This window comes from Kryptolebias marmoratus, linkage group LG11, assembly GCF_001649575.2.
Source record: "Kryptolebias marmoratus isolate JLee-2015 linkage group LG11, ASM164957v2, whole genome shotgun sequence".
In the NCBI taxonomy this organism is placed as follows: domain Eukaryota; kingdom Metazoa; phylum Chordata; class Actinopteri; order Cyprinodontiformes; family Rivulidae; genus Kryptolebias; species Kryptolebias marmoratus.
In genome coordinates, this window is record NC_051440.1 from 16,607,773 (window position 1) to 16,673,067 (window position 65,295).

The window sequence follows — 65,295 nt, forward strand, 5'->3', positions numbered from 1 at the left end:
TGTCCGTGATGAGAGGAATAAACACAGTTAAAGACTTGTTGGGAAATTAACTGGTTGTTGTTGGAAAATTATTTATCTAAATAACATTCAACCCGAAAAAACCTGAGAAAACTCCCTTAAAAATATTACAACAGTTCACTGCAAACCCATATGATGCACTCGATCCACTACAGATTACATGCAGTCTAACACCAATATAGGTGTTGTGATGAGAAGCTATTTTATTTTCTGTTTTTCAAGAGTAGTCAGCTTGTTGGGCACCACAACTGCTTCCACCCGCTTCGATCATCATCATCATATCAAATAATTTTTTGTCACAACAGAAAATAGTGGCTGGTAAAATATTTGAGTGGCAGGTAAAAAAAATTTTTAATTTCCACCCCTGCCTCCAACTAGTGTTAGGAATCTCGATTTGGGACTGCCTGCCTGCCTGAGCTTTATCTGATCTCATGCTGAACTGCCATTATGAAGTTACAGCACTGACATAATAATGGTGTCCCCATCCCTGTTTTCAATTTCACAGTCAATGGCCTCCATGTGGTTAGGCTTAATTGGGGCATTATCAGGGGAGTTTTGAATCTGTATGAGTCTGTGTTCTCAGGTGTGTGTGTGTGTGTGTGTGTGTGTGTGTTAGAAAGAATGCTTAAACACATCTATAAATAGCAGCAAAGTAGCTCTTTAAAAGTGCTTTGTCTACAGTGCATATGTAATATGTAGTAGACTTTGAAACAAAGATCTGTTTTTTTAGCAACAAAAGCAGAAAACTTGAAATATCCAACAAAACAACACAAGCGACTGAGGCGTCTTAGGAGTTTTGAGTCTAACTTGACAGTAACCGATGAACTTAAGGTGCTTTTCAGATGACTAATGAGGAACAGAAGGATAGTTGGAAAGGTTATAAATAAGTAATATGTTAAATCTGTTGTAGATGGATCCTATAATGACTTCAGTTTAGAAACAAAAGTTTAATTCTTACAATTGACAAGCTAACAGCTAGTCCAAATGGTACCAAGACCAAAGTAGACATGTAAATACCATTTAAAAAACCTTAACATCCTTGAAACATCAGTTTCAAATTACACACTTGCTCTAGCAGAAATATTATTACGACAGCTTAATTTCTGTTGCTGCTACTGCTTGCAAATAACCATAAAGATCTATGTAAAAAAAAGTGTAATGCAAAATGATGGTGGTGTAAAAGTTCCCTAATTTGTGATAGCATGAACTGCTATCAGATCTTTGGACTGGAGTTATTTAAAGATGGCATCAATCCACATTGATCTTAGTCCCATTCAAACTAGCTGTTAGATTATTATTCTGATCAGAATTAAACTCTATTTTTCCAAACTCAGTCTGTTCAAATAGCTATCTACAATAAGTACGGCATTATTTGTTCATAATCTTACCCATAAACCTCTCTTCAAAAATTTTAAGTATCACTTTAAATGCCCCAGGACTTTCAGAGAGCTAAAAGATTATATTTCATCCTTAGATCTTTTGCTTTCCACTGAGGTTTGAACTTTTATAGAGGTTAGACCCAGAAAAGAGGAAATAAAAGACTGGAAATATGTGGTCAGTCAGGAATGTTCTGCACTGTAACTTCATCCCAAAAGTTCTAAGTAATTTGAAACTACTACCTCCCAACAAGGCCGTTTTACTGAGTGAAATTCTCCCCCAAAACTTGATATGTTGGTTAGTTCAGCCTAAAAGTTGTGGTTGAAGAAAGGACCACAAAAACCCATAATCAGTGTATATGTTTCTGCTTCAAAATGCACCTTTAGAAAAGTTATCATGAACAACATAAACCAAACAATGTTTTCATAAACTCAGGTTTATTCCTTGGTGTCTTCTAATAAAATAATTCTTATAACTAAAAGATATGAGGACTAAGATTTTATCTATTTAAAGTGTTTAGTTCTTCATTCAGAGCTAGGTACAAAGTTTGTCTTTTATGTTCAGATGAAAGATGCCATAAAATAGATTGTATAAAGAATGTTAATGTAAAATAAATATTTTATTTTGTGTGAAGCATTCAGAACTCACAGACATCAAACACATCATCAGGTCTTTTACTAAGCAGACATCAAAGGTCGCCATTCTTTCTGGCTCCATCTGTCCTTTCATTCCTTTAGTCACTCCTCAAACGCTGGGAGTTTTCTGCTTCTTTAGGATGGGCAGTCAACAAACCGTTTCCTTTTAAAAGTAATAATAAAATTCACTGGCCCAAAGAGGAAACAGAGTTCATGAAACAGCGTTTACTACAATCTGGGTTGGGAGGGGGTCAGACTTCTATTTTTTTTCTTTTAGTGATCCCTGAAAGTAGCTGTCAGACTTGACTTTTTCTGACTCAGTGGCGCCTAAGCTTGGCTTAATAAAACTTCACCTGGTGTGTTTGTCTTATTTTTTCTCTTCTTCTGTTCAGGAGAACAGTTCTTTTGGTAAACTGGACAAGATATACATATGTAGGTTTGACATTTATTCCTAGAATGAAACATGCTGTGTTTTAGGGCTGAATAGTTTTACAAGAGATAGTAGAAGATTTTGCTGGAAAGCCCTGCAAAATATACATTCCTGTGAGATCTGTTGCATGCGAGTCAGCTTAGAAAGCAGGTACAAACCCTTCATGCCTGTCAGAGTTTAACATATGATTCAGTTACTTTGTTTCAGACAGTTAAATTGACAGCATACTTCCTCAGAGCTCTATCAGATCTGACGGTAATGGCAGCATTGTGAAAACAATCTCCTCCAAAAGCAAATAATGTAGGCATATTTGCTGTAAGGCGGGGAGGAATGATGAAAGAGAGGCATGTCACATGTAGTGATATGGTACATTTACTGTATCAGCCAGCTATATCCTTTTAAAAAAATTGAAGAAGGAAAGAAAGGCAGACAGGGCGGTCGGTAAACTTCAGATAAAAAGTGATAAACAGCAGGAGATTGTGCGTTTACAGACCTGTCTTCTTCCTTCATTCAGCCTATATGTCAGCGGAATAGGTGTGACGTATGAACTGCCTGTGACTTCACACGAACACCATATTAATTCCCATTCCATGAGAAAAACAAGAATGTGTTCCTGCATTAGTGATGTCTGTGGAAACTTGCATCTGTGTGGTGTGCATGTGTGCACATGGAAACAGGAAGCTAATCAACTGAACTACATTCCATATTAATGTGATATATTACTGCTGTGGAGGCTAAATCTGATCTTCTGCACTATCGGTAAAGGGAATTAATCTATTTCACTTTTAACTAATGACACATGTCACAGGCATGCAGATGAGATGTGTTCCTGTTGCTAACAATTTCTGGTTTTCTGTTCTGTTCTAAGCAATCATAGGATTTAAGGGGTCTATTCTACTTTTACTGTGAATTAGTATCAAGAGTGCTGTTTCCTAAAAAAAACACTGTGTAAAAGTAAAAATGTTAAAGATATTAAATTATAAAATATGCATTTTCATTTGGCCAATTCGAAACCAGATTTCTGCTGTTTTAAAACAACTTCGACAGTTTATGCAAATGCTGTTTTATATAGCTGTACACTGCCATCATTTTTGCATTAAATGATCATTTTCATACATGTCTGTGGTTATTTACACTGAAGACCATGCTGGCTGGCTTGTGTTCCATTATAATACTGTTTCATGTGCAACATATCAAGCCTAACTAAACAGAATAGCTATCTTCTGGAAGTGTATTGCAGTGTCTAAGTTGATAAAATGACATTTGCATAAACAGCTTCGAAAATGGAGTTGTTTTTTATGGCAGAAAGCCACTAAAATCCATCCAGTCTTACTAGAAGTTAGCTTGACTTCTTTAAGAGAGCTTCTCATTATTTCTCTAAACTGAGATTGCTCTGACTGCTGTCTACTACAGGTAAGATACTGACTGATGACTCCGCAGATCCCGGTCAACAAAATTACCCAAACCATCCCTTAAAGCTACCAGTCAAAGCGCAGCCATAGATTGGAGTTAGCAATTTTGTACCAATGAGCATAAGAAGCTGTAATACATTCACAAACCTTCATAATGAAATGTCACTTCAAAATACTAATGCGAGTTAAAAGGGTCACTGTTAATGTTTATTCCTATCTATTATAATATAGTTTTCTATTTGAACCATCGCAAGTTTTAGTAAGCCTGTTATAATGATTTTTAAATGGACAAGATCACATTCTTTTAATGATAGCAGTTAAGAGTTCTCAGTTTAAAAAACCTATCCCACATAAAATAAAGACATGAAAACAATGAATGCTCTAAGAAAACACACAAACACACACACATGGATGGAGGTGACCTTGTGGTAGACACCTCATGATTGATTACTAGCCTCAGGCTATCCCTCTCCTTAAATTTCCTGGTTTTTAACACTTGCTTCCTGCAAGAATCTTTGCTCTTTTGTGGCGTAATTAACTCACCAGAGTGAGGTCATGATTCATGCTAAGGTCTTCCGACCACTGGAGAGGAGACCTGAGACTAAAGACAGTTTTCCAGCTGGAAGAAGCTTTGGGAAGGAGGGGGCAAAGATGGCGTGAAGGGGGCTGAAGGAATACCATGAGGAGGTTGAGGTTTGGCTCTGGAAATGCTGTTTGGCTTGCTGTCGTTCCTCGTTTCTAGTCTTTATGCTAAGTGTGGCTGTAGCTTATATAGAGTAGCAATCTGTGCAGACCAGCTCTGTCTCTGGACAGTTTGTTATTATCACAGTGGTTGTTTAGACATTTCTAAAATTACATAGAATTGGATGACTCAATATCTCGTTATTTTTAGAAAAATCTTTATTTCTGGTGACCTGTACCCAAATTGAACTGTTACCAAACTGTTCCTGTTTTTTTAAATGTGCTAAAGAAAAAATCAACAACAATTGAACATTCATTACTTTCTTTTATGCAGCTGGATCATTTAAAACATATCTCAAGTTGATAAAAGGCTAGAAAAGGCTTGAAAATATGCCTCATATGACTCTGTATCTTAGACCAGTGATTCCCAACCCTAGTGCTGGAGCATTTTGTTTTTATTTGTATTTTACACAACATCCAATCTGGGTGGAAAAGACACACAGTGGTTACAGCTGTTGCCTCCCAGCAAGAAGATTACAGGATCACATCCTGACCTGGGGCCTTTCTGGGTGGAGTTTGCATGTTCTCCCTTTTCACACGTGGGTTTACTTCAGGTACTCTGGTTTCCTACCACAGACCAAAAACATGCAGGCTAGATTAATTGATAACTCTAAAACTTTCCCTAGATGTATGTGGGAGCGTGAATGGTTGTTTGTCTCTATGTGGCCCTGTGATGAACTTGAGACCTGTCCAGGTCACAAGTCCACTCGCCTCTCACACAGTGACTACTGGAAATAGGCACCAGCTCCCTGCAACTCAGAAAGGAGAAGCGGGTAAAGAAAATAGATAGAAAACATCCCAACTTTTTCAGGATTGGGGTTAAACGCAGTGTTGAAAAATGTACAGCAGTTAGTTGTCTTCCACCTTGGAGCCATGGAAATACTTTCATTAAGTTTTTGAAAAATCTTCAGGTACTCTTGTGTCCTCATGTAGTTTCAAAACATGTATGTTGGTTTAACTGGTGATTTAAATTTGACTGTGTCAAAGTCATTGTAGGCATGCATGATTGATTTTTTTTGTTTGTCTTTGCATGGTTGTGATATGGACTGGCAACCTGTTCAGTCTGCATTATGCCTTCTGCCCAGTGACAGCTGGGATAGGCTCCATCCCAAAATGTCATGCTTTAAGAAGATACTGCATAATGGGACTTTGCTTCCATGTAACAATCTGGGCCCATTCCCCTAACAAGCCACATGTTAAATGTCCTCTGAAGTAGCACAGCTTTCCCTTAAAAAAATTAAGAGATTCTCTCACTTCTTCATTACCTGCCATAGCTGGCTTTAAATTGTATTGGTCTTTACACATAAGACATAGTTATAATATTATGTTCTAGTCCAGCACAATGTGTTGCTTCTTTTTCGTGTTTTGTACATCTCAAAGTTGGAACTAAATGGCCTCAAATAACCCTGTTAGCTTGCTAATTAAGCTTCTCCTTTTAACAACCATGTGGTATTGGTTTCACTCGCTCTGCTCCAATCTAATGAGCTATCCCATGGGAGGAGAAGAAATAAAAGCCTTTAGATTTATAACCATCTCCTAACTGAATCTAAGAATTGACCCTGTGATTTTGAAAGGTTAAAAATTTACTACACGCTAGCACAAACTCAGCTAATGATCATTATCGCAGACGAAAAGCAGATAAAGGGTTTCCTTTTTCCAAACTTTATCACCACTTTACCCTTTCTTCACCCTCCTCCTATTTCTCTCCTTCCCAAATATTGCCTATTTCCCTTAATGTGGGTTATGGTGTCACAGACTAAGGGTGTGACAAAATACACAAACAGTTTTCAGTCGGAACAAAGGAAATATTGATCATAAATATAGATTACAATACAATATATATGGCAGCTTTTGGGATGTTTTATGACAAATAAAAACCTGCGAAAGGCAACTTTATTCTACACGCTGCTATAGTAGCAGGAGTTTATTTTCCCCACATAATTTCAATGGTTTTCAAACACATTGCTGCATCTGTATTCATGCAACGAGCCATTTAAGATTATTGTTGCATGACACAATTTGGTGTTAAAAGCCTGTGACAGTCTGGAGAAGGGAGGTGTGCTAACATGAAGCAATGGGAAGATTACTACCACAGAATGAAATTCCACATTTAGAGCACTAATGTGCAGCTGTCCCATATGTGATCACACTCACACATATGTATGGGCTACAAGTTGCTTTCTGTTTCGGCAGCCAACACTCTGCGGGTTAATGAGTGCCACGGTTGACGGAAACCCTCGCCACCATTCCTACCACATTATTCCGACTTTCCCAAATGCTGCTTTCACTTCACAGTGAGTCATTGTGCCGATCACTCTTCATTTCCTCTCTGGTGAAGGCTTGAGCTGTGTGGTAGCAGTCAAACTGCAGTATACAGCAGCCTGACAAACCACTCATTATGGCCTAATGGAGGTAAAGGTGTTTTAATGACTGAGTCTGGCCTGTTCAGATGGTCAGGTGTCATGCAAGCCACTCTCTGAGGGCCTTTTTACAAATGTGTCTTATTTTTACACACACTCTAAAACCAGCATGTCTTCATCTAGTACCCCAACTGAACAACTTAAAAAGTGGCTTCACTTTTATTAATATTCCTAACTGCTGCAAATTGTTTCCAATTACTTCAAATTGGTCAATTAAATTTTCAGTTTATAGTGGGAGTGAGTTAGTTATTTAGTCACCCCAGAATGTACTGTGACCATATTAACTTTGGACTTCTCTGTACAGATGCAGGGGCGCCACAGAAATCTGAATTTGTCTGTAATTGGGTGCCTAACTGCTCTTAATTTTCTCGATTGTTTAAAAATACTGTAACGGGGTGATTTATGGCTTCCAGCAAACCAGACGTCTACACCGAGTGTCCCCAAAGTGAAGCAGTAGATTAAAAACACCTAAGGTAGACTTGTGGGATATGGAAGTCACGCTTCACTAGCATGCACATTATCATCCACGCTCCCCTCGGGGACCAAAAGAAGGTCATGTAAATACATTCCTTTGTTTTAATGAATAGGTGAAGAAATACAAGCTCAGTATCATCAGCCCGAGAAGGGAAATCAGTGGCACGTTAAAGAGGATTAAAAATAACCGCAGAGTTGCTAGCTTGTATCAGTAACTTGATCATACAGTCTAGCCTTATTGGCATGTCTCCTCTAACTTTATACTGTATAAAGGTTTGGCAGCCTGGAACAGATGGCAGCTGGTGCATGATAATGTTAAACAGATTGTAGTGTTTCTGGTATTTCTTTGAAAGTATTAGGTATAACTCTGGCAGAATTAAAGGGTTCACAAGACATTAAAAGGAAAGGGTTCACAAGACATTAAAAGGTCAATGACATTAGATAGTCTGTGAACATAAAACTTTGCATTATAAGAATATAGGAAGTGAAGTTATTGTCATATCTTTATCATCTGCCACAAAAAACAGAACAAAACAAAACAAAAAAACTGGTGCAATATTTTTTTGCCTCTGTGTGTGTTTGTGAATCTGTGAATCCATCAATTACTAAAACATCTTATGAATCAGTGGACAAGTTTTTATGAAACTTGCAGACCGTAATCACTGAATATGCATCTACAACTAATTAAGTTTTGAAGTCAACCATATTAAAGATGGCTGACACAGCCAATTGACCTCAAAAGACACCAAAATGGTCTATAACTCAGCCAGTTTTACAGATGGTGATCTAAAATTTTGTGTGGTGGTAGCTGAGTCATCTGATGATATTACATCAAATGGACCATATCATTATTTTTCATTATAAGGTTTAACCAAAATGCATACAACTCATTTCTCAACATTAGATGATTTTAGTATAACACTCTGGCTTGAAATATGACTTCAAGGAATGCTAGGCTTTAAATTCTTTTTGTTTTCCTCCATCAGCCCTCCTCTTTTACTGTATTGTTTGAATGACCACATAACACAAGAATGGCCTAAATTAATTTGATGAATGCAGGGAGTTGAAACACTGAAGCACATACTCCTATTACCACCTCAGACAGAGCTCACCAGAATGAACTAAAACAAGCTAAATGTATCAAGAAGTTCCCAAGTCTGTACACAGATGTCATAATGAATAAGCTAATTTTCTTTTGTAGTCCAGAATTTTTCATTAAGATTGCTACACAGTGTTTACTCTCTGGAATCTGGTCAACAAATGTTTATCCTGGCATGTCAAATCCCAACTTTGTAACCAGTTCCAGTGTTTATAAAAGTGGGACCACCTCAGGGAACGAGTCCCTCACTGAGTGAATTCCAATCCTTGATAAGCCGTGAGACCTCTACGGTAAGTAAATTTAGTTTAATTGAGCCACAGGCATTGCTGTGTCTCCATCTACAGTCCCCTCAATCCTCTCTTGCTCCTATTGTGCTTTCTTTGTTCAGCCCTTCTTCTTCAAGTTTCGATTACTTTTAAGTGTAAATATGAATCACAAGTGTTGGGAAGACAGGCAGGTGTGAAGCAAAAAAAAAAAAAAATCTTGAAGAAGCTTGAGATATACCAAGGGCTGAAAGAAGAATGGTTGAAGTTATGGAGAGTCAAGGCCTCAGTGGTACCAGTGTCCATTCCAGGAACAACCTCAGAGATCTCTGTCCAGAAGAATACAGACGTATAGGATACTGCGCACAGCCCTCTAGCAGCCAGGCCTTTAGAAGAAGACCCGAGTTTGAAGTAAAACTGGAACTGCTCATGTGGAATAAATAGGGCGAGATGGGAGTTTCTTTTTAATATATAATAACACGTATATTTGTTATTCCTTTCAAATCCTACCTGACAGAAAAGTCCAAAGTCTTTGTCTTGTGGATACAGTTGAAATCTGTTTGTCCTCATGTTTCCCATTATCCCATTATTTTTCACTAAATTATTGTCCTTTACTAAATGGTGAAGGATAATGGGATCAGATATAAAAACCTCATGTTTTTGAACCATTACCTAAGAGTTTGGATTTATGTAGTGCAAACAGCTGATGGAGGGAGGAGGTCTCCTTGATAATCTAACGCAGAAAACAGCTGTGCCTTATCACAGGCACCCCCCCCCCCACACACACACACACACACAGCTACAATCACAAACTATACAGGGGAGAATGCTGTTAGATGTGTTTTGTCGAAAGACTTACAGACAATCTGAGGCTGCATGTCAGCCACCTCCCCCTGAGGATATAGTTTACACTCCATCCTTCTGAGTTCATCTTTCTGCCTCCTCTTCCTCTTGAGAAGTACCATTGGCTCGTCAGACGAGATCCCCAGATGTTTATTTTACAAGAGAGGAATGCGAACACCTATCAAAATCTCAGACAGATCAGCTATTTCGCCTGGATGACGTGCCAAATAAAACATTTTTGTGCGGTATGTCCAGATTTGATTTGATAAAAGGTGTCCCCTTTTGACAGGTTGGTGTGATGGTAGAGGAAGTGCTGGGGTTCAAAAATTCCCAAGATCCAGTGATAATTTTGCTAAATATGAAGGTCAAGGTTGTTATTTATTCTGATTCTTGTTACAATGTTTTTGCTGACAAATTTCCCTGGTATGGTAGTCATTTTACTAAGAAATGACACGATAATCGACTGCCATTTCCAATAGGATACCACTCCTAACCTAATGATCAGTGGTCTCCTGCTCTTTCCTGTACTTTAAAGATAAGGGCTTGGCTGAAAGCTCAACACTTTGGGAACATCTGGGTTGATCTCTAGGACATTTTAGCTAGTGCACGGAATAATTTACTTTTCAAAATAATCCCAGCTCGCTTCTTGTTTATAATGCAATACACCCATCTCTACCTGGGAAATAAAACAATCTGGAAGAAGAGATGTAACATAAGAAATAAAACAAATACGGTGCAAGGCTCAGACGATTTTCTGTCTAACACTCTGTCTAAAATTAGTGATGATTTTTAACATTTCACACTTTTTTTTCTGTTGTGTTAGTATAATGTCTGATGAACCGCTGGATTGTAATGAAACTCTCAAAGTAATCACTGGATGTACATCTACAACTGATTAACTTTAACATTCAACCCAATTCAAGATGGCTTTCCCAGCTAATCCACCTTTGCAAACATTTAAATAGCTATAACACAGTCAGATACTGAGATACAATTTGACGATGGGGGTAGCTTGGACATCCAGAGCTAACACATCTAGCAAGATCTTGCATCATTAGGTGATCTTCGTTTAAAACTCTGGCATGAAAGGCGACGGGCAATATACATTCCTTCAAGTAATGCTACACCTTTGAAAAATGCCCTGTCTTTCTGTAGAGCCACATATCTTTTAGCGTTACACCGTCCATCTTTCTCCCGTGCTTACAGCTACATCCTACCTGTTTCTACTTTTGGATCTGGCCGGTCCCTCTGTGGAGCCTGTTGCTCTGTAAACCACAAAGCTGTGTGTTCCTGCTGAAAATAAACAAATAATCCCACGCTCAGACACTTGCTACACACTAACAACGTCACAAGAAAAATAAACAAAATGCAGGCAGGGAGACAAAACAAACTAAATTAGTCTGTGTGCTTCACCTTCTTACGCTCTGATTGTATGCTTTCGCTGCAGTTTTGCCTCTAATGGGCCAGCGTGTTTAGTGTTTACCTTTGGCAGTGTGGCTTTGTGCATTGTTAAATGTGTCTTTTGAAGTGCGCCTGTGTGTATTTGGAAAATGCTGCTAATTGGGCTGCAGGTTTATTATTTTTACTCGACTGTAAAGTTTGAAGCTTTGATTTTGTTTCTGCCTCCCTGCTAGAAAAGAAGAAGTCCTGCGGTGTTGTGTGTCGGTCAGTGTTATGCGTGGGTGTGTGTTTGTGTTTATTCTCAGTTCTGTGCGAGTATTCCTCTTGTTGTGAGGACACGAATCTGTTAATAAAATCAGACAGTGAGAATATCAGGTTTTTTTTTTTTTACATTTTAAAATTTGCTTTGTGAAAAGATAAAAGTTTCCAAGTGTATTTTCACACATAAACAGAAAGTGTTTCATTGTACGTCCCTTTAGAATCACACATTAGAGGCAACTGAGTAAGCTACATTCCCCTTGTGATCCAGGAGTATTGATGTTTTCCCAGTGCAGTCATACACTGGAGAAATGTTGACAATTGTTGGAATATAGAGTTTTTTGTGTGCACCCAAACAGGAATAATTGAAAAGACTCACTGCGTAAGGACTGAAGGTGTCTTCTTATAGAAAGAATCATTACTGTTAGTGTAGCTCTAAATCAGTTTTATTACAACTGTAAGCAATTTAAGCAATTTAAAAATCTTGTATGTTTCCTTTTTTTGTTGATCTGTTAATATTATAGAAGCGACACTATAGCATTTAAAAAAAAGACAAAGGTCCAAACATGTTCCAGTTATTCAATCAACATGTATTTGCATATATTCCTACTCGTAAGGCTCCAATGATTGTCAGCTAACAGGAAGTTGACCGCATCAAATGTCACTGTAGAAATGACTACCCGGTTTGGGTCTTACAAATAAACTTACAAATTGACGTCTGCACAAGCTGTGTGAGTGTTCGTAGTCGTCTTCACTCCTGTAAGTCTGAATCGTCTGGGAACATTCGAACCCCTACATTGCTTGTTAACTATTTTTAGTTGAGATGTAATTAATGATCCTTATCCCTAATCACTGATAAGCAACAATCAGTGACAATTAGATCTGCTCCAGTTGTTTTAGAGTGCAACAAGCCTTGTGGCAGCTCATGTTATCAAGATTAGTAAATCAGTTCAAGCCTAGGCTGAAACTTGGAGGTCTGTGTGTGTGTGTGTGTGTGTGTGTGTGTGTGTGTGTGTGTGCGTGAGATAGAGTTTGTGTGTGTCTGCTGAGTAGAATAGGAGCTCCCTCGGTGATCAGGCCTGGATGGCTGCCCTCTTGTCAAAGATCTTCAAGGATTATTGTGAAAATTATTAGCAGATTGCAGTGCATTCTGGTTGCTAATGCACACTACATGTGGGACTTTGTATAAGGCCATCTTCTCCAAAAACACCACAGACATAGCTGATAAGAATATGAGACATGAGACAGAAAAGATGGGAAGGTAAAATAAACATTTTGGTGTGATGTTTTAGTTGTGAAATGTAAAAAAAACCCCATAAATTCCCAGTAAAGGTGTGTCCAATTTTGCCTTCACTTCTTCCTCAATCGTCCAACATTTTTTCATGTTTACAACTTGGCCATAAAAGTTTGCAGACTAGAAACTACAATCCAAACTGACACAATCTTTTATAAACCAACAAAGTGGAAATTCTGCTGCCTCCCACCTCCTTCAAAGTTTAGAATCAATCCTCCATTAAAAAGATCACCCGAATTAAACATTGTGCAAATAACCTTGGCACTTTCTCCTTTCAGTCTGCTTTATTATGTCTTGCATTGCCAAGTCCCCTGGATTCAATTAAAACACAAGTCAGTCCACTCTTCAGCTAAGGTCCTTTAACACTGAATTTTCGTTGGTTTTTCACGACGCAAGTTCAACCAAGTGAGAAGGCGTATTTCAATTTAAACTCTGCTCTTTTAATAATACTAATTAAAATAAGTAAGTTGTGTGGAAAAAGAAAATAAAAGCCATAAAGAAACGGTCTTAAAAAAGATTTATTTACAAGGTTTCCAAGTTTTGCTGTTGATTTTTTTAAATTAGCAGGAAGCTTCAGCTATTCACCAAAAATAGTTTAACAGGGTTTGAAGCTTGTAAAAAAATATTCTGATGAATAAAGCACGCATTTTGTTCCTTGTCCTAAAACAAGGTGTTGTATTTTTGCCAGATTGCTTTATTATAGGTTTAGTGAGACAGATAAAGATAAAGAAATAATAAATTAAAACATTACTGACAAATCATCACAATGTCAATTAATCAATTCAATCCTTTTGATTACTCTGATTAGCTGTCCAGGACGGACCCCGCATCTTGCAACGGCCGCTGGAGATGGACACCAGTTCCCTATGACCCTGCATGGAAAAGCAGCTAAAGAAACGGGATAGATGGCATATTTTATAATACGTTTGTTTATTCAAGAATAAAGAACCCAGCTCCACCCTCCTATTCAAATAAAATCTTTTCTGCATACAAAACATAAAAAAATAAAAAAATCTGAAGATCAGAACTACCACATGTTAAACTTGAAGCTTCGAAACAATGGTTTATAAACACAGATGATGACACAGAGGCCAAGTCTATCTTTTTTCTGCAGCTTATGATCCTAACCAAAACCACAGCTTTCCTTTGTCCCAGAATCATGTGTGTATCTTCGGATGAGTATATTTACTGTATGTCTCTGCATCGCAATGCCAGTACACACACACTGACTTAAAGCTTAGCAGAACTCCCAGGCGAACAGGCAGGAACGATGCTGACACTGTATCATCCTTTTCTACTGATGTCACCGGTGCTCTTCACAATAGGTTGTATTGTTATGAGTGTGTTATCTTAAGGAAGTGCACACCCTGATCATAAACCTCCCAAAAGAGAGGGAGGATACCGTTTTAACCTGTTAACCTGTAACTTACAATCCTCTTAGGTAACTTGGATCCATGCAGTCACATCTGCTGAGGAACACAGCTGGAGCAGCAGTGCTTTCAAGGTGGATAAACAAGCGTATCCTATCTCAGTTTATTGGAGCTGGACTTGCTGTATCTCTCTTTTCTCGGTCCAAGATCAATGTTCCGATCTTCAGTGAAGGTGACCTTAGTGCACCTTCACTCAAGATCAGCTTCTCCCAAAGGAAGCGTGAGCTGATATTGTGTCTGTGTTTATATAATAGCCAAGTTCATTTCAAAATCCAATCCTGTGTTAATTACACAGTCCTGGCTCTGAAAGATGGGATCAGTGAGGTATCCAACCCTACAATTCACAGCCTGAACTGACGGTCAGTTGTTCTTTTTTTCATAAGAACTGTAGATAAACCAGATGTAGACTTTGATTGGACACATATATCAAAAATCTAATAGCAACAACAGCAATGAACCTGAGGTGCTTACTGCAGAAATATGATAATATTTCAGATTTACCTTGTAATGTAATACAGTTTTTCTTTTTAAACAGAGTTGTTTCAGGCCAGGAGCAGTTCACTTTGGTCTTGATTTTGTTAAAACTAATTGTCAGAAATGAAACAGAAAAAAGTTAGGACCGTTTCAAACAGGTAAGATAGTAATAGCTCGTAACTTTTCTATTAAGATAGGATTATTTCTGGGGGATTATACATTTTATTCTGTTTTCACAAAATAAGGAAAGGCTCCACAGCAGCCGGTAATATTCCGCTGTTTTTCAAAGGTGCTCAGCATAATCCAACTGTATCTGTATCACTGCTATCTGTTATGTTTTCTAATTATTTGTGTCATATATAAACATGCAGATCTGCAAGCTGGAGTTGTGAGTTTGTTAGCATTTAATCAGCCATGAATCAAACCGTTGTGAGACATTTATTGTTGTAAAACAGCCTTATGAAAAGCCTTCCTGTACGCCTTTCTTCCTGTATGTTGTGTAAACTTCAATAAATTGCAACGCTTAGCATAAATAAGCAAGACTTTATTAAAGTTTTAATATCCCTTGGACCCACAGCTGCTGTTAGAGCGGATTTCCACTTAGTTTCAGTGAAGTTAAATGTGAAATATAGAGTCGCAGCAAAGTTAAAGTGAAGTGCCTGGCAGCGGTACAGATGCTGAGGACCACTCCCCTCCAGCGGTAACAGAACTGGGAGGTTGCTGTCTGTCTTTCTATGGGCAAACTGCCACACAATAACCCATCCATCCAAAACACACACACACACACAGCACCCAGTGATCCAAGAGCGCCTGGTTCACTGAGGGGAGTGGGAACATCTCGGGGAAGTTTTTTTTTAGTTTAACTTTTCTTTTTTTCCCCCCTACTTTGATACGCATCCTTGGTGACCTCTTTTTGTTTTCGTGCGTCGGGGCAAACATTGATGACGGAGAGAGACGCGCATCTCTGCGGGGTCGTGCTGCACGTGAGGACACGGAGTTCGGCGCGCGAGCAGGTGAGATCAAAGGCGCGACAGGAAAGCAATCATCGACACTTTCTTTCAGAACCGTGTGCCATTTAAACTGCCATGGGGGTGACTTTACATTTCTTTTTTAAAAAAACTCTTATTTACCCGAGTTATATAAATGTAGATATCAGCCAGCTGGAAGTTGCTAAAGGAAAAACAAAGCGACAGAACAATGTCCTTCTTATTTTCATGTGGTTTCAGCAGCTTTTTTTCTGTTCTTTATAACAGTTTTTGTTCTTTACGGTTTTAGCACTTGTTGTTTGCTACTGTAGAGGACAAAGCTTTCCATCTGTCCAATTAAGAAGGTTTTTAAATTCTTAAAATATTCCCAGCATGAACTCTCTGCAACGTTTAAAATTATTTATGGATAACTAACAGAGTATTATGATGATGTAGTCAAAGATCTAATAGCTTTTGGTCAAAGTTTAAACAAACAAACAAACAAACAAACAAAACCCGATTTTCTTTAGTGCTGTTTATTAAAACAGAACAATGTGTTTGACAGAGTGGTGAAGCTTTTAATGTGACATTTAATATGTAAATTCATTCATTCATTAAATTAATTCACTTAGATTTGGATTTTGAAATAAGCATTTTTAGTATTTTACTTAGCACAATGAAGAGAAGGGTAACAGTGGGCTCCAGATTTGCTCAAACAAACAAACAAAAAGTTTGCCAGATGCCCCCAGATATACTTAGTGCACTGAAGTCAAACCTCCATACACCTACATAATTGAATTATCGTGTGTTTTAATACATTAATATGCTTAACTAAACATGCTTACTCTTTTTGGAGGGTGAAAAATGTTTTTTTTCCTCAATAAACCGATGTGTATATATTTCAAGGGTTCTTTATGAAGTTGTATGGGGAAAAAAGTAGTGCAGTTATTTATCTATCTGTGCTTGAACATCAAACAGACTCTGTGACTCACTTTTCTCTCACTGCGTCTCTGAAGGTTTATCTAACTCCTTAGAAGGAGCTTTGGCTTGAAGGGAGTGTTGTGAGTTGAGGCAAAGAAACTGATGAAGTGAGGCAGCAAAAGGAAGCGTTTGCTGTTGCGAGTATTGATTTCACTGGCTGTGTTTCAGGGCGTTTGGTCAGCATGACTGTGGTTATAAAGGATTTCTGCTTCAGGCCACAGGAAGACAACTCTTCACTTGATATATTTTTCCCTTTCCCTTCTCCTCTCTGATCAAATGTTACGTCACTTAGATGGTGCCAGGTATACCTAACACAGACAGTTGTTTATACTAAAAGTGGCTTAAGTTAAAGAGCACTGCACCATCGAAGAACTAGTATGACTTATCTAATAAACTGAAGGCAATTTGTTTAAAATAAGTGTCTTTTCTTTCCTTTAAGTAGTCATTTCAAACTGTAGCCATGCTAAGAATCAGCCTCCTGTATAAATATATTCTCTCTTGATCTGTGGCTTATGGCATGCCTGGACTGATCCAAAATCACCCTCAGAACATCAGATGTGCTTTTAATGGCCTTATGCACCATTCGTGTTCTCTCTGACATAATCCTGATCATGCTGAGGCTTTCTTTCTGGAGGGTGATGAAATAAAATAAAAAATGAAACAGTGTTCCCTCTAAACGCATCGGGTTCTGAGTGGAAAGTGTTATTAAAACATACCTTAGCCATGCTGTGTGCTTGCCTTACCTAATAAGGTTAAGTTTCCAGAATCACTCAGTGCCGACAAACAAACCATCTTGTCTACCTTTACCGCAGTGAGGATGTTATAGTATGTTTAAAGAGCCTACAATAACGGTTAGGTGCTAATGACTTGCAGGCAGACAGCTTGGCTGGGTTTGCTGAGCCTGAAACTCTGTGGTGTCTCTGTATCCTCGGTCAGTAAATTAACTTTCTTGGGGCCTACATAGAAATTCACTGCACTGCTTTGCCTGAGAAATAACCACAGAGCTGGATCTCAAGTTTGTAGACAACAGTTAAGCCCCTGAGAGGAGTTGTTGCATAGCATACATGGGTGTATCCCTGTATCCTCAGGCTAAGAGGGGACAAGTGAGTGCACTTATATCTGTCAGTCACTGTTTTCATGCCCTAATGCTCCCATCTTTCCGCCTCAGGATGGTATTAGCTTACTTGCACACAAATGGCCAAACACGCAGACACTCATACACATTCAGACTTGCATGCTCAGGTCATGCCTCACTCAGGATGTGTAGAGTTACTTGATTTGTTATCAATTAGCATTAAGCCTACCAGCATGTTTATCTGGATGTCATCTGCTCCGTTGCATAGTAACTTCTCTGTTTTGATTAGCCCCCCCTAACTTTGTTTCCATTTTGTGTTTTTTTTTGTGTTTCCATCTTCCCTATTGAAGAGTTGAAGCGCAGATCAAGTATCACTTCCCACCAACCCCCTACCCCCACCCTTTTCATTAACCCTTTTGTGTAACGACTGACCTGAGCTGGCATCAGTTCAGACAGGAAAATAAACCACAACATTAAACATGAAGTGAGACTTAAGCAAAGATACACATGCATCACAGTTTGTCTTTTCTGTATTTAGTTACCATACTGCAATATTCTCTCACAGTTTTGAGATTTCAGCTACGAGATGAACAAAACATGGACAGACAAGGCCTCAGGGTTGAAATTTTATCCATATAATTTCCTCCCAGACAGACTCTTTGCTCAGTGGGAAAAAAAGGATTTCCACAGGAAAATACTCACACCTGGGGATTCTGTTAACCAATTTCGTAAATAGTGTTTCCTAGAAATGTTTAATCATCAGTGAATATTGGTTATTTTTATATACTATAATTCAATTAATATGCTTCTTTGAGAGCGACATTCCCATCAATCATTTAATTATTTATTATATGTATTTGTAAAATATTGTGTGTCTGTGTGTGTGGTGGGGGGGATTCTTGAAACAAAAGTTCAAATAGTTTTGAGCTATAGTCCATGGAGAGGTATTGTATTTCTTTACCGAAAATTATTTGTTTATAGATTTCTTCAGGATTTAAAGTTAATTTAATGCAATGTTTTTAAGTCTAAAAGCCATTTTTATTTTTTTCAACATGATGATTAAACTTTGTGTGTAGGAAGATATTATGGCAAATTAATTTGCTTTCATCTACTGAGACAAAACAATATATTCCCAAGAGATACACTGAGAAATACTGTGTTTCACTCAGATTATATGAAGTAATGCATGTAGTTAAAATAAAAAAAAATAACTGCAGCTTGTGCTTTAAAGTTTTCTTTATGAGTCAATGAGACAGTTAAGAGAAAATATTATCAAATTATGGTGCAAAAGTTGCCAAAAAGCTCTTACTATAATTGTATGTGGGTTATATTTTGATCTTTGTCCAAAATATCCTTCCTTTGCATCACGGATCACATGTTTTATATTTACTCATTTTCTATCGACGGATAATTCCCAACAGAGTTAAACACAGTGAGCTCCACTGAACGTATGTGTGATGTTAGCCCTGTTTTGACATAACTGACATAAATCTTACACCCTTTAGATCAAATTTATGAACAGTCTTTGGACTGAGAACTCCCACTGCTGTTTTCACTTTGTATCATTTCACTTGTTATTGAAAGTGAAATGAATCAAATTTTTTCTAAGATGAATGGTTTATTTAAAGTGGTCATATATAAAGACTAAAAGCTTATCTGTATTAACAGTGTTTTTCATTACAACATTAAATTTCATAATTAATGCCCATTATATATATATGCAAATACTGTTGCACTTTGGTGGTCCAACATTCTCCTAGTGAGACCCGAACTCACACAGACTCACAGGAAAGTTACATGCTCGCCTAAATGCAAGGTTAAAAAAAGATGATTGACTGCTGCCAAGAAAAACAGCTAATGTCTTGAGAGCTAGAAACAATTACTTGTGTTGTTCTGCCAGGTCATTGCCTGTGGTCAGGGAATAGAGACAAATAGCTGTGCTAATGCACTCTGTCCTGTGGAGATGGAGGGGGTCGATAATGGCGTGTTGCAGGGCACCTGGGTGTTGCTAAATGCCTCATTAGGGGTGGTCTGTATGTGAAAATGTCCATGGCCAGATCACTTCTTCACCATCTGCTGCTTTGTCATGACTGCTGGCAATTTCTGCTGTGGATGTTGTGTTTTCAACTACTTTTTAATCTTTAACTATTCAAATTTTTTTTTAATAAAGGATCCTAAATGCCAAATTCTCCAGAAGTGTTAATTGATAAAAGTCAGCAGGGTTGTGTTTTGTACCCTGTCTTTGCTTGATGTTGAGCCAAAATTTTGAAAGCTACTGAATTTTAGGCAATATGGTGTAAAAGAAACTACATTTTGATGTGAGATCCGAAACCAGAAGCCCTGGAAGCTTTAAATCTGTAAATCTGTCTACATTTTTATCAGGATTGTTTTTCATCATTCCCCCCCCCCCCTCATACACACACACACACATGCACACACAACACGTGCCGGCCATGCTGCCAAAGACAACAGGGGCTCAAGTCGCCAGGAAACAGAGGTGTTAGCTTAACCCACATGCTACAAGCTGTTTCTCTTTTTTCTCACCTCTCCTTCACCTTCTTTCTTTCTTTCTTTTTTTCGTCTTTGTTCATTATGATATTCTCCATTGTTTAAATTTCCTGCCACAGCATGTGTTAGTCCTTCTTTTATTAAAAGATGAACAGTTTATAAAAGCTCCTTTTCTACTTGTTTTTGGGGGAATTCTTGCAGAAAGTGGCTGCACAAGCCAGTGCTGCTGAGAGATGTGAGTACTCAAGCCAAGAATAGAGACACATGACTCAAATGCTTCTCACTTGGGTGAAATCATACCACTGCTGTCCTGCAGACACTGCAGGAGGATAAGCCTTGCCAACGGCACTATCACCGTCGCTCACAAAGTGCAAATACCACATGGATTAAAACCTTTTGACTTTCTTGCTCTCTTTGCTCATCCATCACATAGAGCTCTATATCTGTATTTCTAACCTTGAAGGTGTGAAGGTGCCTCAATTTGTCATCTTAAATAAACAGCAGTCTGTTTATCAGGGTCTAATCCTCTTGGTTTCAAAGCTGCGGGGAACTTGGTGAGCTCACTCTATCTACAATGAAGTTAAGCTTTAAATACCAGATGACAAAACGGGGCAAGGGATATAAATGTAACCCAAAAAGATCTAGTGTCTGCTTCTATTTTATTGTGTTATAAAAATCTGTGTTAGTGTGAATTAATATACACCCTAAACCTCATTGTAAGTGATTTACAATGTGCTGCATACATAATGGCATCATCCTAAATGGCAGTTTTGTATTTTTATTGATTTTATGTTCTGTCCTTCTGTTTGCAAGCATCACGTTTGGCTTCAGAACCTGAGATAAGTGTGAGTGTGTGTGCCTCATCTACATCCGATCAATTAATTTAGCTTGACACTGTTTACACTGTCATTTGACAAGTTGATTTGTGTTATCTGTGGTGGGTGTGGAAGAAAAGTAATGAGGGCAGCTATAAGGTCAAAGGAGGAGGCTTTGTTTTGATGCATTGGTACATTTCTTCATCAATTGTGTGGTTAATTAGTAACTAAATTGCTATGGAAACTGCAGAAAGGCAGATCTTAAAATACTTTTGATACTGAGTGGAATTTGAAAATTAAACATGTTCATTTGGGACATATTACTAGAAATTTCTGGGCATAGCTGTGGTAGAAAACTCAATACTTTTGTCCCATAGGCCTCTTTGATTCATAGTGAGCCTCTGAACAAGACATGGCTTTAAAAAAGAAGTGACAGGGTCATCGGGCACTGGTGGAACTAATGCATTCAACAAAGAGTTAAATAAGACATCTATATGAAAATGAAGCAAGGGGAGAGAAAGAAACTGAAAGAGGTAAGGCCAGAGGCAAGATGTGGCTGTTTGGTTGGTTTGACCTTTGTTTTGAGCAAACACATTTAAAACACCACAAAGGGAAAGCTAGAGATGAGCACCAGCTGATGTAGGAAAAGCAAAGAAAAGGGGGAAATGCCTGCAGGGCTCCATGGTGAAAGAGCTGAATGGTCCCAGCAGATACAAGTGTCACATCCTCTGTGAAGTTAGATGTGACTTCACACACCCTCATGCATGCTCACTTGTGATTGCTCCACCCTAGCTTAATTCTTTACGCTGGTCTTTTCCCCCCACCAGGTTTGAGAGAGGAGTGAAAACAGAACAAGGCTCCTGAACACACCATGAAGACAGAAGACTCTGGCAATCAGAGTTGGAATAGAGCTGGGCTTTTGTTCTGCTTGTCTGGCAGTAATTATGGCTGTAAAGGAAGGAGGACTTTGGTTCTGTCCCATCCAGTGGTCCCATTAGTGGGACTGATTTTGTTGGCCAGCCTTCCCTTTGGAGCGAGCATCAAACAGAGTGTCCCCAGGGTCAAACTCACCTACAGAGGTAAGAACGGAAATACTGATTATATGTTTGCTAATTTTAATGTTATAAAACATTTACAATGAATGTAAACTTAAGCAGTTTAGACAAAAAAAGTTTAGATACAGCTAAGATCATTTGCAGGGATATGACTTTTGATATTTGTAAATAATTCCTTCCATTTTCTCTGTCACTCTTGTTTTGTTTTCTCTTTTTTTCCCTCCGCTCTTATTATTTGTGCAGTTTCTGCGCTGTGTCAAAGGGAGCTATTTCCAAAGAGATCACAGCAGTCATATGTTTACATTGAACACTATTTGAGGCATATTTGTGTGGTCAAGTAAAATATTTAAGACTTATTAACAAATCCATGAGCCCACATCATAATTCTTTGTGTGCCACTTTTCTTTACGATTACCTTTTGTGAAGCATGAACACAATCTCTGAATTCTTATTGTGCTAAAGACAATTCTATTTTTTATTACAGCCAAAATAACCAAATGCAAATGTTTGCTTTTGAGCCAGTACATTGTTGCTGTGATACACGTTGGTTACCTTGGTGTGTAGATGACAGGCGTTCAATCTTCTGCATGAATATTACATCTGTGTTGTCTTTCTATGTGTTTAGCCTCACATGATCCAAGTCTGTTTGCTTTGTGCATCCAGGGAAACCATAATTATTGTGCCCTTAAAACCCACTCTCAACTACAGTTCAAACTTTACATCAAAGTCTCCACGTCTCCTGCACCATGTGGACCACAAGAAACCGCACGAATGAACTTCAGTCTTGCTCCATAAAACTGAATCCCCCACTGTGACCTAAAAGTAAACTTACTCTGACTTCAGCCTCTGAAGGCTCTCTTTTAGCTCCCAAGGCCCAGTGTGGCTGGAAAGAGATGTACACATGTGTTCTTAGTGTCCAACATAAATATATTCAAGTAGCAGCAAGAGTAATGACTGCAAGGGACAGTGTTTACTCAGCACTTAGGGTAGCATTTAACTCTGCAGTGTGTCTCAGTTTATGTTGTTTCCAAATCAAGTATGGTTACTTTTTAACGGGGCCACATGTGCATTTGAGCCATATTTTTTCCTGCTCTGCCATCATATCCTTTATGGATCTGACAATAAAAGTGATGGACTTTTAGTGTTTAGTCACACAAATGATGATCTGGCTATAAAATACTTTCCCATAGACCCCTGAGCAAAAATGCCATGCCAAGTTTGATTCTCTCAACCAGGATGACTGTGGTTTTAAAGAAATCCATCAAATGTCAATCTTGAACTCAGGGCTCACATTATGAACACGTCATCATCATCTCATCAGCACTATAAAGCGACACCACACAGCAGAGATCACTCTTCAAACATCGCATCACATCATCTCCCCCTCCCCCTGTGAAAGCACAGCCTTAGTGAGTGAAGGGTGAAATGATCAAAGTGAAATCATCCCTGTTTGAGTGAGCACCTTTAAAACAAGAGCCTTCATGAACTTTACCCTGAAAATCCCGTGCTGAAGGATGAGCTTCACCCAGAGTCAGAGTGAAGACAGTATCTGTCTGCTGATGAAAAGAAAATGCCTCTAATATTCTTGTGACTAGATCTATGTTATTGGACTACAATGTCTGATTAGTCTTCTGCCTTTGTTGTTAGTGTGTGTGACCAAAACCATGAAGTAAATGCATCTTATCCTCATGTGGCATGGATTACTCAAAATGTGGCTATAGTTAGTTTTAATTCTGTTTGTAAATAGTTGCTACTTAACTTCCATGGATTTATGAAATGCGTTTTGTCACTTTCTGACATTTGAAACAGTCTGCCACGTCACTCTCTACATGAATCATAAACAGAACGGTTTGCACTGAATTTTAAAGACAGAGACTAGGATTATGTAACAAACACAAAACAGCTTAATTTCACTTGGTCTAAATGCCAGGCACAGGAATGTTTCTCCCAAATAAAATACTGCTCTATGTGAAAATGTTGCCTTTGCTCATTTGGCAGATTCCTCTTCACACTGCTGATGAAACTCTGGCATGCAGCTTCTAAAGAGCAAACATCATAAAACTTTCACAGTATATTTGTGATGGCTCTCTTACTTTGCCCTCGAATATTAATTTGTGATAATCAGCTGATTGTTATCCTATTATTTCCCAAACCAAAAATGAAGAGTGTGGACATTTTCACTCTGTGTAACTTTGAGGAGACTGATTGCTTTAAAAATGCTTTTGATTAATTTTATTTTAAGGTGAGATGCAACAGACAACAGTAAGATGGTAATACAGTTGCATATCAGTCATTCTGATTTCCAAATATTCAACACTGACTGTTGAAAAAAGCCAGTTGGTCTACTCTAAGCCAAACTCTAATGCAAATGTAAGTAAGAGTTCCCCCCAGCTTCTGTTGTGAAGCCAATCAAGAGTTTTTGATGATGTTGAGGGCTTTTTCTTTCAAGAAATGTGAGCATTGCAACGTATAGTGGCAACAGCCAAAAAGATTGTTTCAATGGACTCATAGTGCTGTGTGTTTACAGAACAGATTACTGTTAGCCAGAGGCTAGAGGGCCTAATCTCTCTCTCTGAGATTTTAGTCTACTGGAGGCAGTGTTGTGTGTGTAGGAGTGAGAGATATCAGCATGTGGGGGTTCGATGTTTGAGAGCTTGTGCATAGGAGGGGGTTTTAGACAGGGCTGCATGGAGTGAAGGGGTCCCAGAAGTTCAAATATTGAAGGTTGCTAACCTCTCCAATCCTTCACACTGAGAGGGTAATCACAATGTCAATCCTTTCAGAGTGACTCCCACAGGACTCCCCAGCTTTGAGCCAGTATTTACTCAAGGCATGTTGCTATACTGGTGTACTAAAAAGAGCCTGGTGATGGAAAAGATTTCCTCAGATCAGGGAGATCAAGGACACAGTTCTGCACTGAGAAAGTAGCTGCGCTCAGCTCCCAGAAACCTTTCTATAATGTGAGCCTTGGACAAGGAGACTTCAAAACCAACCAGTCAAAACAAGCCATATATGTTTTCACCAATTTCTGTACAGTACATATAATGTGCATGTCAGGAGCCAACTACCACCATGTGATGGTTGAGCAACAGGCATTCCACGTGCCCTCATCAGGATCTAATCTCATATTGCCCATGGCATATACGTCAACCAGACCTCATGTTTAAGATGATGCTCACTCAACTGCAAATGAGGACAATGTGAGTAAGTAGAGCAACAGAGAGTATAAATAAACAGACCCCTGAAGCCTCTGCTTTTAAACAGTTGCTTTTAAAGTGTGAGATGACATATTCTGAGATGTTATTGCAAGATATTACTGGCGAACAAAATTCCAGTGAAAGTACAGATTACGACATTTGATAGGACACTTACGTAGGTAATGTGCTGAGCGAATAAATCCTTCTGTGTTTCTTCTTTAAAAGCAAGCATAGCTGAGGTGTTGAACCACAAAGGATTAAGTAAATTCAAGTCAAGCAGAGACACATTGTGTTTTTTTTCCCTGACCACACAACCTTCTACATGTCTGGAAAGAATGAGTTTGACAGTGTGATCCTACTGAAATATGCACTGTAACTCAATCCTAGATGATACATTTTTTTAACATGCAAGCTGTGTGCCTTCAGAGAATTTTAATCTCTTTGTTTTCTTTCTCTTGTTCTTGGCCAGAATTGCAGCAGGCTGGTGGCGTGTCTCTGTTTTCGGGCCCGGCAGACGGCCTGATCTCCCACTCGCTGCTGTTGGATGAGGAGAGAGGCCGTCTTTTGTTGGGAGCCAAGGATCACATCTACCTGCTTGACCCTAACAATCTAAGCAAAGCCCCCAGAAAGGTAGCTACAAATGCATACATTTTTATAGAAGTAGAAGACAGAATGTTACAAACTAGCAGGGAAACACAGCTTGAACGGGTCTTAGGTTTGGCTCTATTCAGATCCTTTTGTTCCACTTGAGAAATTTAAGTAAATTTCGAAGTGTTTACAGAAACTTTAAGGGTCACTGCACAATATGACAAAGGGAAAAAAATAAGTATGAGTTCTCCATGCGCTTTACTTCACCTACTGCTCAGGTTAGACTTATACTTGGAGCCACTTTAGACATCCCAACCTCAGTTTTTCACTGTGGACAGCAATTTAGAATAGAGCCTAATCTCATGACACTTGCATACTCTCCTGCCATTATGCGGGGTGACGTAAGCTATTTTTCTATTAAAATATAGCTGAAAGGCACTTAGGTGTGTTTTGTTTTAGAGAAGCACTCACCTTTCAGCCAGCAGCAGTCTGAATCTGTCTGTCTGCTAAGGTCAGGGTCATCATGTTGGAGGGTACACTCATGCACACGCTCAAAGACAATTGCAAACATAAACATTTGCAAAGTATGTGCAGACACCATTACACACAAACACATGCATTTGGATTGGTGCCATATGTTAGAGTTTGTGGATGCGAGTATGTGTTTATGCAGCTGAGGTTGATCCATCAGTGGGAAGACTGTTTATTTGATCTTTATCAAGTTGTTTTAACTGATAGTCTCACTCGGAGTCTCTTGGGTTGTCAATATTGATGCCAAAAACGAATTGAACTCTGTGACACTTTTAGGGCCAGCCTTGACAGTGAACATGGTTCACATGTGCAAACCTGGTGTTTATGAAAAAAGGCATACCTGGAATGGGAACAACAGCCACTAAAACTCATATATGGTGTTCCAGGTGTTTCTGCATGGATTTTCTAGAGAATTCTGCTTAGTTGTAAACTTTTAATGACGGTTTTGGAACATATCCATATGCTGTGGCACATCCTGAATGCTCATAACTCTGCATTTTAAAACTTTCTTTTAGCACTTGTAGAAGCACATGTCACATTCCAACACTTTTTTTCTGTATGAATTCCTTAACTATGAATACGTTTGGTGATAGCACTTCTTGGTAGGTTTCAGCAGAAGTAACTCACTAAGCAGATAAGCCTGTTATAACACATGTATGAACATGGCACAGCACATTGAAAGAACACAGGATAAGTGCTCCCTCTTGTATCAGCATCTAGAATGTGACTTTATTGTGAGTGCATAAGTTAGCACATCACCTCCTTTTTTAGTTTAAGTTTTACTTTTTTTTTTTTCATTTTGACCAATGTTCTGTCCATAGGCAAAAATAGCAAAATGAAAAACAAAACATCTGTTGGTCTTGAACCTGTCTGGCTGTTGGTTTCAAATCTGAGCAGTCTGCTCTTAATGTAAGCCTTTAAAAGCCACTAAAACAGCTTTTGAAGAAACTTGTGTTGCACTCGAGCTCATGTCAGGTTAAAGGGTCAACAGCTTTCTCAGTAGCACCTATTAACACAATCTATAAAATCTTAGATTCTACTTTATAATACACAAGTAGTTAGAATAAATCTTTAGGGTTTTTGCAATCTCCTTTTAGTTTCTGTCTTTTTGATGTTTTTTGCAAATTCAAGATATTCATTTTTGTGGTTTAAACACATATACAGGGCAATTAAATTGAAACAAGAAACAATTTATTCATTGATAAAGTTATAAATCTTTTAAAAATGAGAGACAGGTTTATTCTGGGGCTAAAGCTTTACTTCGATACTGTGATACATGAAACATAAACTATTTTATTTGAATATTATTAGGTCCACTGGCCTGCTCCGAGGGACAAAGTTGAAACATGTAAACTGGCTGGCAAAAATGCGGATGTGAGTATTTTTAAGAAAAAAGAAAAATTCAAATTGTAGGCTGCTGCTTAGTTTGGTTTGTCAAAATGCCATGTGTCGTGTCACCTACATCCTGTTTGTCATGCTGTTGTTCATCCTTGTTTTGTTCTGATTTTTCTGTCCCTGTTTGTTCCAGTTGGAATGTGGTAATTTTATCCGAGTCCTCCACAATTACAATCGAACGCATGTCTATGCCTGTGGGACCGGCGCCTTCCACCCCGTCTGTGCTTTTATAGAACTCACTGGCCACAGACAGGTAAAGTACAAATGAGCGTATGTAAGCTTAAAAAATCAGGTCAGGGTTTGATATTTAGACTCAAATACCTTGAAATTTTCTTCCTCTTTATTCCACAGGATGGTGCATTCCAGCTCTTGTCTAACACAGTTGAATCTGGCAGATTGAAATGTCCTTTTGATCCTTTGCAGCCGTTTGCCTCAGTCCTGACAGGTAAGATGACGCAGTGATGATAAAGTTGACCAATTAGTAAGACTTTTATTGCTGCGGAGCACTATCATCCTGTGAGTAAATGTTTCCTTGGACAAGGTTGTTATTCAGAATTCACATTCAAGTATTTGTTTTCCTTCTCCAGCAGTTTTGGTGCGTAATTAAATAGACAAGCTGATGTTTCATCGAAAACAACAAATTCATTTGGCAGGCAGTCATAAACAACATGTGTTTTAAAGCATCTCTGCCATATTTTGCTGATTGTGTCTGCCTTTTTGGGTTCACTGAGGTCAAGAATCCTGACAAAGTGATTCAACCAAACCATAAAGTTTGACATTTTATAATACTGGTAAATACAGAAATGAACTTTAAAAATACAGTGACGTTTCCATTGTATTTCACTTCTATGAACAAAAATACTGTGTGTGCTCTTCTCTGATTAATGCTGAACATCTTTCCAGATCAGTACCTATACGTGGGGACGTCTTCAGACTTTCTGGGAAAAGACGCTACGTTCACACGCTCCCTGGGGCCTCCACCTGACCAGCACTACATACGCACAGACATCTCTGAAGACTACTGGATCAATGGTAAACATGTGCTTGCCTATACACACATTACCACGCTGAGTGCACTCGAAACTTGTTATTGCTTTTTTTTTATGAAACTTCCAGCCTCTCCGCTGATACAAAGGGGCTGTTTGTACCCTCGGGATGGTTATTGGCATTCCAGAGGGAAGAAAACAGTCCACTGATTCATTTAGCTGGAACGTTTTATATGAATGCCATTGCTGAACGGGGACCACACCTACAGGGGAATTTACAGTCTTCCACAAAGTTCACAGTCCTGCTACGCCATGCATACATGCATACACACACATGAGCATGCACAGCCATCCCCGTGCAAGGAGCCCTTTCTGCATACATCTTCGGTCTTGTGTGTTTTACAGCCGCTGACGGGCTGTTGAGTATCAACAGTTGTCTCCAAGATCTAAATCCTTGCACATGGTCTTCACATTTCACAACTACATGGTCAAAGATGTTTGGAGTAATTTTGTCTCTGTGTCTCTCAGTAAGTGTAAACATTGTGTGTTGGTGGAGGGCAGTCAAACAGCACATTATTTCCTCCAGTGTCTCTTTTCCTGCGAGCCTGTGGAACATCTTTTGAGTGCTGCATGACTAACAATGACCTTCTGTCGAGTGTGTTAGCAGCAGTTTATTAAGCTGTTCCAGTTGGGGGAATAACCCTCTGGTGTTTGGCTCAGCTTTTAGAGCTTGAGCTAATGTTGACGTAATGTCACTGCAACTTTTAGGGTGTTGGACTTGTTCTCTCTTGAATCGGGACATTGTTGGAAACATGTGGTTTCTTTACTTCCTTATTGCTATTTTCTTCTGGGTTGTGCTTGCTGCTGATGTTCTAACATAAAGGTAAGTGTTCTGAAAGGGTAAATATTCAAAATAACCCCATTATTTACTCAATTCATATCAGAACAGGCAATGGTTAAATACCCAGGAAAAATGGTTTGTACTTCACCTTAATAAACAATTTATCACCCTAGAAACTACATGTCGTTTGCTGTACTCAGTAGGTTCTTTGGCACAGAATTAATAACCAAGTTAGCATTAATTAAAATACAGTACCTTCTGTTTTTTTTTTCAGTGTCATCTTTAGTAAAAGACATTTTAACTGAATAGGATGTACAACTTTGATACAAAAATAGTTTAACACTTTAGGCAAGCTGTTTTTCATACTGTTTGATGTTTGAAGACTCGACAAGTAGCCACAATCTAAATATCTAATTGCCAGACATTACTAACCACTGTCCAAGAAAGGATATTTCATTCCAGTGTCACAGAGTATCATGGTCATACAATAATATATCGTAGTTTCAGCTCCTTGTAGGTCTCTATTGCATGCTTCTGGTTCTTTATACTGCCAGACAGGCTGAAAATCATATCAAAGTGAACAAAGTTGCATTTAAAGGAATTTAAATCCTCTGACTGTCTATGCATTACCACATATAGAATTTTTTTTATATAAATAAAGACATGCTAAGTGTAATGTATGTAATGTAGTGTTAATGCAACTGTTAGATTACAGTACATAGGGAAACCATTATCAGACCTAAACAAAAAAACAAAAAAACAACAAAAATAAAACTTTGCCTCCTTTTGTCCTCTCTGTGTCTTCAGAGGCCAGGTTTATTTCCTCTCATCCCATTGCTGACACGTACAATCCAGATGATGATAAGATATATTTTTTCTTCCGTGAGGTGTCGTGGGAGGGCACCGATAAGAGCATCGTCTCCCGAGTGGCTCGTGTGTGCAAGGTGAGATATTACACAAGGATTGTGCGGACAGTACTGAGGCACAAAGTGTTGGGGAAAGGAGGGCGATGGATGGTTGCCGAGACCCAGGTTGTGTAAAGTAAAGTAAGAATGGCTGCCAATAGAAGCGCAAGTCCTCTTTCAATGCACAGAGGACGCTTAACTACTGAAGTGATCTGATCAGATACAGATTTTTGTGTTTCCCTTTGGAAAAATTATTTATTCACCCTAGACGGAAGTCATACCTAGAGTAGATAGATAGATAGATAGATAGATAGATAGATAGATAGATAGATAGATAGATAGATAGATAGATAGATAGATAGATAGATAGATAGATAGATAGATAGATAGATAGATAGATAGATAGATAGATAGATAGATAGATAGATAGATAGATAGATAGATAGATTTAACTTTTATTATTTCTTAAGGCTAGCTCGAAGGCTAATACAATGACATTTATATCAGTGGTGTTGATAGATTCGCACACATTAGTTGTCATAACATTTTTTCTGAAAACAATACTATTTGCTTTCTGTTAGACATTGACAAAAAATAGTTTGTACTCACATAACTCCAGTTGCACCAACACATTTGCTTTGAAGAGGTTTTATAGAGTTGCCATGTGAGATAACCTTATGGAATGACGGATGACTCCATCCACTGAGGCTTTTACCCTTCACTGAACATGAACAAAAACATCATTTTCAAAGGTTCACTGCCACAAGAACATTGCCAAACCTCAAATTGATGTCAAAATTGAAACATAATTTTTTAATCTCTTAATTGATAATTCTTCATGCTTTTCTAGTTGCAAAGGGTTTCAAATTTTTTAATGATAATATTTAAGTTCCTAATAAATTCAGTTTGACAGCATTTCAAAACAGCTGTAGGCTTAGAGGGGCACAAAAGCAGAACAGATTTACAGTCGAGGATCCTTAGTATACCGCACAGTGTGCCATTAATCACCCCAAATGGAACTATATGACACAGCAGTTTGCAGTTAGCCTTCAGAAAACTATTGCTAAATTCCTAACGAAAAGCTTTCAGTGTGTTTATGACTTGGGAGTAAGCTGTGAGGCAGACTGCGAAGACATTTCTCTTAATTACAGCCCTGTTTTTTTTCTTTTTTCTTGCTACCATCTCTTTCTCTTGTGCTCTTTGTATTTTTGCCCTCACTTTTGTTATTGTTGAGTGTGCTTTTCTCCCCACGTGACAAGACTTAGATGAGTGCTCTTAAGATCAATTCTTTTTGAAGATTGGCACCATTTGCAGCGTTATCCCGTAAGTGCTTACATCTTTGTGGAGGTCTCGAAAACACTCAAGCGCGTTTTCGAGTGTACTGACCCCCAACAGCCTTCACTCAGATAATAAATTGGCTAAGTTTAACAAGCGGGTTCTCTTAAGCTTTTCATGCACTACAAAGAGCAACACTTGAACACTCTTAAAATAACAATGTCAAAGATCGCAATTTAAAACAGCAATTCATGTGCTAAGGTAAAACGTGGATTGTTATGCAGAAACCTCACTTAATTTTAGAACTTTTCTCAAATAAGTTTCACTTTCTTTTGTTACTTTTCTCTTTTTATGTGTTCCTTCTTCTCTGCAATTTTCTCTTTCCCTTCTTTAAGTTTTAGAGTTTTAAGTGTGTGCTAACTAAACAAAGAACGTGCAGTTCACTTGTTTATTGTAAGAATTAGTAAAGGTCAGATTGTCTTTCTGGACGGTTGTGGATCAATGGTTAGAGCAGGCGTCCACCAATGAGAAAGTTGGGGGTTTGATTCCTGGCAGTATGCAGTCACATATTGAAGTGTCCCTGGGCAAGGGTTAGGGTAAACCATAACCCCATCTGTGTATGAATACACTCTAAAGCACTAATTAGATTCTATAGAATGATTTTTTTTTTCAGATCAGAGTTGTAGAGAAATGGTAAAGTGGTGTATGAATGTGTGTGTGGCTGGATAAATGAGGGCACAGATTGTGTTGTAAAGCGGTTTAAATAACCTGGTTGGCTAGAAATGCACTATACAAGTACAGTTCATTTACTTCTCTGTGTAAATTCACTGTATGGAGTACGTCTGGACCACAGTTAGGTACAAACGAGTCTCTTGGCCATTTGCACTTTTCTGACTGTGGTTTTGTTTCTGATTATGTGTTTATGTTTCAGAATGATGTTGGTGGGCTGAGAAGTCTGACCAATAAATGGACAACATTCCTCAAAGCCAGGCTTGTGTGTTCCATTCCTGGACCAGATGGTGTGGACACACACTTTGATGAGCTCCGTAAGTGACTGTGAGATTAAAAAGTGATTTATGCCAATAAACTGGCTTTTATCTTGTAGAGGCAGCCTTCTGTGAGCAGTTTATTGGAAGACCGAATTGCATTAGCGCTGACGCTGTTGTTACAATAGCCAGTTTTAAATTCATAAGGAAGGAAGTGCAGCTGAATGTCTCTTTTTTAAAAAAAATGTAACACAATAACCTTTAGATTTCCCTCTTCTCCTCCAGAGGACATCTTTCTGCTCCCTACCAGAGATGATAAAAACCCTGTTGTATATGCAGTCTTCACAACTTCCAGGTACTACAGTTTTTCTTTCACCATCATGTTCACAGACTGTAGGCTTCTTCTTTTCCCCTTGGCTTAACCTGTTGTTTATACTTGCAGTTCCATTTTTCGTGGTTCAGCAGTGTGTGTGTACAGCATGGCAGACATAAGAGCTGCGTTCAATGGACCTTACGCCCACAAGGAGGGGCCTGACCACAGATGGGTGGAATACGAGGGGAGAATACCATATCCTCGTCCTGGAATGGTACACATTCATGGAAGCACAAGGAAGCAACACTGTATCTTAGCTAGCTGTAGATTATGTTTGGACAAATCAGGAAAAATACACAACTTTATTTCCCTCAAATTACTAAAAAGGTAAACATGAACTAATTGAAAAGGGGTGGATTAAAGGATAAAATTCTTAAGAGGCTGCAGGGTAAACTATTATCTGTCCACACAGCCTTGTTATTAATGACCTAATCATGAGTTTGATGAGGTTACATTCCATGTTAATCAGATTCTTCTTTAATTTGTTTAAATACTGTAATCAGGCACGTGAACAGGATACATGGAGGATTTGATTTTGTATAAATCATGCACAGCTGAATGAGTCCTCACTTTGAGCTATTGTGTACACAGAGAGGAGAATACAGGAGTGACACAGATGGTTCACGTTTTCTTTGCCTCCTGCAGTTCTTATTTTAACCACTAGATGGAGGCACACACCAGTAAAGCTTCGTAGAAGGGACAATGAAGTACCTGAGAGTATATAAATTAAAATATTGCCTTTAATTATCAAAAGGAGGTAACAGTTTTGTTGTTTTGTTCATCAGTGCCCCAGCAAGACATATGACCCAAGAATCAAAACCACCAAAGACTTTCCAGATGAAGTCATCAGCTTCATTCGATTCCACCCTCTGATGCAGCGCTCTGTGTACCCTCTGACTGGCCGTCCTGTGTTCACACGGGTTCGAGTAGATTACACCCTGACTCACATTGTGGTGGACAGAGTTGTGGCAGATGATGGACAATATGAGGTTATGTTCCTGGGAACAGGTGAGCCACTCCTCGTCTCCCGTTTGTCTCATAAGTGTTTTGTTGACCAGCAGAGGGCAGTGGACAACTTTGATTTAACCTTAACCTGAAACAGATTTTATTCATGATTGTTGGTCATGAAAAGCTGGATCAAGTTTGCATTATGATCATGGTTAAACACTGAAACACTTCTACATTTGAACTTTGATAGCACAATTTTGCTTGCAGTTTGAAGCCGATTCTCTTCTGAATGAAATATGTCGAGTGGTTTGAGTATTTTTACATTTTTTCCTGCTTTTGCTGCAGATGCTGGTTCAGTTCTGAAGGTGGTGAGCATCACTCAAGAGAACTGGTCAACAGAAGAAGTAATTCTTGAGGAGCTCCAGGTGTTCCAGGTAAGACACATACTATAACCACACATGTTAGTCCACATAGACAATAAATTTACATCACCCTCAGTTGTAGATTACATACAGTAGTTATACTGGCAGAGATATTATGATATTCCTGCCTGGAGTGCCCAGGATACACCAGAAGTGTTACAGCTAGCTGCTATTGCTGGTATTTACATCTGCAAACAACCCCACATTTCTATGTAAAATAATGCATAATTGAAGATAATCTAAACATTTTAAATTAGTGTTGACATAAACACTAATTTTGAGTTGTTTTAAAGGTCCACTTTGGTCTGGGCCTCGCACGGATTATCAATTAGCTCATCAATTTAGTCATAATTACTTTTTTTTCCCAAACTGTGGTTGTTTATAGCCGTCTACAAAATGTAAGCTATTAATTATTCATAACATTTCTACTGAAACCCACTTTAAAACATCTGAACTGTTGCTTTTGCTTTTTATCAGACTCTTATATTTCTGTGGCTGTTGGTGGGGCAGCTAATTTGTCAGAGCGTGAAATATTTGCTACACCTTTGCCATGCAAAGTCTGCATTTGTTGTTTTTCTGCAAATCGTAGTTCATTAATTGTTTATTGAGACACTGATGTTAGTTTAACTCCTTTTTGCAGGTTTCCTCTCCCATCCTCACCTTGAAGATTTCTTCTAAACAGGTCTGTGTTTTGTTTTACTCTCACCTTTTTCTTCCCCTGTATCTGAACAATGTCTCTGTTCTCTGCTTGCATTCATGCATTTAGTATGTCTTGTGTTACGACCCGTCTAGGGGTGGTCAGGTCGCAGCATTGACAATTTAACATCCCTCGCAGAATTCAAAAACAGCCAGCCAATAGATAAATTTTCATAAGATTTATTAACATAAATATTCACCCTTAGTTTCCACCAAAATCTGGAGTCATAGAACTTCGGAGAGAGCTATGCCAAAATAACAAACAAAACAAGCTATCTTAAATGAAACTAACATCTTACCTACAAAAGTAACAAAACCAAATTACATGTGCTTACCTTCCTAACTTAAGAAACACAGGAGAAAACTGAACCCCAAAACAAAAAGGCCACTCTCCCCTACAAGATAAACTCCACACAATCAATTTACAAGGTGATACAATAAATGGCATGACTGGATGAAATGAGCGTGGGATGGAGTGTGGTATGGTGGAGTGCGACGAAGAACCCCACACACACACACACTCCCAGCTGATCTTCATTGGCATCCTGATATACTCGGCACCTCCAGTGAGCACCAATCAGCTGTCAGCTTCGTCGTCAGGAACCAATCCGAGGTCGGCACCTGCATACTCACATTTGCATATAAAATTATGACAGTCGTAACACTTGTGACACATGCCTGATGAGTCATAAGACATGCAGTTTTATTTACCCCCAGTTAACACATGCGTTCAGATTTACTCTGTCTTTAGCTGTTCTTATTTTCTCACCCTTCCGTCTCATTAACTTGGGGTCAGGGGTGTCAGTAGACACTTCAACCCCAATTACAGCTGCCATTAATCTCCAGCACAATTTGACCCAAGTCTACGTCAATGCTCCTGCTTGTTAGTGTTTTGAGGCAAGTCAGACCAGAGTTCCATCTGTGAAAACTTATCCAACCAAGAAATCCTTAGATAAAGAGGAGTTGTTAAAGAATCATTTTCATGTTCTGAAATACATACGTTTTGTTTTTGTCTATACTAAAGCCACACTGTGTTTCACTATAGCAACAGCTCTACGTGGGATCCAGAGAGGGATTAGCTCAAGTTTCTCTCAGCAGATGCCACCTGTACGGCAAAGCCTGTGCTGAATGCTGCCTGGCACGAGACCCTTACTGCGCCTGGGATGGACACACGTGCTCACGATACATCCCTGCATCTAAGAGGTTTGTCAAATGGTACAAGAACTGCACTTGGAGAGATTTATTCATCTTTGTGGTTCAGTTATTGTTTTGCAAAACTGTTCAGCCATTAAAGTACACACAAACTCTTGATTGTTGAGTTGAAGAGAGCTGAAAAAAGGACAGTATATTCCTTAATTTGAGCTACAGAGAGTACTTGTAATTGTCTTTGTAATATAAAATATACTGTCAAACCTAAACATACATGCAATAAGGAAAGATAAATCCAGAAATTGCTTTATATCAACCGTTTGTTGATCAGGTTTTTTACAATATGTTTATTTTTTAAATAATAATCCTTCAAACTGGAGCTTTAGGAACTGTCAGTTTTTGCTTTATGTATTCCCTTCTATGTCTTGTTTCCCAACATCCGTTTTTTTTTCATGTCGAAGTGCATTAGTTCTTTCCAGGATCAGAAATGCTATTTTTACTTGATTGGTTCAACTGTTATTCTACACCTCCAGGGTGTAGTCCTGGAGGTTCAAAAGTTGTGTTTGTTGTTGTTTTCAAGTCTTTGGTCTCTGTGCTTTCACCCTCGTATCTCCAGAATCAGTACCCTACAGCTATAGGTCAAACTGCTGTATTATTAGACGGTGGGGGAGTTGTTATTGTTTGGGTATTAGTGGAGGCCCTGCTTTTGGTCTCCTGTGCTCTTTGAAAGCAGATCTTCAGTGAATGCGTGCTACAGATGTCCTATCACATCCAACCAAAAGGAAGTGGAGGAAGAAATCAATACAAGCTAGAGGAGACCAAGTGAGCAACACAGCAGAAAGGTCCAAAGAAACTTGTATCCATTCTCTTCTTTTAAAGTCCTGTTCTCAAGGACTTTTGTAGGAAAATCGATAAATTGTATTTCAGACAGCCCCCCACCATGAAAGAATAAAAACAAGACAATTTTTTATGATTGCTCTGTCTTTAGTAAATACAATTCAATTTAATAGCATTTTTCACAGATAAAGAAAATGTCAAAATGCTTCATGATAAATTAAATAAATCTGAATACAAGATAAACAAATAAAGTCATAAACAGACGTAAAATTAAGTCAAATTGTATTAAAACAAATATGTAAAATATAATGTTTTTAGCTGTTTCTTTGAGGAATCATCATTGTAAATACAACAAACACAAGGGATGTCCATTCCACAGTCAAGTCATGCCTGCTTGGAAAGGTCAGTCCACTTGGGCTTTTATTCACCTAAGGGTTTAGGTTGAAAAATGGGGCTTTAACAAGGCAGAAATATACTGACCATGCAAAGTTCTAAAAGGTCATTTTAAGGGGTTCTTCTGATTTGTTTTAATTATGAGCCTTGCTGCAGAGTTTTGTTCCAGCTGAAGAAAATCAAGGTATTTTTTACTTTGCATACATTTGGTAAGAGATGATGCTAAATTTATGAATAATCTAACCAAAAGGGAATATATAACGCAAAAAAACTGACCATGTGGTACTCCATTTAAAAGGTCTGAAGTTTGTGACATGATTGAATTGCTATAATCACTGAAACCTGAGTTTGAAAGATGGAACCTGAATCATTCTAAAGGAGCTCTCGAAATCCTCACAAAATCATATATATTATTAATGAAGGTGCTAAGTATTATAGTATACATTAAAAACAAGATAAAATATGAGGAAAAAAATTAAGAATTATGAACATTCTTTTAAGAATTTACAGTGTGTTTGTTTTCCAGGCGAGCCAGAAGACAGGACATTAAAAATGGGGATCCTGCCATTCAGTGCTGGGGCACAGAGGACAGTATGTAGACTTCATGCTGTTAGAGTTATCTCATGTCTCTCTTCATAAATTGTTTCACCGATTAGTCATAAGTTAGTCATTTTTGGAAGCTGCACAATGCACTATTGTTCAAATCACAAAAATGTCCTGTTTCCTGCAGGTCTTGGTGGGGGTGAAGTGGAGGAGAGGGTTCTTTTTGGAGTTCAGAACAACTCCACCTTCCTTGAATGTATCCCCAAATCTCAGCAAGCCCAAATCCAGTGGTATATCCAAAAACCTGGGTCTGAACGCAGGGAAGAGGTTAGAGCTCCTAACTATTTTCAAACATGTTCATACAAAACAGCTCAACTCTCTGAAGTCAACAATTCTTTTGCTTTTTTTAGAAGCACCTGAGGAATTTTTTTTTATAACAAATCAAAGCAAAGAACAGTTATGAGGCCAAGACAATTATTTCTTTCATAACAACGCCAAGGATCCAAAAACATCACACTAGACTTGAGCCTTTCTGGCTCTGAAGTCGAAATCATAAACCCTCGGCTACAATTCACACGTCGTCCCCTGTCTCGCTGATGTTTATGAGTGTTCATGATTGTCTGGAAATATTCGCAGCCCTTCTGTCTTCGAGGGAGGTGAGGAATGATCTACTGTAAACCAGATTACAAATATATCTTAATGGGACACTAAAGAGCTGTGCAAAACACAAAAATTAAATGTACAAAAAAATTTAAGGAAGACTACAATTTCAGTGTAAGGTTTCTAAACAAATATGTTTAACAATGATCCAGATAAGAAATGTATAACTTGTTTTGCAAAGAAAATAGGAAATTATTCGGGATAGAATTAAAAATAGATGTGGAAAAACACAGAGCACTGAGTGAAAATCGGTTAAGGATCTCAAAATGGGCGTCTATAAAGGTTTTTTCCATTAAAACAAGAACAAAGATAAAAGAAAAGTCAGCTAAACTATTTTTAAGAGACCTAAAACTGATCACAAACTGATGTTTTTGGTGCAACTTTGCTAAAATTCCACATTTGTTGCTAGATAAAAAGGAAACATTGGGAAACATTAAAACCATGCTAGCCCCACTACCAAATCCTCACTCGTCATCTGTGTATCCACTTCTCGCTCTTCTTCTTTACTCCCGACACCGTCGCCCTTTCCTCTGTCCCAGGGCCGAGTTTAAGCACCAACAGGTGCAAAGACCCATGTGTTCCTTTACAGACTCACACTCCAGACAGCTCTGTGTTTTTTTATCTGCGTGTGTAAACGTGTGCTTCTTTTTGTGTTAGTAACCCCCCCCCACACACACACACACGCGGAACAAATCAAAACAAAGCACTCCGTAGTGACAGCCATGTGTTTTGGGGTAATGAACATAGCGGGGGGGTTTCTGTGTTTGTGTGTCTGAGCATCCAATGAGAAGTGACCTCATGGACGCTAAGACAAAGTGATAAAAAGTGGGCGAATGACTTTTTTTTCTTTCATCCACTGGTTTAACATTTTACATAAACAGACTGAACAGATGCAAAAGAACTAGAATGTAGATAAATTGCTAATTTTTAGGTATTTCTTTGGTCCCTGCAATTAAAGGCAAAGTTTCTATTTGTTTCATTGAAACATGCAAATTAATTAGGATGAAAAAGAAAAATCTTTACCACAAAATGGGTGTTTTTGATAATTAGTTTTCTCGTATCTTGACATGGTTTTACTATCATAAAATTTTAGTTGATTTATGTAGCTCAACAGTGATTGATTCTATCTTTTAGAAAGAAAGATTTACTATTTGCAAAACCTGAGGACTGGCTTCTTGTATTTTTTTAATGATTTTATTTGCACATTTTGATCACTGTATTAAAGCATGAATGCCAAAGCAGAATCCTCAGTTTGGGTTTCTAATTGGAGGATGTCCTTGTCAGCTCGCTCTCACAGCTAGGCAGCAGGTGATGTTTTAAGTGTGTGACTCATATTAATCTCTTAGTCTTTGTGTTTTCTTCCTCCTCGACTGTTTCCTTCTGTCTGTCATCCCCTTTTTTTCCCTTGTCTGCTAACCTTACTCATCAGTCCAACCCTAATCTCTCCTCACTTCCTGCCCTCGTGCGTCTCAGTTTGTACACGTTGTTCCTTCATACCTTTCATGTTGTTTCTACAAGTTCCCCACTGCGTTCCCCTGCTGTGTTTTTGGGTTTTGATGAAGGCATGTTCCGCCAGCTGTACGCAGCACCTGCAGCCCAGTCAAATATTCACTCTCATCATGCACTTCCTCGTCCTATTCTGCCAGTAAAAGTCAGCTAATAAAGATTTTATCTGGAAGAAATTTGGTTGTCTTCCTCAACAAGATTTCTGTGACAGTTGGGGCTTGGAATGCCAAATCATTAAGGACTTACTAATAAGAACAACGTGGATACTGATTTATTGCAGGGAGTTCATTACGTCAAAGCACAGCCTTCCAAAAATCACAGGACATTAATTTGACACTTCAACTATCAAAGTAACTAAGTGGTAATCTGAGAGTTCTTTCACCCCACAACTCTGACTTCTTACAGTTTTAAAAGCTCTGTTTTAATGGGTAGCTTTTCATGCGTGCAGACAATCACTTGTCACTTGTATGTGCTGGAATTCTTTCACTTCTAGGAGGATGCTGGATTAGTCACACCCAGATACAAACATACCCATGCATACACACATAAAAACACACCATCTGGGTAAATTTAAATATCTGGCATAGCCCTTTACTCACAGATGTCTTGATTTTGAATAGTTATGGACCAAAAAGCACATAAATTTTGACTGAATGGTTTAAAACGGATAGATTTGCAAAACCTTTTAATGCATATTTCATCTGTTTTAAGAGATGTTAGGTGTGTCGAGAAACAGAAAATATGAAAGCAGAAGGAGCAGTAGCTTTATTATATGTAAGAGTAAAACTAAATAAATAAATAAAACCTACATCTGGCTTCACTTGAACAACACATCATTAGTTTCAAACCTAGATACCACCTGTGAGTTATAGACATATGAACAAACACACACACACACACACATACCCTCACATTCATGAGTAAAAAAACAGAAAGCAAAGCCATTACACAGTTGGTAAAATTTATTGTAAAATTCTGCTCTTCTTATCAGTTCCACCTATGGGGGGTCAAAGCTGGGCTGTGGGAGGTATTCTTTTGAAGAAGCCTCACATGCACACACATGCTGAACACACACTATCACACTCTCGCTCTGCCCCACCAGTACAGCTGTGTTGGTTTAAGCTCTGTGACAGCAATGACACTACCTGATGAATCACCGATGATGCTAAATGAAACGAGAAGAATTGACATCTTTACACCCTAAAAATGAGCCCAAACACTTTCCAACTGGTGCAAACTCATTGTGCATCCCAAGAGCTCCCCATATGAGAAAATGACCTCTGAACCTCCTCCCCCATGCTGTGGCTGAAACTCACCACACCTAACTCAATATGGTTCCAGTTTCAGGGATCATTACACACCTTGAATACAAATCATGCGTGAAAATTTCTGTTTATGAGTAAAGTACGAGTTAGCAGCCAGCATCACGATCTTATGTGCCAATATAGACTGATTTATTGATTTAGCAAACAGGAAAAAAGATTTGTTTTGTATCCCAAAAACTTTCTTGTAATGTAATGTCACTAAGTATATTTACTCAGTTACTTTACATGAGTTCACATTAGAAGTATTTGTACTTTCCATGCCATTTATTGCTACATTTTCATTTCTGCCTCACTATATGTCAAAGAGAAATCCAATCCCTTTTTTCACTTTATTATTACATAAAGATTTTAAACTGAAACTAAAGAAAGGTTACAAAGCACGTTTTATAAAGTAAACTAAAGGTTTGCACAAAATTCTGAGAATTAATTGACAGACAATTTTGATTAATTAAAGAACTCATTTAGGATGGCAGTTCTTATAATTTATTACAAACTAAACTATTGATTGATGTCAAAAATCACAAGCAAAGTAATTCACAAAATAATTATTAATAACTGGAGCTGAATACACAACAGTTTACAATGAGTTCCATATCTATTTGTAGTTTGCAATATTAGCTCATGATGATTAAACACTAAATTAGTAAAAGTTGATGTTTTTGATGATATTGCTGATGTTTTTCTTAATCGAGTATTTATTTATTTTTTACTTTTTATTCAATATTTTATTTGTTTCTTTACCATTACACCTGCAAATCCCTAGATTTTTAGGGGCCTTGTGAAAATGTTAGAAGTCCAGTTTCCAAACCCAAGAAAACAAAGTTCTTCACCTGGATTGTTGTGTTGCCTTTCTAATGTGTTTATTGCCTTCCAGGTCAAACTGGATGATCGTGTTGTCCACACAAGTAGAGGACTGCTGATTCGCTCCCTTCACGCCTCTGATGTTGGAGTGTATGTCTGCGTAGCTCAGGAGCACTCACACTTCACGCACACTCTCCTCCGTCTCAAGCTCCAACTTGTTGGACACGGACAACTGGACAGAAAACAAAAGGTCGGCGAAGACGCTTTGTCGGAGCCACACCACGCAGCAGAGCCACGTCAGCGTTATAAAGACTACCTGAGAGCAATGAGCTCCCCCTACCATTCTCTGGAAGAGTACTGCGATTCGCTGTGGCTGGACAAGAGGTCGACAAGGCTGCGAGGAAGAGCTCCAGGAGTAGGCAAATGGAAATACATGCAGGAGCTGAAGAAGAGCAGAAATAGGAGACATCACAGAGAGCGAGAGACAGCTGGAGAAAGGAAGAGTCCGAGGCGGGCAGTGAGGACAGCAGAGAAGTGACAGAGGGGAGTGAAAAACATTCAGCATAGCTCAGTTTATCAACAGGTTCGATGATGATACTGGTAGGACACAGAACTGCAGCTTTACAGTCTCAAATGTGCAGGTAAAGTTTACCTCTGAGTTGATATCACCAATATAATATGGTTTAGAAGTTGATACTGAGCAGCAGAATGCGTGCATATGCCACTTCTTTAATCAAAAACCTTTCTTTTGCAAGAAAATTGTTGGGTTTTTTTCTTTCAAAAGAACAATATTTTGTAAGCAATGCAATGATACAGTTGGTAAAACGCACAATTACGTTTTTGTATCTATGACTGATGTGTGAATTATTACAACATGACTAGCTTTTCCAGTGACTTTGAATCCAATCTTTTTTTTTTTGCAGCAAAACAAAACTTTCAGATAATTCTGATGATTTGTTATAATTAAAAGATTTGATGGAACTGTTAAAAGTGAAAAAAATACAAACAAACCAAAAAGTTTGCTCATAGTGACGAGTTTGCATTTATGTTGAATGACTGTAAATATTTATGGAACATGTACAGAAGCTACAGCATGCTCATTTTGTCTTATTAGTCTTTTGTGTATCTTAAACAATAATAATATGTTTTAATTTTGTACTATCCCTTTACTCTTGTTTATCGTAGATTAAATAGATGTTTTCTTTTTTTTTTTGTTTCTGGACATTATTTAAATAAAAGTTGTTTCAGAAACTGTTTTGTCTTAAATTCTTTCTTATACCAAAACCAACTATGGCACATTGACTCTTTAACTGTAGTTACAGACATCTTTAGCTGCAATATTCTGCACGAGTTAGTGTCAGTTTAGCAGTCTCTTTAAAGTGACAATAAATGAAAACATATTGGTCTGTTTTATACTGTATAATTGTTGTTAGACAACATGTACATCTTTAGAATAAATCATACAAATGAAAACAGTTTCAAATCAAATCTTAAAATAAGGATAAAATGAATATTTTAATTAAATAAAAGTTGAGAAGTCATCTTTGTTAACAGAAAAACAGCAAGCATTATGCAACCAAATGTTCATGATCTGATTTATGTTTAGTGTTTGTATAACATACGCTTCAATGATGCATTAATATGACAGATTTCCTGTAAAAAGCACTACAACAAATTCAGAAAATATGTGAGGTTTTGGAAAAGGAACTTCTCAAATAAGATTAAGTGCATGATAAGATAAAAAAAAATTGCCACTCTAATTTAAATCTTTATTTGTGTGCTTTTTTAGTTTCCCTTTGTCAAATTTCTACATGTTGACCCTATGATAGCTGGAAAACAATAAATAAACAAACCCAGAACAGATATTAAAATTTATTCTAACAGTTTATTATTATATAGGTATACGTACATAGCATTCAGATTATTTTGTGTCTCTCCATTGTAAAGTTCATGCTTGTTGTTGTAACAAAGCAAATAAATATTTTAGGCACCTCTTTCTTGTCTATTGTTTATTTATTAGTCGGCTGCAAAGAAAAGCCTGGAACAAGTTGGAAGCGTCTTCTTAATGCACATACAATATGATTCATCTTTATATAATAGAGTGTGTTGGATATAGAGGAAAACAGCAAATATTCAAGATATTCAATGAAAAAACAAACAAACATAAAACAAAAAAAATTGAAGTATCTTTGTGTATTTTTTGGTCCTAAATCTGCACTACCTTTTAAATGTTTATTATTTGTAAGCAGTATAAAATCGGGGGAATTTTGTACCACAATTTACTTATAAAGCAACTGTGAAAGAGTTTTTTAAACAAAGAGCTGGATGGTTAAAAAATAGGTTAGTTCTCTACACATTGTTAAAAATTGTGCTTATTTAAATTATATTAAATTGTAAGCATTCGCTATAACTTGTTCTTTTCATCAGATTTTTTTCCATTGCTCGAAAAATGTCAATTTCTAAATTAAAATGTCTATTGTTCTTTTGTTTTTGTAGTTGTGAGGCATTTTACTCAGTATTCTACTCAGCAGAGAGTTGAGTTGACTTGACCTTTACTTTTGGATGTGAAAGATCCAATGAGCAATTTTTGGTTTAGGCAATAAAACAAAATTGAATTTAGAGCTAATTTGGACCAAATGTAATTACAGTGAAATTTGAGACTTGGACCACTGTTGCTAATTTATTTATGATTGCATTTTCTGTTGCAGGGATTGAATCAAGTCTTACTGAGTAACACATTTTCCTGCGTAAATGCCAAAATAAAGATATCAAAGACCATGACAGCAAGGTCAATGCAGGAATTAAAGAGAAGAGACCACAATTGAGATGTCAGTGCAAAACAGCAGTCTTTACAGCAGTGCAGATGTGTGCTGTCAGACGCTGACAGTGGACCTCTGAGCCAGAGTGGAGACAACCAAGTGTTGTATCAGAGCAGTTGGGTTGGGCAGTATTATTAGCTGCCTGGGGGTTTGGAAGGCATCAGGTATGTGTACATGAGCTAGAAACAGTTGTTCCTCCGGAGTAATGACTACCTGCGCTCCCTCTGCCTAATTTATGGACGTACGTGTTCTCTCATCACTCCAGGATTTGTTACAGGATGCAGTGAAGCCTGTCCACAAGACACCCCATAATAGATGGTTTCATTTGTGGTGTGATGAGCTGCCTTGAAAATCCAGATAATTTAGATATTTTCCTGTCCTGCCATTTTTTCTTACTGTGGTTCTTTTTATGGAACCTAATCTGGATGTGGATATATTGATTACTGCTTGACTGGATGTTGAGGTCAGAAGTCACAAAAAACACCAAAATGTCATTGGACTCAAGGTCCCTGAACATTAGAAACATCTATCAGAATTACATACAAGGGACATATTGTTCTTATTTATGTGAGTATAATCACATCTAATTACACATCTAATCTTTGTCTTTGTGATGTTTATTCTTGTTTATGGTTTTACACCCAGTTTAATCTTCCTTCACTAATGCCGAAGAAAACTTCTCACTTATTGCAAAATGCAGCAGGTAAATGTCAAACACACAAACCTTTAGAGACATTCTCAGAAAGCTTTATATATATATGCTGAATGTTGGGTGTTGTTTGATGACAACTACAGAACATCTCTTTCTGATATTTTATACATACACTGAGGATCAAACTTGCTATTTCTTTCAAACTTAGCTCGGTAGTAAAAAACGCATCGAACCAACAGGAGTATGCTATAGAATTGTCAGGAAGCATCAATGTAAGAAAAAAGCTGTATCACACAGGACATTAACATAAACTAAACTGAAATAAAGGTGGAGCAATCATTCCTTCATTCCTCTATACACAGTGGTGTGGGAGTGGTATGTACGGCCAACATGAAACCCATCAGTTATGGCTGTTTCCATTGCAGTAAAAAATAGATAAATCAGTCATAACAATGAATTAATTAACTATATCCAGTGGATCACACTGAAACCAAACTGAAAAAATATTTTTTAGTTATACAGGTTTTTATTTTTCTGGGGAACAGGTTTGATGCAGTGCTACTGCCATAAAAAGAGGCACAAGTATTCTGTTTCCACCAGACCTTTTTGCTAAAAGGAAGTCTGGTTTATATAAACTGCTGGCAAATAACTTTCAGATGAACTTTGAACTTTGCTTAAAAATCCTCTTGGCCTTTTCTCCTCTCTCTCTCTCTCTCTCTCTCTCTCTCTCTCTCGATTTTCCTGTTTCCATTGGTACCTTGGTTTCTTTCTATGAGTCCGAACTTCACAATCTGGAAAGCATGAAACTATCATTTGCTTTGCCTTTTTGTCACAGGACAACCCAATGAGAGATGAGAGAAAGTGATGCAGTAAATGAGAAGAAAGATGAGATGAGGGGAGAGTGTTGTTGTACATTGTTAGTGGTCCCAATGGCTGTCCCGTGTCTCCCTTGTATTGTGCAAATCTGAAACCACAAGGGAGGATACTGTGCCATGAAGGTTAATGAGCTCAGTAAATATGGAAATCTTCTAGAACAGAGTGGTCCATGGAGGATTTTTCAGCTATTTTCCATCCGTGGGTGTAAAGAAAGCACTCAAATTTTATTCTTGATTTTTTTTTTTTCAATCAGCTCACACATTTTTCACCTTGTTTTCTTGAACTATCCTTTCCAAACAGCCTAGAGACTTGCCTTCCAGGCAGCCTGTTTTCATTTTAGGGTCTAAAAACAGTGGCTTAAAAAAAAAAAGAAAAATCTTTCATTTACTAAAACATGTGAGGGATTCTGTTTGAATTACTTTGGAATTTTGATTAAAATCTGAACCTGGCTGGGAAAAATAAATGATGATGTTTATTTTTATGTAAAACATTTAAATTCTTCTATTATTTGAAATCTCCTAAAAGTTAACATATTAAATGTTGAAACTCAGACACTGAATTGCTTTAAAAAAAATAAAGGCTTGGCAATCCTTAAAGAACTTCATAGTTTTGAACTAAGCTCATATTATGCTGAGAAATGATGACATTAGTTTTTGTTTAAACCTTCAAAATAATGTTATGCACAACCTGTTGTCTCTGGAAAGGTTTATTGGAAACCATTCTCTACTGCTACCCCATCAAATCTTAGCTCAATATTTGTATAACTGACCATGCTGTAGCCATTTTTGTGTTTGCTAAGGTTGATTAATTGTGGTGGCCATCTTGAATTGGGTTGACTTTAGACGTTTCTCAGCTGTAGATGTGCAACTAATGACTAATTTCTGAGAGTTACGTCCACTGGTTCATAGGTTATTTTGCAAACATGACTGACAAATTAACACACACACAAAAGTAAAAACATGATCATCCACCTTTTAGTGAATAGACATGGTCCTTTTGGATCTGATACAACAAAATGTAAAAAAAAAACAAACAACCAAAATACAACAGTCATTGGACTGGAGCACATTTTCCTTTATGAACTGCAAAGACCTGTACCTTCTGTATTTTTTTAAAGCGTGAATTATTGTTCCTTCATTGTTTCTTTGCATAGAACTTTAGTTACTTAACGATTAAGGAGCTTTTATGTGTATTTTATTTCATAATGGTAACAGGTCTGGACTGCAGACAGGCCCATTTGGCAACCAATTGTTTTACTACAAAGTCGTTGTAAGGTTTAACAGATTTGCTCACAGTCAGAAATGTATTTCCATAAAATACACACAATATCCTATTTTTATTGGAATTTCATGGCCTTATTGTTAGTGTCATTACTCACCATAGCAACCCCTTGGACCAGAATCTAAAAATTCACAACTTTCATCAATCAAAAATGCACAAATATAACAATATTTTTCTAGCAGTGTTTAACAACCTGTGAGAATCATTAAAGGGGGGACCTGACTCTGCTGATGACAAATTCATCTGTTGTTTTGTATTTGAAACTATAGCTGGGGGGATTTTCGTAGAGTCACAGCCTAATTCATGTGATCTGCAGACACCATGTGCAAATCATGAAGTTTCATTTTACATATTAAAATTTGCATCTCTGTGAGGCTCAATACATTAAGAGTTTTAGTATAGCTGTGTGAGCAGCATGAGGATAAAACACATTCCTGATTGTTTGTGTTTCAGTATGAGAATTTGAGTTTGCATATCTGTGTGGATGTGTGTGTGCGTGTGTGTCTCATGTTGCCGCTGGCATCTGCAGAGGGGCAAACACAGTGTGCATATCCATGAAATGGATATGACTTTCAGTACTGTTTGATGCCACACCTCATTGACCTTTAACCTTTTAATCTGCTTTTCCAAATTTTCCATATCTTTACTTTGTCCTTGTTTTGCTCTGCAGCCTTGTGGATTCCCCTTATTTGAACTAGAAAACATTTCTATGATTTATGTGACAGACATAAACTTTGAGGACAGTTTCCACAAGCCCGTACATCAGCTCATATATGTGCGTGGTACATCCTGAACAGATCACCAGTTCATTACCGGGCCAACACAGAGACGTACAACAGAGCAATGTCACAGTTTATGGCTTTGGTTTCTTGATTTTTCTTGGTTTCTATTTTGCATCTCTGTTGTGAGTTTTAGTTATTAGAGTTTTTTCCTCATGTACCCTATATACTGTTTTCTTTTCACCAAGTAGTTACTTTAGTGCTTTTACTTCCGATCTTTTGTCCCACCAGGTTTTGGTTTCCAATCAACTCACCTGTAGCTTATTGTATTTATACTCCCAGGTTTCTTTAGCATTTTACTTAATCTTGGTTGTTTTCTAGTCTGTTTCTTTCTGGTCAATTATTCAAGCTTTGCCTACTTTAGTTTAGTTGTTTCTAGTTTAAGGTTCTTGTAGTAATCCACTTTTCTTTTTCTTCCAGCATTTAGGTCCTTCATCTAACACAAAGATTCATGACTTGCATACATCAAAGTTTTGACCACAGCACAGATGTTCCACCCAACTTAAGTTTTTTTTTCAGGGCTGGTTGGCTTATCCAACTTTTATTCATTATACGTTTTACTGCTGTCAGAAGTCATATAATCCAGCTACAAAAAAAACAAAAACAAACAAACAAACAAACAACCATCAGAATGTTTATCTGCTTCTGAAAGGCCCACAAAAACTTAAAGCAAGTCATTTTTCATGTCCTTTTGACAAGCCCTTGACAGAAATTGGAACCAAGACCAGAACAGACAGTTTAAAGAAAGGAATGAAAACAGCTACAAAGGCAGGAAGGAGAGGCTATCTACATATTGATTTTGGAAACTGAGTACAATACTTGTCAAGTCTTCAGGACTATCAGGTATTACGTCGAAGAAGCAGCAACAGAGGAGAACAGAGGGTAAAGAGAAAAGTAGAATGGGATTAGTATCCCTTTGCTATGATGTTGGTGAGTGATGACAACTTTTCTTTCATCATGCAGATCACATCCTATCACACCACTGAGGTTTTGACAGTTGGAATGAAATACACACCATATTCTGATGGTTCAGACACCAAGGTGAGAAATCTATTATTTTACATTAGTTTTGCAGATTAACTAATAAAAATGTGTTGGTATTTTTATGAATCTCAAAGACAGCTCTTCCTTGTACAAACAAAATCAGAGCTCGTAAAATGTGTTCTTGCAGTTTCCAAATGTACATTTATTATATGTGACTCTTGATGAAATTAAAGTTAGGTTATTACTTCCTAAATATTTTGCCTTGACTGATGTACACACTTTTTCATTTTGTTACTCAGATGTTCACAACTGTTGGATCAGTTGAGAGATGCACATTTCCCAGCTTCCTCTCAGGTTTTGAAGTTGGTGAAGAATGACTGGTTTCAAAAATTGCAGCAACTCTTCAGTAAAACTACAGAAAACTTTATAATTTTTCATTGCGCAGCATATTTATAAACAGGTTGTTAGGCTGTTCAAATACCCTCCTTTTTGGCATAGTCTTTACGTACTACTTGGGGAAAAAAACATAGAAAGTATAATTACATACTAGGAGGCGTTATTAGTTTTTAAGAGGTTTTAAACAATTGAAAAAAGTTGAATGTTACATAACATCCCACCTATAGTGCTAATTTTGGAAGAAAAAAAGTCTTGCAAATGTTGTTTATGCTCCTTTTTTCTGTATGTTACTGTTAACTTTTTACTGCATTTATAAAAACCTTTAAACATAATTAAAATATAGCATTTCTGACTTTTACATGAATGTTTTTAGAAATCATATTGAAAATAACTTACAGTAAGTACCTTTGTCTTGACATAAATGTACCCCTCCTATTGTGGGTTATTATTTCTTTGTGCAAAGTTTGTTTTTTAACCAACAAACAGTTCAGCTGCAGAGCCTGCAGCAACAAAATAAAGACATAAACACAATCTTAATCAGGTAACAAAACCATCTCAAAAGGTGACATCCAGGTGAAGTTTATTAGGGCCCATTTAAATACTAACAAAGAGGGCATGTGTGTAACCATGTACATGCAGGCCTGGTATGCTGTAAGTATTTTTCTGAGGTGTGAACGGTGATAAGTTGCCAGTTTCGGGAGATCTAAAGCTTAAATGAAACGTTTGTCAGGGTAACAGCTGCAGCTCTGTGGATTTCCACTTCGTGCTGCAAAGAGCAGCCAAGAGCACAAGTACCTCCCCACAAATGTCTCTGTGTAGTGAGATAGATTTTAGCAATGTTTGTTTCCTTGAATGCAACACATTTAATTGAGATCTAATGAACACACGTCTGCATGTTTATCTTAGCTCGTCACCTTTATGAGGTCCACGCTGGCAGCTGTGTAAAGAGGCCGTTGTTGTTGTGCAACTACCCACACAACGTTCCTTTCTGTTTTAAAGTGGATGAAATCCAGACAGAACTGTTTTATTGAGGCCAAGGGATATTTAAGTCCCCAGGTGCCAAGTTAAATTCGCAAAACCATTACATAAGACCAAATCTGGGCAAAGTTTACCTCAAGACGAAACAAAAAAGGGGAAACAGTCAGCTGAATAAGCAGAAATCATTAGACCAATTGGAAGTGATCTTAAGATTATTTATTCTCAGAAATGCACAAACACAAATTTATTTCATCACATCTTTTACAATTGCTGTTAGACTCTTGGCACAGCTGTTGCACTGCAAAAGCTGTGAGAACTGGCATTCTCAGTTGTAATCAGCTTCCGTTGCATGTTGTAAAGATAACTGCATGACAGATGATTCAGTACTTTCATAAAAGACAAGCTGCCAAATGCTTCTCTCACTGTGATAAGCCCCGTCTCGTAGCATTTGTCTTTATGAGCTCATTCCCCATTCAGTGCAAACTAATTACTTTCCTTAATCATCACCAGACACATGGTAGCCTATTATGCATATTATTTCTATTAGACGGTAAAATTTATTAATTGTTTTGTTTATGAAGTGTCTTGATCGTTTGTCTCTTTTTTTCCCCTTATCCTCCTTTTGCCTTTTTCCTTCCTGTGGTTTTGGAAAACCAACCCATATGGTTCAGTCTTTGATGTTTTTCCGAAATCCACATGAGTGTTGGTTGTCGTGTTACTTCGTGGCACATTCCTGTTATCAAACATGGGGGCCTCCCAACTCAGAAATACACACACATTCTTTGTGTCTCAGTGGTTATGTTAAGATGTGTATGGCAGTTAGGTGCTTTTTGTTAAGTTGTTTGTTTCAGACGAGTCAAACAGACTTATTATTCTATGTTATTACTTGAGTCAAAGGCCCATTTTGGTTCCTATTCAAAATCCAAGATCCACACACACCTATGCAAAGTAAAGTTTTGCATTTTTTACTCAAAGTGACTACAAAGTAACTGCTACACATCTACCAGTTTTGGCAAGCATGAAGGGCACAGCTATCATCAGTGCAGAAAATGGTTGGCAGCTTTCTGCAAAGTGACAGATGACTGCACTCACTGCCTTTTTATGGCTCCTTCAGCCATGCTTAACATTGAAATATGTGAAGGATTGAGCAGGGAATATATTTCACACAGGAAATGGAGGTCACATTCAACCTGCTATGAATTTTATAGTGGTTCAGATTCCTGCACAATTTATTGTGTGTGTGTGTGTGTGTGTGTGTGTGTTTGCACAAAATGTTAACGGGAACAAGAAAAAGTGGAAGACAATGACATAAAAGTCACAATCAGCTTGATAAATAGCATAAAATTCTCCATAGAAAGTGTCATTTCCTGAAATTCATTACTCTCAGTTGCCCTAGTTGTTTTGGTCTTTGGTTGTTTACGATACCTATTTTTGCATCAGTAACAGAAAATACTTTGATCATCTTACCAATGCAGTTATATCACAGTCTTTTACGGTATTAGTTGCAAGCCCAGACACTTGCAAACAACAATTAACTTAATTGGGATGTTGCTGGACTGCAGGGAATGAGAAAACAAGGAGAGCATACTTACTAACAACCCCCCCACGGCCTGCAAAAAAACCCACATGCTATAAATTTGTCTCACCATTAATGTAAAAACAAATTTTGTAGGATAAATACACATCATATAAATGTCCAATATAAAAGATGGACTATTTAATGGAAGAGGGATACATTTGGGTAAATGGCTATTCGGCGTGGTCATATTTTATACTCACAAATGTTCTTAGTGCCCTCTGAACAGGCATTGTTTATGCAAAGTGTATGATAATAGTCACTTCTTCTGTGTAACTGCATAAATGCAGAACTGTGTTAGTGTGTTTGCAATGTGTGTGTGTGTAGTAGCGGGAGTGGTGGTGGTGGGGTGATGCACCTGAGTGTAAAAGGGAGAGAGAAAAACAAAGGGAGATTGATCACAGAGAGGTGTTACTCCGCTGTGGGTTTTATACGGGGAGTATTATTATGTAGATGAGCAGATTAAATGTAGTTGGACACCTAACAGCATGTCATTAATTCTGTAATGGCACTGAGACCTTAATGTTAGGCTTGGTTTTTCCTTGTGCTTTACACCAAACACAACCCCTAGCAGCCATTAACCACCTGGCAGTGCAACTCACAGGCTGATCTCTAGTCTGATCTATGTGTTTAGCTAAATCTCCCACTTCTTTAATTTTTCCCCAAGCTTTTTCTTTTTTTTCATCTCTCTCAGTGGCCTTTTGCTCATACTTTGGTGTCTTGTAATAAAACCTAAACCAAAAATGAGCCAGATGCTAATTACTTCTGTTCCATCCCTTTTATGCCCCGTGTTGGCTGGTGAATCCACAAATACAACAGCTCATAACTGTTTGTTCAGACAAGCTGAGAGAACCTCAGCAAAACCCATTACCCCAATTACCCAATTATTTCAAATGACGGGTAAGTATCATCGCTAATATGGTTGTTGCACCACCTTGAGAGTAGATGTTTAGCCGGTGTGAATAAAACCATTCATGTATCTGTTTTCTTTATGTCAACACATAGACACATCCAAACCTGTACATACCTGCTGTCGTATGATTATTTTGACAGGTCATTCAGGGTTGCTTTCCATTTTTTTAATCATTCAGGCATCCTGGATGAAGCTCTTATATTTTGTAGCAAAGGAAATAAGGCTGTTAGTGCAGGGTTACGACCTCTAACCTGGCATGTGAGAAAAGTGCATGTGTGTGTCTGAGTGACACATGAGAAGCACAGATCACACTATTAGGTATCCATTGCTATGCTGTTTTTGTTTTTCCTCTGTGTCTCTCCATCCATCTATCTGTCCTCAAACCCAGTAAGTAGTCCTCTGCTTACTGGATCTGTCTTTTAATCTTTGATTACAGCTTCAGGTCTTCATGAAATTCCTCAGCACTCTTGCAGTCTTGTTTCCCAGTGATTATCCCATCTCCCTCTCCTGATTCCTCTGTCTGCTCTTCCCTTTCTTCTCCACCTCCTCTTCATCTCCAAAATTTTTGACATCCCACCCAGTGTTGATGGACATCTCAAGCACCGATCACCATTTTAAAATAAGAGGTTGGATCTAAAACAATCTAATCCATGCACATTTGACATGATGAATGCAGGAGCAATGCACATACGTGAGCAAGTGCATACTTGTTCTCCAGAGGTTGTAGGGGTCAGCAGTTAGGTCACGTGTATATATCTACACCAAGTAAAAGAGATGTTCACTGAAGGACGAAAGCTCCTGTGTCTACTCATCATCTCCCATGAGGGATGGTGTCACTTGTCCGGTTGCCACCTCCCCCCAACTAACCCCTATCTGCCCCCAATACAGGCAAAACTATTCTTAGCTTCAGTGTTGGGCCTGTCTCTAGGGAGCAGACGAGGGGGTTCTGTTACATCATACACACAAACACCCTCACACACAGCTGTCTTGGGACATTTCCAATTGATTTTAATCCAGCAGTTAACTCTGAGCTAATTTTGATGAACAACACTCTACATACAAAAACAGGTGACACGTCAGTTAACTGAGAGGTAGGCACTTAAATTTATGGCTGCCTGTAATTGACATGTTAGTGGTGACAGACTCATTCCAGACACAATCCAAAAAGTAAGCCATTTTATTTACACTGTTTTCAAGTCTTGATGAAGGTTTACCATGTTTTTAATAACTGCTACAACTAATGTCTATGATTAAACGAGAACTAGTTAACTGTGGTAATGCATGTTCTGTTTTGAAAGTAAAGCAAGACTATCATTAAAAATACATCATTATGAAACAGCTTTGACTCCAACTTTGCAGCCAAGTTAATAAAGAAGCTAGCGTTACCCATTAGCTCAGTAAACTTGAACACATCTTTTAGTCATTCACAGTTAACAAATCCTTACAAAATCTTGAAATTGGGACTAAAGTAAGCATAGAGTTATAGAAAGAAAACTAAACGCAGCTTGAGAATTAAAAAAAAAGTTAACTTAGTTGATTTTGCCAACATAACTGGCCAAGAAAACACATTTTTGCTGGTGTGATTTCCTAAAATTCTGTTCAAACCAGTTAAAAGATAAGATCCTCATATTTGCTTTCTGTTTAGAAAATTTCAAACATTGTGCTAAATGTGTTTGACAATTGGATAAAATTGCTTTTATTGTCAGTGTCTGAACACAAACACTGTTTTTTGTTTGATGTAAAGTTTCTTGTCATGTAACACGTCATAAGAAGTGCATTCCCTTGCAGACCACACACTAAATTGGCGCCCAGTTAATGTGTCAGGGAGGGTAGGAAATCCCGTCGGCGTGTCTCTGTGAGTGGGACTGGAGGACAAAGGTCTGTGTCAGTCCTCATGGCAGCTGCCTGACCAGACTGATGGCTAAGCAATTCAGTGCGCATCAAGGCAACTTCAAACAAGCGCATTACCACTTTGTGTGGTAATGGGTGTAACAGATGCAAATATAGCCATATTTTTGAAACTGCAGATGTTGTATTTGAAAAATCACAATAATAGTTTGGAGCAAATATACACCATGCATGTTGAATTAAGAAATGCAACCAATTAAAATTCTGATGTCATTACTTATTTTGATTTGTGTATACAGAAAAAAAATATCTCCTAATGCACATAGCTGTAGGGATAACAGCTGTAGCTTTGTGCTGCTCTACAAACTCAGTTCAGGGGTGGGTAAAAGGGTATATGGTTATTCTTTTGCATCAAGGTTGCTGAGCTCCACACTCAGGTGAATTAGAATTAAAAGACAAATGTATCTTTTAGAATGATATAATTTGTCTTTCTACTGAAAACACTGAGAATTAGCAATGCAAATTTTCCTAGCCACCGGTTGAAGTGTTAAAACGAACACATAACAAATAAATCCTACATATGCTGTACTCACTTATAACTAAATGTTCCTTTTGTAATGTAGCCTTCAGTGCACAAAGGTCAAAAATCAAGTTCACAGACAAATTATCATAGAAATGACTTTTGGTAAAGCCTCAGCCTTTCTGCTGTTATATTTCATTCAGACTTGCTGAAGTTTGCAAAATGAAATATGTTTTTCTAACTGGTGAATCACATAAGCACCTTGAAATGCCTTGCTGCTGAAATGTCCTATACAAATAAAATTTGATTGATTGATAATGGATATATTATACCAACCCCAACAAAACTGATTGAAAATCCTGTCACAGATGCTCTATTAAGACATGGCCACACCTGCCTGCTCAGCCTCAAGGATTTTTCTAAAGCGGTCCTGTCAGCATGACTTCCAGGGTCAGCATGGCTGCCACCTGTGGGTCGTTCTTGTGTTCCGGTTGGCCCCTCGTTGGCCTACTGGCCTGTGTTTGGTGATGTGTCATTCTCCCGTAAGCTTCTCCAGTTCTTAGTCCTCAATGCTGTTATAAACTACACGAACCCTGTTCACTACACACCGATCTACAGGTTCTGTTCTTTTTTCCACTTTAAATTTTTGCATCATGGATGTCAATGTTTTTTGGGATTTTTTTTTAGCTTCGGAGAGCAAAACAGTTGTGGATTGCAGAAAAAGTTTAAAAATTGTTGTTGAGCTTTAATTGTCAACATTGTTAATCAATTTTTGTAAAAAAATTTGCACATAACACACAGAACACAACATTACCGGTATCAGATATGTTCTCAAAACCAAAACTGCTATGTTTAGGTTACTTGACTGTTGCCACCCAAATAGCATATCAAGAAAGCAGAAACAGATTTTTTTTAAAACAATGTATCAATCTTGTGACAATCATGACATTCATGAGCTATCAAGTGACTTGGTTTTGAAATTTGTCTTATTTTGTCTGTGAATGACCTCTCTTTATTTTGATATGTTTTTTATTCAGTTTTATTTACCAAACATATGATGAAATCATGTTATGCGTATACTATCAACATATGGGTTTAATTCCCACATCTGGTATATGTTTGCTAGCTAAGGAAAGTCTGCAAAACTCTAATCAGACTCGTCTAAATTTACTTACTAAGGCCTGACACAAATAATTTTCAACAGAATTACTTAAAAAGATAGAAAAAAATACATTAAACTGGAGCATTGTCCAAGTTAGAAGTAAACTTTTCACAGATCTAAGCGTAAAAAAGGTACACAGTCTTGTGTTGCTGTAGTTGTTCAATGATTTTGTTATTTTTGTGGCACAGCAGTAAATTTTGAAAGAATAATCGAGCGAATGATTCTCCACTGCGTTCAGCTGTAGAATGATTCAACAATCTAAGTTCTGAAACCAAAGTTGAAAATAAGGAAATGATTAAATTTATACTGTGTTATTGAATGAAAAAATATCCGATGACGTGTCATCCTGGGTATGCAGGAATATTCAGAAATTTGAGTTTGTTTTTCTTGTTTTTATTTTACAAATGTGGTAGAGAGTCTGGGAGAAAGTAGGATAGAAATAGATAAAAGAGAAAGAGCCCTGGCATCAACAGGATGAGTGGACAAGGTCACAGTGCAATTGGCCGACACCTCCCATGGTGCTGTGGATGTTTTCTCCATGTTGGCAGGGAGTGTGTGAAAGGTCAGAGCACGACCAGACATGGACACTGTGGTTTTTATCCCCAAATGGCTGACGACACATTAACTTTTATTTCACTCATTTAGAGCTGTGAGGGCCCAGTGATAGGCCTGCATGTATTTGTTTGTGCACAAGCCATTTCAATATGATTATAGTATCATTCTCAATGGATCATTTATTAAAAGAGAAAAAAAGGGCATTAGAAACTTTTATTTTTTATGACTCAGATTAATTAAAGCTGCCGAAGCTTGAAATTAATACTACAAAAACACTAATACAAGGCTGCATCAAATTAGGGTGTTTAATTTAGCAAAAAGAGCATTCAGTAATAAAAGTTCTGTAGCCTTAGACATATTTTGGGAACTAAGTGCAAATGTCTTAAAAAGTGCAGTGTCTGAAATAAAATATGTGGTTTTATTCTAATGTAATCTCTTAAACCCATTATTCTGTCTTTCAAAATAGATTTTCATTTCTTTACTTCTAAACGTTTTACGAAGTATGTTTTGTTTTAAAAGCATTTCACAGCCAGATTTGCCTGCAAACACGCCAGACTGCACTGTTTTTCAGACATGAAATTACTTGCAGGGCTTCTTGACATACCTTGGCATACCTATCCAAAGCTCCTCATTCTCTACAGTCACCTACAGTTTACACAGTTGCCAGTGCAGTGCAGATTAGGTTACCAAACATTTCCTCTTCAGGTTGAAATAATAAATAGCAACACTGGGCAGGTCAGGTTTGAGAGACTGGTGTGTATTTTCATTCTGCTGAAGACAAAGAATGCACGCTAAAACCCTAATGCCCCACAGATGGTTTTACTCACTTGCTGGCTGCCGAACGTGCCCTTTCTCCATCTTCACTGTTTGATTTGCTGAGGCTTGATCAGACCTCTGAGATGTCTGTTTAACTGGGGTGGCGGTCTTGTGAGAAAATTATTGAAGTAGACAAAATCTGTCAAAGTGTACAAAAGCTTAAAATCAAGTGTCAAGGTACTTGTAGTTTAGAATTTGAGCAAATTATTCTTTAAATCATATGCTAACATGATATACGGAATATTTATATTGATTAGTAATCCAAAATTAAATTTTACAAAGCAAACAAACAAATTGTACAAACAAACATTGTATTTATTTTTTAACCATGTACCATCATTGGAAAATACAAAAATGGTAGGTAATGTAAGCCAAACACAAAAGCACAAGTTATTAATTATCTTTGTAAACTATACTATTTTTGAGGACACTATTGAATCTACAACCTACTTTTACTATAATTGTACATTCAAATCTGGTTCTTGGACCAGTCAAAGTGAGAAATAAACATTATGTTTTCTCAAATTTCTTTAAGAAAATCTAAGTCAGGAGTTTGTTCTGACAATGGAGCAAACACTCTATAACACATCTGGTCAGCTAATTTTGTAACACATTAGATTCTGACCCAAACGGGAAGCTGAGTTGTAAACAATGGCTGCACATTCTTATTTATATCAACGTTTCCAGTTTTAGTGCACTTTTCCTTGAAAGGGTGGCTGACTATTTTTCAACAATTCCTTTTCATAGTTATTGAAAACATTTGTTCTTGCCTCTAGATTAGTATTTTGGGGTTGTTGTTTTTTTTACCACAATAAGCTGTGATTTTTAATTATTGTTTCATTAGTTTTTTCTCTTAAGTTGTAAGGACTAAACTGTTTGGTCTAAATTTAGCCAGAGCTATTCAGGGCTAAATCAGGGCTATGAATAAACTCAACACTGAAATTACATCTATTGATCATTGGGTACCCCACATTTTACTTTGCAATTAGACATGCAGGAGTCATAGAAACACATTAAAAATTAAATAAGTATGTTCTGTGGCTCCACTATAACCCTAATGACTGTCAATATATTTAGTCAACTCAATCTTAAATACCATAGACCAGAGTGGATCAAAATTTCATCTGTGCAGGAAAACTCCAAAACAAAGCAAAAAAAAAAAAGAACTTTAATAGTTTGTACAGACCAGTCAATTTTAAACAACCAGAATAAAAGTTCTAAAGTACTTGTTAACTTACTTTTGCTGACAAATCCTACTTTAAGTCCAACAGTAAATGCTGTCAGGATTTGCTTCTTAAATTTTGCTAACGTATTAACATGTTCAAGCTTGATTTCTGTCCAGATTTTAATGTTTGTAGTCTGCCTATTCCTAGGTTACAGCAATAATCCCTCTGAAGACCAACAGCCTTTAATTAAAGATGATATTCACCTGTTTGGTAAACTTCCAATCCTGCATGTGGTGATCAGAGCCATGTTGATTGTTTTGCCATTCAGGGGTGGGGTGGGGGAAGGATGTGTCCAAGTGGCGCCACATAGAGAGGTGATGTATTTCCTATATATTTCCTATATATAGATGTATAAATCACACAAGTTAAATAAAGAAAACTGTTACTTTCTTTTGGATTATTATGTTGAACGGTTAGAACTTTTGTCATCTCTATTCTATTTGCTACTTATTGATATTTAGTCACATTCATCTCTCTCTATGTCTTCACATTGGCGTTACTTCAGTAGTTAAAGGGCTTCTGTATCATCTTTACAGAGCATTACTTTGTAATGGAGGTCAAATATGCCACATATGAAAAGTGTCTAAAGATAATATGCTTAATTAAATTTGAAAAGTTTATATTTAATAAATTCGGATACATGCATCCTTGAATTATGTTTAGTTCATTAAACAAGAGCCTTTAGTCAGTCACTTAAAAAGGCTAAATATAAGCAAAAGTTTTACTTTTTTCAGGCTTCACTGACTTTTAGTTGAAAAAATCCATTTATAAATTTAATGGCTCAACAGTGTTTAATTTAGGTTATTAACTTTAATTTCAGTCTTCCAAACATTACAACTTGGTCTGCTGCTCCTCTGTTGTTAAGCCACTAATCACAGTGAAAGGTTGAATTACTGTTGTTTACAAAGTTCACCAACAGAATGCTAATCTGTGCAGACGCAAAGACTTCTTCCTGTCTCTTGGCTTTGGTTTGTTGCCAAGATTCTTTTGGTTAGGCTAAACTGTCTTGTCATTTAAACTAATATAGCTAATAAATTACATTTTGATGATGGATTGGGTCATGCTCCCATTCATTATGCATTTATTTCACTGTAATATAAAAGATCTAAAAAAAAGATTATTCATTCATATTATTTTATGGAATGCTATTGAACTTGACCCTGTCTATCTTGCCTTGTCCTTATAGGAATACAGACAAGTCCTGGGACTGGGGGACTTTATTAAGGCAACACAAAACTGACATGCATGGACACATGCACACCCCACAACAACATGGCAGCAGTCAGTCTTACTCCATTCGGGGCAAAAACACTCAAATGAATCGCTGCATGATTGTGGTTTTTAATTTAGTGTGCTGACAGCTATCCAATGTGCCTGTGGTGGTGCTGGGTAACTTTATGACCCTGGTGAGCACAGCCCAGGACAAAAACCAGACCACACACCCACACCCCATCTTCTAATCTCTTTTCACACAAACTTCATTGAAAATTTTACGTGCAATAACTGAGTTACTGCTGAAACCAATTGACAAGTGATCTTAACTACTGTTTGTGGGGGCATGTAAAGGTTTTGATCATGTAGTAAAAACACTGCTGTGGTGAAATAATGATAACATAAAAATAGAAATAAAAAATAAAATAATACCAGACTAGTATAATATGCCAAGTCTGTTCTAGTTGCTGAAGTCTTGACAGATTTCTTGATTGTGCCAATGAAGTGTAAGTGGTGACTCTGCTATATTTAAATTTTGAAATTTTGTCTCTTTTTCGAGTTGTTTGATTATCCTCATCTTTATTGTACACTACCATAAAAGGCAGGCACTCATATAATTGGCTGTGTCATATATATATATATATATATATATATATATATATATATACATACTAAACCAATTGTAAAATATGCTGCTTCAGAGGTGGTCTTGCTAAGATGTATGTTAGTCATTAATGCAGTGTAGGTGCTGCCGATGTGGCAGTGCTATTACCATATAATGTAGTAGCAGTGTGTGTTGATGAAAACCAAATGCTTTGCCGTGACTGTATTAAACTTCATTTCTGCATATGTGCATGTTGATGTGTGATTCTCAGAAAAGCCCAAGCTCAGCAGATGGTGGTCTAGGTCCAGCTGACATGACACAAATGTTCTTTGACAATGAGCTCCATTAATTTCACTTGATGACATGTCTCTGAACTAAAACTCCCTGATATATGTGTATATATACTGTGTTTTCAGAATGAGTAGTTGTAGAAAGCGGGTCATATAGAATCATGTGTTGGACTATTGAAAAGAAAATATTTGTAGCTCTGCTGGAATATTCTGAATGTTTACCAAGCAGGCTTTTTTTACTGTATACCACACTTTGAAAGTTGTAAATCTTTGTCACTCAGAGAACCACAGAATGTACACACTACTGCCTTTTATATGCTTGTGGTGTGTGGAACACACAGAAAGTCATGCAGACTCCATCAATGGTTTACAGACAAGTCTGTCATTCTATGCTGAATCCCGATGGTACAACATTTGTATTGAGTGCATCCTTTTAGTTTTGAGAACCATCTACAATTTCACAATGTTTCCCCTCATGCACACATTACACTATTGTTCACATCTTGCAAAATACTTTAGTCTTCCAGCTTCCCTACTGAGGTTGGAAGAAGAGAAGCAAGCTCCCCCTGTTCATTTTTTTTAAGTAACTGGTGCCACTTATTTTCTCCTCGATGACTCATTCAAAGCAACATATTCTCTCACCAATACACATTTCACATCAGTATCAATTATTAAAAATAAAATGTGTACGTTATGCAAATAAAACTAGAAGCAACATTTTAAAGAAAGAAAAGATAAGCAAAGCAACAAATATCAGACAGATACAGCAAATAATGATATCACTGCCCACATAAACTTATTTGCTCATCCACACTCCTCCACATTCTCTTTCACTCATGCCTCTGAAGGCTCTTCTTCTCACAATTCTTCAGACTCTTTAAACACATCGGTGTGGATATATAACTGTAAGTGTACACCCTTTTGTTTGCCTCAACGGTTTTCGGTGTTGTTAGGAGACATTTAATTTGCCTACTCTGTAGAAGAGAAAGTTCTGTGGTTGCTAGCTATCCATTAAAAGAGCTGTTGTCTTGTTTTTATGCTTTCAGGGTAAGGAGCTTGGTGATCAAATCATACGTTTTGGCATAAAAACTGGTTTCATTTACTGTTTGTTGATGTTGTTGGGCTGAGTAACAGATGTATGAGTTGAACAGTTTATGCTGGAGGCAGGAAAACATGCCATATGATCTCATAACCTGATGCGTTTCTGAGTGTATACATCAAATCAGCATAGTAACCAGGTCTCTTATTCCCGCCTGTCATTAGATACTTTTTTTATTTTTATAAAAGACCACTGATTTATAAAAAAAAAATGAAATGTTCAAGTATCAGAAAAAAACTCTGGGCTTTTAAAACATATTTGTTTAGAATTGTTATCAAGCAGAAAAAAGGACCAGAAGAGGAGAGAAATCTTTTCTGCAGATACTTTTTTTTTTCTTCAAGAGAATATTATTTCAGACCCACACTGTGCTTATACCACTCAAGTAATAGCATTAGATATTACCCGACTTACTACAGTTTTTGCAAAAGAAATAAAGATCATCTGATAAAAGCAAATGTTTTGCAATTAGCAGGTGGGTGGGTGTACACTAAATCCAATATGTATTTACACATGCATAAATACAAATACAAAGCCCAAATATAGTGGTAAAATTTTTTTACTTGTTTGAGTTGTATAGGTGAATATTTTCTGATATTTAATATTATATTTAATAGTTATTTGGGTTTAGACTGGGTAGTTAAACAATTTGTTCAGGGAACTGTTCTCCTAAGTGAGAAGCTTAAAAGAAAGTACCATGTTGCCCTCAAAGCAATATGGTACACAAATGTACACCCTGGTGCACACACTGCCCTGTCAGTCTCAGAGAAAAGAGGAGGGGAGCAGAGGCAGGGACTATTCACTTCAAATAAACCACTTCTGATTCTATTAGAAATGCAGAGCAATTAGAAACTACTGTGGAGAGAAAAAGAATAAACAGAGATGAGACAGTATTACTTGAAAGTCATATTAGGAAGAAAAAAAAATCAGTAAGCAGCATAAATGTCCCAGCTATTGCAAAAGCTTTGGACTGCTTTTTGGGTTTCAAAAAATGCTCATCTCATTTTTTGGGGCCAAACTGAATGAAAACTTGTTGTCTCTGGACTGTTGGTCTAAATGTTTCCTCTCACATGATCAGCTGTTGCAAAGTCAGACGCAGCCCCATGCAATTGCTGAAGTGCTAATTTTTAAATGAAACAATAACAGAACTGGTTTAATCAGTCAAAAGTTGAAGTTGAAGCTATCTTAAAACAGTCATACTATGTGATGGAAGCACTGAAAAGAACAAAATCCCATGCAATGCTAAGGAAAACTATTTCCAATGTTCACAAACCGAGACTGGGGGAAACTTTAAATTTCAAGACAAACAGCTGAAGCTCAGTGTGAAAACTCCCCCAGAAGTGGCTTCAAAAAACACTCTGGAGTGACTCTGCCAGAGTCAAGACTTGGAGCCCACAGCCTTTTCTCAGAAGATTTGAAAATTACACATTGTGCACTGATGCTTCCCCTCCAAATTGGTTGAGGTTAAAGTTTCTGCCAGAAGAAAACAACAATCTAAGAAATTATGTCCCAGGCTTGGTTTTCTTCCCAAGAAGAGTTTAGATTATCATTACTGCAAAATGAGTTTTGACCACATGTATGAAGTGTTATTATGAGTAACTCCAAGTGTTTTTACAAAACACCTAAAATGGTGGGTTTTGCAGAGAAGAACTGTGTTGAGGTTGATACAAAAAGAAAGAATTTGTTTTAGGGAAAAACATAACAAAAAACTGACAAATCATGGTTCAATTCAAGGTAACGCCTTTTGTATTTTTTTTTAACTTGTGTGTTAAACCTTAAGCATGTATACATTTTAATTTTAATTTTCTGTTTACTGGAGCTTAATTCACATAAGTTTTAAATGCTGCCAAAAAACCACCAGTAATTTGTAATACTTTTAGAGAGCACAAAGACTTACTTTACCCTTAAAAAAGAGAATCAAATACAAAATATTCATAATAACAGATAGCATTTGTTTTTTAATCTTGTTTTCTTTTTACTTATGTCTCTTGTGACTGTGAATTGGAATTGTGTCTATCTACATATTGTTACTCAATATCTTCATTGTCTTGAAAAAAAAAACCTGTCCAAACTCACCCCATCAACTCACCCCATCTCAAATTTCCTTTTGAGTCCTACTCCAACAAATGGATCTGCCTCAACATAGCAGTTCTCTTGTTACAGCCTTATTTCATATTTGAAATAACAGAGGTCTGAATTGTGCTGAAACACAGCCAGTTGCCATAGTTACTAAATAGGTTTATTAGTAATTTGGATGGATCCTAAAGAAAAATTCACATTTTTTTAAGCTCCATCTGTTTTTCTCTGCCTGATACACCTACTTTCTCCACCTTCTTATTTTCTTTTATATTCTTTTCTCCTTTCTCTGTCTTCTTTTTAAGCACTCA

At 37.5% G+C, this 65,295-nt stretch overlaps 1 protein-coding gene across 1 annotated transcript; it reads left to right on the forward strand.

The window, feature by feature from the left end:
- The first annotated feature begins 15,254 nt into the window (after positions 1–15,254).
- sema3d (sema domain, immunoglobulin domain (Ig), short basic domain, secreted, (semaphorin) 3D) lies at positions 15,255–43,049 on the forward strand. The gene is made up of 18 exons (XM_017406085.3): positions 15,255–15,582; positions 21,741–21,992; positions 25,635–25,795; positions 27,596–27,658; positions 27,813–27,932; positions 28,031–28,124; positions 28,583–28,711; positions 30,314–30,450; positions 32,618–32,732; positions 32,958–33,027; positions 33,115–33,259; positions 33,831–34,053; positions 34,339–34,427; positions 35,056–35,097; positions 36,157–36,314; positions 38,017–38,081; positions 38,221–38,360; positions 42,399–43,049. Exons 2-18 carry the CDS (start codon positions 21,785–21,787, stop codon positions 42,861–42,863), a joined length of 2,424 nt encoding a protein of 807 aa, XP_017261574.1. The 5' UTR covers positions 15,255–15,582; positions 21,741–21,784; the 3' UTR covers positions 42,864–43,049.
- Positions 43,050–65,295: the final 22,246 nt, after the last annotated feature.

Bases quoted from the DNA above. Each gene is read 5' to 3' on its own strand.
- sema3d (XM_017406085.3), top strand. From the start codon at position 21,785: ATGAAGACAGAAGACTCTGGCAATCAGAGTTGGAATAGAGCTGGGCTT. The intron at 34,054-34,338 runs GTGAGCCACTCC...CTTTTGCTGCAG, and splicing joins GGTTATGTTCCTGGGAACAG to ATGCTGGTTCAGTTCTGAAG. The intron at 35,098-36,156 runs GTCTGTGTTTTG...GTTTCACTATAG, and splicing joins TGAAGATTTCTTCTAAACAG to CAACAGCTCTACGTGGGATC.